The sequence below is a fragment of the Anolis carolinensis genome, chromosome 1, assembly GCF_035594765.1.
Source record: "Anolis carolinensis isolate JA03-04 chromosome 1, rAnoCar3.1.pri, whole genome shotgun sequence".
In the NCBI taxonomy this organism is placed as follows: Eukaryota; Metazoa; Chordata; class Lepidosauria; order Squamata; family Dactyloidae; genus Anolis; species Anolis carolinensis.
The window spans coordinates 49975353-50046241 of record NC_085841.1 but is presented as its reverse complement, the minus strand read 5'-3'; the positions used below and the strand labels follow the sequence as shown (position 1 = coordinate 50046241).

At 41.9% G+C, this 70889-nt stretch overlaps 4 protein-coding genes and 1 non-coding gene across 6 annotated transcripts in view; 3 read left to right on the top strand and 2 right to left on the bottom strand.

Moving 5' to 3' along the window:
• The window catches only part of polh (DNA polymerase eta), a 15502-nt gene extending 1231 nt beyond the window's left edge, over window positions 1–14271 (top strand). Inside the window, exons 2-10 of the mRNA XM_003215942.4 lie at window positions 712–846; window positions 1825–2042; window positions 4100–4269; window positions 5813–5916; window positions 6616–6735; window positions 7210–7333; window positions 7814–7879; window positions 11472–11644; window positions 11894–14271. Coding sequence (XP_003215990.1) covers window positions 712–846; window positions 1825–2042; window positions 4100–4269; window positions 5813–5916; window positions 6616–6735; window positions 7210–7333; window positions 7814–7879; window positions 11472–11644; window positions 11894–12716 — 1933 coding nt within the window. The 3' untranslated portion in view covers window positions 12717–14271. The remainder of the gene's footprint in view (window positions 1–711; window positions 847–1824; window positions 2043–4099; window positions 4270–5812; window positions 5917–6615; window positions 6736–7209; window positions 7334–7813; window positions 7880–11471; window positions 11645–11893) is intronic.
• mir5457 (microRNA mir-5457) lies at window positions 6226–6315 on the top strand. Its single transcript, NR_130058.1, has one exon. It is a non-coding gene; the product is annotated as a microRNA mir-5457 (primary transcript).
• Window positions 14272–15723: 1452 nt separating the features above from the next.
• On the bottom strand, window positions 15724–31148 carry gtpbp2 (GTP binding protein 2). Its single transcript, XM_003215920.4, has 12 exons — window positions 30834–31148; window positions 23980–24006; window positions 23303–23487; window positions 22924–23032; window positions 22327–22524; window positions 22050–22224; window positions 21174–21393; window positions 20330–20465; window positions 19763–19821; window positions 19235–19406; window positions 18328–18492; window positions 15724–17167 (listed from the first exon to the last, which is right to left on the bottom strand). The coding sequence occupies exons 1-12, from the start codon at window positions 31014–31016 to the stop codon at window positions 16970–16972; spliced, it is 1827 nt and encodes a 608-aa protein (XP_003215968.1). The 5' UTR covers window positions 31017–31148; the 3' UTR covers window positions 15724–16969.
• A 4784-nt stretch (window positions 31149–35932) lies between these two features.
• Window positions 35933–43483, top strand: mad2l1bp (MAD2L1 binding protein). Its single transcript, XM_008125256.3, has 3 exons — window positions 35933–36076; window positions 36187–36434; window positions 41208–43483. Exons 1-3 carry the CDS (start codon window positions 36046–36048, stop codon window positions 41748–41750), a joined length of 822 nt encoding a protein of 273 aa, XP_008123463.1. The 5' UTR covers window positions 35933–36045; the 3' UTR covers window positions 41751–43483.
• On the bottom strand, window positions 43463–58039 carry LOC100554472 (epoxide hydrolase 1). Of its 2 annotated transcripts, none has more exons than XM_003215919.4 (9): window positions 57887–58039; window positions 53399–53606; window positions 50398–50578; window positions 48829–49059; window positions 48611–48740; window positions 47968–48182; window positions 45672–45780; window positions 45260–45385; window positions 43463–43876 (listed from the first exon to the last, which is right to left on the bottom strand). In XM_003215919.4, the coding sequence occupies exons 1-9, from the start codon at window positions 57913–57915 to the stop codon at window positions 43675–43677; spliced, it is 1431 nt and encodes a 476-aa protein (XP_003215967.1). In that variant the 5' UTR covers window positions 57916–58039; the 3' UTR covers window positions 43463–43674. The 2 variants fall into 2 exon arrangements, with proteins under 2 accessions (XP_003215967.1, XP_062830113.1); XM_062974043.1 differs by lacking the exon at window positions 57887–58039 and adding an exon at window positions 54640–54763.
• Between the last annotated feature and the right edge of the window lie 12850 nt (window positions 58040–70889).

Genomic DNA, 70889 nt, shown 5'->3' with positions numbered 1-70889 from the left:
AGAGAAGGGTATGGACCTTGGGAAACTATAACTGCCAGGACTGCACAGCATAATAATAATCCTTCTCTCCCAGCTTTCCCATGCAACACAAGGCACAGACATACCACGAAAGGAAGGACCCGGAAAGGCTATTTTTAAAAAATTGTTCTGGGAAAGTAAAACTCTGAGCAAAAAGTAATGCTTTCCCTAACAGGGGTACTTTTAGCTCCTCCCACAATTTCCCCTCGCTCAAATTGGGGAAACATTTCATTTTAAACCTGGGAGCAACAAATGCCATCATATTAGAGCATTAGCCAGACATCCAGATCATTACCGAAAATCCAGTTCCCCACCACCTCCTGAAATGTTTGAAAAGAATGCTGCCCCCTGCGCTTAAAATACACAAGAAATGCTCTATCCTACACTTGAAGCCAAACTAATGTGATGAGAACAGTGGCTTCCTGGATTTTAAGTGTAGCACTCAGTGGAATTTAGGACATGTGATGAAGTGGAAAGCCTCTGGAGCAGCAGGAACCAAGCTTCCTCCTATCTGAACCTTCTTTTATTCAGACTTCACTTCCCTCAGAAGCTCCTCAGGAGGATTTGTTTTGACAGAAGCCAGCCCTCAAGCTTAACAGTCTAAGACAGACATAAGGAAAGGGGAGTGGCAGTGTGGGAGGGCATAAAATCCAGCATTTGCTTCATCCCCTTTTCTTTCTCTGTCGAATTCAGGATAATTGCTGTGAGCTATGAAGCTCGTGCTTTTGGAGTTACCAGGAACATGTGGGCTGCTGATGCCAAGAAGCTGTGCCCAGATCTCCAGTTGGCTCGAGTGCCAGAGGCCCATGGTAAAGCAGACCTCACCAGGTAAGCCTAGTTGTTATAACTTCTCTTGGATCGTATTATCTTAGGTAGCAGACAGTAATGAAAGAACCAAGGTAATGAAATCTCCGGCCCATTTTCTGTTGGGATGGCAGCCAGCATGCCAACGTCTTAAATCAAGAAATAGTTTCCTAAGATCTAAAGAGATACTCGCATTAACACCTAGCAAGAGAGAGTCCAAAAGTGGCAGGCTAAAATCCAGGACCTCTATCAGTGGCTGATACCGGACTCACAGAAGACTGGGTGACTTGGAAGGTGCTGAACAGACTGCGCTCTGGTACAATGACATGCAGAAACAATCTTAAGAAATGGGGCTACAAAGTGGAGTCCACAACTTGTGAGTGTAGAGAAGAGCAAACCATAGGTCACTTACTACAATTCAGTCTGAGCCCTGCCACATGTATAATGGAGGACCTTCTCACAGCGACACCAGAGGCACTCGAAGTGTCCAGCTTCTGGTCAAAGGAAATTGAGTATAATGCCAAGTTTTTAACTTTGTTTGTGGTTTTTTATATATTATAACTGTCTTCTCAATTCTCTTCTGACACAATAAATATAAATAAATAAATCTTAGGCGGATTGTGAAATACTCTGGAGTAAAAAATAGTTTGAGAAGGAAGTTGATCAGTGCTGCTCTTTCATGTTTGAGGTTGCTTTTAGGAAGCATGACTATCTGTCATTCATAACTAGGATAGAATGTATATTGTCTGGCTTTAACTGAGCAGTGTTCTAGGATTTAAATTTATCTCCCAGTGTGCTTTTTATTGTGTATTGTACTTCCAGTTTATTTGATTCTTATTCATGATCTGGTATACTTGGCAGTTGATGAGGGAAAATGCTGTAATTTTGGAGAGTTTTGAAGCTTTATTTTATAAACCGTAGTGGTTAACTGCTAAATAATCCAATTGAAAGAGAATATGCAATGGGAATATTAAAGGATCATTTTGTACCTTTCTGATGTAGGTATCGAGAGGCAAGCGTGGAAGTGATGGAAGTGATGTCTCGCTTTGCTGTGATTGAGCGTGCCAGCATTGATGAGGCCTATATGGACTTAACTAGTGCTGTACATGAAAGGCTTCAAAAGATGAGGGGACAGCCTATTGTAGCAGAACAGTTGGCCACTACCTATATTCAAGGATTCCCAGACAGCTTTGCATTAGAAGGGACTACAGATAACAAAGGTATTCCATAGCTTCACCTCCACTTTGCCTTTCTGTTCTCTTTATGTTGCCCTTTACCTTGTTTCTCTTTACATTTTTTCTTAATTTTGCTCAGAGAATAGTTAATCTGAAATATTGGTGCTTAAAAAGAAAGTACAGGGAAAATGTGACAAGAATACACATATTCCAGATATTCTTTCTCCCTTTAATGGTTATTGTGGTACCAAATTATTAAAAAGTGGCCTTGAAAGTGAGCGCCTTACTTTCAATTCTTAAGCCATATCTTTTAAGAGACCATTTTAGACAAGTTGTCTAATGCAGATAAGGTTTTTTCTTCTTGTAATTGGGGATATTTTAAGCACAATGTCTAGCAACAGTGTCTTGTTAACAGAAAGAGGAAGCTGCCTTACAATCTGCAAGTAAGAAAGAAGCAATAAAAGACAATTGATTGTCCTGCCACCGAGAATCCTGTATAGTTTTGGTGTGGTACAATGAATGATAATAAAATAACAGCAGCTGGAGTTGTTAAAAGTATGTTATTTTTAGAGACTATATTGCTAAGTTTTGAACGCTATATTCTGTGAAGCTATCAGTGTGTAGATTATTGACAAACTTCAGCATTATTTTAAACCACTCAGAATGTATGTGGAGGTGAATGGTGTACTTGTACTTGAAAGTTACCTGGGAAGACCAAGAGCTCGAACATTGTTTCCATCCTAAATATCTTGGTGTCATCTTAGATTGAACACTAACATTTAGGAAACACTGTATGAATACCAAGCACAAAGTAGCTGCATGAAATAACATCCTGCGGAAACTTACTGGTAGTGCATAGGGTGCAGACCCAAAATTAATAAGAACATCAGTTCTGGCCCTGTCTTACTCAATTGCTGAGTATGCCTGTCCTGTTTGGCACAAGTCTGTCCACGCGAAGATGAACATAGCACTGAACGAAACATGCAGAATAATCACAGGATGTCTTAAGCCTACACCTGTTGATAAACTCTACAAGCTAGCTATCATTGCCCCCCCCCCCGATGTACAACGAGAAGTTGCTGCTAACTCAGAGAGAAATAAGGTTGAACACTGTGAAAGCCATCCTCTGCATGGCTATCAGCCTCCACTCAGTAGACTCAAATCAAGGAAAAGCTTCATGAGAACCACAACTCCTCTTAATGTTCCCCCAGCAACAGCAAGAGTATCTCTCTGGGCAGTTACAGCTAAACCAGGAAATCCCAAATGGATTGCCCCCCATGAGATTCTGCTTCCAGGGGCAAACCAAGAATGGGCAACTTGGAAGTCCCTGAACAGTCTCAGAAGTGGAATGGGCAGATCAAAAGGCAACCTGGCAAAATGGCACTACGTAGAAGAATCTTCCACCTTGTGTGACTGTAGAGCAGAACAAACAACGCTGCCTCTGTATGCTTGCCCACAATGCCCTGCCTCATGTACAGAGGAAGAATTGTTGAAAACTACAGACAATGCGGTTGCTGTTGCCTGTTTTTGGTCAAAATTATTCAGCCACTTGTGTTTTCTTTAGTTTTATCAGGTTTATACTTTTTATGCAATGCTTTTGATAAGATATGAAATAAATAAATAACTGTACTTACGCACAGCTTCATTGCACTCTTTCAGCTATGTTGCTACATGTTTTTGGCCAACTTTCAAGGATGGATAGTGCAAAGCATATGCTGGGCTTTGGATTATGCCCTTACCTTGAATAATAAAAACAATCCAGAGAGTTTCTGGCCCTTTAGAGCAGAGATGGGGATCATACACCATTGGTTTTGGAAGCAATTCTTTTGGTAAAATAGCCCTATTGGATCCTGTCCTTAGACTGGGAAACCCAAATTCCATTTTATCTCTCAACAACGAAGCAGTTTGCCTTGCAAATTCTGTGCATTGTTCTCAAGATGTAAGTGTTTGAATTTCAGAACTTTTTGTGTGAATTCTTTCTGCTTCTTCCTTTTGCATATGCTATAAGAACTGCACCTTTTTGGTAGCTTTTCTGCTCTGTTGCATTTGTTATGAAGAGATCATTATGTACCTTTTTTGAGTTGGTTTGTGTTTCATTTTAGAAGAGTGGCGGCTACATGGTTTGCGCCAGTGGCTTGAGTCACTGCCTTTTGAAGATCTTAGTAACCCAGAGCTGCAGCTAACAGTGGGAGCAGTCATTATGGAAGAAATGAGGGCAGCTGTGGAATCTGCCACCGGATTTAGGTGTTCTGTTGGAATTTCTCATAACAAGGTGAAATGAGCACTTTAAAAATGAACTCAGCACTGTGATAAGTATGAATACTGATCTGATGGAATCTGGGACAGATGAAATATTTAATCAGTGCAGCACAGCATACATAAAAGGAAAATAGTGCATAGGGTGAGAAATAACAATTGTAATCTCCTCCTATCAGCCCACGAGAACCTTAAGATCATCCGGGGAGGCCCTGCTCTCGATCCCACCTGCCTCACAAGCGCGGCTGGTGGGGACGAGAGACAGGGCCTTCTCGGTGGTGGCTCCTCGGCTGTGGAACTCCCTCCCCAGTGACATCCGGCAGGCTCCATCCCTTCTGGGGTTTAGAAAGAAGCTGAGACCTGGCTATGTGCGCAAGCGTTTAATTAATGAACTCAGTGTTGACATTGATTGGATTAAGGCTCTTGCACAAGGTCTGATGGATGACTGGCATATATGTTCGGTGTTGCACTGTGTTAAATCTTTTATATATTGTATTTTATTATGTTATTTAAGTATTTTAACTGTTGTATTATTTTATTGTATTTTGATATACTGGTATTGATCCTGCCAGTTGTGTAAGCCGCCCTGAGTCCCCTCGGGGAGAAGGGTGGGGTAGAAATATTGGAAATAAATAAATAAATAAATAATTCAGTTACAGATTTCTGTCTTCAAATGAGTGTTGGACAGCAGGGCAAATTTGATATGTAATCTCTAGTTGGATTAACAAGAATATTTTTATGTCCACTATCTCTTCAAGCTTTATCCCTGCAAATGTGAGGTGAGTCAAGTGTAGTATTCTGTGGTCTCTAGCGAGCTGGGTTATATTTGTATGAACTCAGCCAATTGGTAATGACAAAATCCAGAACCTTCTTGTCTGATCCAGCTTGCTGTTGTTTGTGTCACAGAAGTCCAGTTTTGGAAGCTGATAAATGCTCTTGTAAGGCTGACATATACAACATTGTAATACATTTCTTCCTCTGAAATCAGTGCTACTTTTAGAACACTAGAAAGGCAATAAAGTGGGTGGGGGTGGGGGGGAGCTTGACCTCACAAACATCTGACAATTGTTGTAGCTGCTATTTGGTTAATAACTGACCTTAAGAAACAGTAGAAGGCTAGGATGCCCAGCACTTCAGAGCAGGAAATATTGCTGCCTGGATTGTCTCTTTCACATTGTTGTTTTCCTTCAAATTGCTAGAATCTAGATTCTGTAACTTTAAGATAGAAGAGAGAAATCTGTGGCCCTCCAGATCTTGTTGATCTGTAGTTCTTAGAAGCCTTAGTCATCATACCAGATGGCAAAGAATAGTGGAAGTGCAGTCTTATAACACCTGGAAGGGGAAAGGGAACATATGTTCTCCCTCTTTGTCTTTGCCTCTGTTCTGTGGTGAATTGTTGATAGTCTCCTGGGTTTGCTGTAAAGAAGTTTTCATTCTTTGTATTCCAGTTGTTTGGAATGAACAATATATTACTAATAAACTCAGACGATTAAGGTATTTTGTCAAAAGCCTGTAAAAAAGAAAGCCTGGGTTCTTAAACTGCCCACTTTTAATTCTAGGTCTTAGCAAAACTGGCTTGTGGCCTCAACAAACCTAATCGTCAGACTCTGGTGTCACAGGGGTCTGTCCCTCAGCTCTTCAGCAAGATGCCAATTGGAAACATGTACGTAAAAGATTGCATTCACAAATTTCTGAGTTATATTTCTCTTTTGTATCTGAATGCTTGAATGTGCTTTGGTATGTTTTGTGCTCATTGTAAATACAAGATAGTTGCCAAGTGCACTAACAAAATAGAAACGTTTTTTAACAAAGTATATAATAGGATTAGAAAAATCCCTAAATCCACATGTCAGAATGTGGGGGAAGAAAACACTTTGAGCATTTCTTGCCTTGTACAAAAAATCAGCAGAGTTGGTATATATTTAAATTGCTAGTTTCAGGTATAGAGGCATTGATCCAAATCCTTTCAGTAGTCCCAGCTAGGGTAGACCTATTGAATCAGTGTGTTAAGTGTTTACTCGCCATTCAACAGCTGATTCATTGGATCTACTCTGGTTGGTTTGCCAACAACACTCAAATCATAGGATTGGTATTTCAAGCTTGATCACAAATGCAGATCTATTCTTTAGGAATGCTTGATACCAATACTGTTTTTATCTGCATCTTTCCTGATAGGTTCTTATACATATGATAATTTAGTTAAATAGTTACTCTATCAACTGTCTCTTTTGTTTGTGTGTTTCAGCACTCTTTAACTTATGAAGCCAAAGCCTACATTCACTTTCTTTTTTCTGGGATAGTATATACAAATTTGCATAAGTACTTTCCTGTCAATTTTTTTTTTTGCATTTTCCTTCCATAGCCGCAACCTTGGAGGGAAGCTGGGTGCTTCTGTCACTGAACTTCTTGGTGTGGAATATGTGGGACAGCTGATCCAGTTCAGTGAATTACAGCTTCAGATGCATTTTGGAGATAAGACTGGGTAGGTGACAATACAACATTAAACAAATACATAAAAGTAATGAATGCCTTTAAGTCATTTGTCCTGGTCTGAAGTGATTCAGATGGAACCGCCATACACTTTAGATTTTTCTTTTTTGTGTCAGGAGCAACTTGAAAAAGCTGCAAGGTGCTTCTGGTATGAGATAATTGGCCGTCTGCAAGGACGTTGCCCAGGGGACGCCCGGATGTTTTTGATGTTTTTTCCATCCTTGTGGGAGACTTCTCTCATGTCCCCGCATGGAGCTGGAGCTAATAGAGGAAGCTCATCTGCGCTCTCCCCGGTTTGGATTCGAATCTGGCAGCCTTCAGGTCAGCAACCCAACCTTCAAGTCACAAGGCTTTAACCCACTACGCTACAGAGGGCTCCTTTAGATGCCGCTTAAATAAATAGATTTGTTTTTCCTAGGTTAGAAATATTATGTTTTTAACACAGGTTTCCTGATATGATTTGCAGCTCCTGGTTGTATGACTTGTGCAGAGGGATTGAGCATGAACCTGTGAAACCTAGACAGCTGCCAAAATCCATTGGCTGTAGTAAGAACTTCCGTGGAAGAGAAGCTTTGGTTACACAAAAGCAGGTAAGAAAGTGCAGAGGGAACAGAATGATGTCTTTCTTGAGGACAGGAGTATCAGGCTGGGAAATTCAGTGCATCTTGCTGCTTCCTTGCAGGCCCAGTAATTTCATTGTCTTCTGTTAAACGTGTTTCTCTGGCATGATCAGTTATGAGGGAGCAGAGTACCTTTTGTGATTCACAAAAGATGTGATATAGGAAAAGAGCAGTTATTCTTTGGCTGTGTGGTTTTGTTGAGAGCCTTGCCCTGTTCCTGACATTTAACATATCATGTCATACAAGGATTCATAACAAAAATGTTGCTAACCCTGCAGTGTTTCATGACAACATTTCTAATGATTTTTGGATTTGGAAGACATTTGTTTGTATTGCTCCCAATGGATATAAACTATCCCATGAACGTGCCTTACATGGCTTGAGTTATGTTGATAAGATATTGTGTAGTTTCCAAAAGTAGTAACAGATTCTGTGGTCATACTGTTGTAGGTACAACACTGGCTTCTGCAGCTGGCCTTGGAGCTGGAGGAGAGACTGAACAAGGACAGAGATCAAGTAAGTGCTAGTAGAGAGAGGCAGTGTCCTTGTTCTCCAAATGCACTCTGTTCAAACCAGATGTGTGTAATCTGCAATGATAAATGAAGAGTAGTTGCCTCTGACTTTTATTTAATCCCTTTTGGTATCTCTAATGTTTTCTCAATGTTGTCAGTTTCTTGTATCTATGCAACTTACCCAAGGTCTGAACTTGAATCAGCAAATTCAGAGATGGATGCAAACCAAAGCAAAGCTGTAAATATCGATTCTATATATCCATGTACATTTGGCTTTCAATGGGCCAATTTGGGAGGGTGTTATGGTTTATATTACACTTTGGCCTTGAATGTTTTAGAACAGTTGGCTGTTGTAACTCATTCTGTCTATTCAGAGTAGTTTTATGTACAGCAGGACAGGAAAAGAGTGGCCATTTGCCTCACATGCAGCTCTAAAGGGTGATTTTGAACCTCTGCCCCAAATGTCCGCTCCACTTTGCTGCTTTTAAAAAGAATTTTAAAGAGGGCTTTTAAACTACATCAGGCTTTTTCCTTGCTGCAATGGTTTTAATTGTGAGGTGTTTTTAAAAACTTGTTAACTGCCTTAAACTTGTTGAGGAAATCTAACATTTAATGTTTTAGCAAATAATACAGATACATTTGATGCTCAAGGAAGAACATTGGATTTGAATATAAGGAATCCACTTCTAATATTGTCTCAATCTTAACTTAGGCAGGGTGCACAAAGCAAGTAATTATTTATCTATTTACCTCACTAAAAGGTATCTTTTTGTAAGATTATTTACAAAGCATACCAGGGATCCCACTATACTACTACATTGCAGTAATCCCTTGTGTGCCTTTTTTAGCTCTTTGAAGAAACATTTGGATTTTTATTTTTCAATGAAATAAAATGGCATTTATTGAGTTCCCAAACCATATCTCATTCCAGATACTGGCACAATACAGATATGTTTTGTATGTGTTTTGACCAGAGATAGGCAGAGTGCAACCCTGTGATTGCATGTGGCCTTTGTGCTCTAGACCATTCTTTTTCTAGAAAAAAGCCTACAAAACCCAGAATAAAAAGCAACTTTCTAACTTCTAGCCACTTCTGGTTTTGTTTTGTTTTTCTTTTGACATTTTAAACAGTTCATGTCCTCTCAGACCCTGGTTTAAACTAGAGGTGAAGAGTCAGTGGCTTCTCAGCTGCACTTGGACTTGCTCTGGGCATTGGATCTGCTTGCTGGGGCTGATGTCAAGGGACATCTAGAGGGCAATGCACTTCTCCCACCTTGATTGTAGACTATGTCCTGGTAATAAATGTGACACAGTTCAGACTGTAGACCCCATACATGCAAGCTGTTGAGATTTCATTGCATGTCACAATTGAGTGGAGCTGCTTGAGTACCTGTTTTTTTATTGACTACTAGCTTGGGAACCCGGCGATACCCAGGTTATTTGAAAAAGGCATTATTTGTCTTTGATTGTTGGGTATTCTCAGTTTGGAGTGGGTGAACTACAATTCCCAGAATCGTGGGTCAATCTTCCCCAAACCCTGCCAGTATTCAAAGTTGGCCATTTTGGGTCTGTGTACCAGGTGTGGTCCAGATCTGTTGTTGGCTGGTCATCGCCTGGCTGCAGTGCTCTCTGGATGGGGGTGAACTGCTACAATTCCCAGATTCCAGGGGCAATTGTCCCGAAACATCTGTCAGTATCCACAGTAGGCTATTTTGAATCTGTGTGCCAAGTGTGGTCCAGATCCGTCATTGGCTGAGTTCAGTGCTCTTTGGATGCATGTGAACTAGAACTCCCAAAATCAAGGCCCATTCCCACAGACCCCTGCAGTATGTTCAGTTGGTCATGAGGCTTCTCTGTGCAAAGTTTGGTCCCAGTCCATTGTCAGTGGGGGCCATTGTTTCTCTGGATGCAGGTGAACTATAACTCCCTTTCCCCCAAACTTGTCCAATATGTTATTTTGGTTATGGGGGCTCTGTGTGCCAAGTTTGGTCCTGGTCCATCATCAGAGGGGTTTGGAGTGCTCATTCATTGCAGGTGAACTATAAATCCCAGTCCCTACTACTCTCAAATATCCAGGCCAATTCCCCTCAAAACCCACCAGTATTCAAATCTGGGCATATCAGCTATGCATGGCAAGTTTGGCCCAGAGCCATCATTGTTTGGGTTCATAGTGCGTTCTGGGTGTAAGTCAACTACAACTCCTCTAAATTCCCCAGTAGGAGTCACAGTGCTCTGACCTGTTGCAGAGTGAACTACAACTTGCACCATGTGGAGTCAATCCCCCAAACTCCAGTAAGTTTAGTTGCTGCTCAATTCTGCTGTGTTTGTTATGCAGACATATTTGAAAGGGAAGGGCAGTAGGCAGGTTCATGCAAATTTCACAGCAATGGAGAACGTGGGATGCCTGCCTGTGGTGGAGGAAAATGCAAAATCTAGGACGAAATGGTCCCCAAATGAAAGCATTCCTTGGGTGGTGGGCTGTAGTGTTTGGGAAGGACATTGGCAGGGTTTGGGCTGCATGTTCATGGAGTTTGCTGTAACCGAAATGTCAATGGATGGGAGTGACTTGGTGGCTCCTTAGCACTGGGAACTAGAGCCTGTTTGTGGAGGCCGGCTGTCTGTATGAGCGGTCACCTGTGCCACATACACACATACGGGTTTTCACTTTTAGTATGGATATAAATATATAGATATAGATATAGATAGATTGGGAATTATGGGGAGGATCTCTTGCATGGTGGTTTGTGTTAGAATATTTTTGGATTAATCCAGGCTGATACCTCTTGACTCATGTAATATCCAATTTCTTGATGTCAAATATATTTTATCAGGATCCCAATTGTGTGTGTGGTAACCTGTACTATCAGTATACAAAGGGGTTTTGTAGCACTGTAGAAACTGAGAGAATGAAGTCAGTAGCAAAACTAACTACAGGCAGTCCCCGAATTACAGACATCCAACTTACATACTACTCAGGGTGAGACAACAGGAAGTGAGAGGAAATCTACCCCTAAGAAAGGAAATTCATTCCTGGAAAAGTTATCATGGGAAAAAGGTGTCTCCACTGGAGCTTTCTCATCAATCCTTTTCCCCATGGCAACCTAAAAATTTCAAAATCCAATTGTCACAGGGACAGAAAGTGAGGTAAAATCTGAACAGGGGTACATTCAACAAAACAAATGCTACAGGGTTGCTAACCTTTCCCTGTACTATCCAAAACTAAAAGAATATTTTTGGCTGTAGTTATACTTAAAATGTACTTGTCCGACTTACTTACAAATTCAACTTGAAAACAAATTTACAAAACCAATTTTGTCCGTAACCTGGGGACTGCCTCTATGTATTTCCTTGGATGCATGAAGTGTCTGAGAGCATACATACGTACATATGTATCTTCCCAGACACACACATATATAGCAGTCCTATAAAGATATGTTCTGGGGGACATCATTCCATGCATCTGAGGAAGCACAGGTTGTTTACAAAAGCTTATTCTACCAAATTTGTCTTTAAAGTGCTATGAGATCTGTGTGCGTATAATGTACATAGATGTGTTTGTGTGCTTTGATATATTCATTCCTTCTTTCTTCCAACAGAATAATAGGACAGCTAAACAACTGAGTATTGGGATTCGTATGCAGGGTTCCAAAAATCCCAGTGGCCTGTCTCGCTGCTGTGCGTTATCTCAGTATGATGCCCACAAAATCAGTCAAGATGCCTTTGCAGTAATCCAGAACTGCAATGCTGCAGGAGGCCTGCAGGCTGCATGGTAAGATATGTTTTTTTTTTAACTAAATGGAAGGGTATGTTTCTGAAGAGGAGAGAGTTCTGATTTCATTTCTGCCACTGGTCTGTCCACTACACAATATATACCAAATACAATAGGAGCAAAAATCAAAATACTAGAAATGTGCCAGTGACTTCTTCCATACCTAATGAAAGTGTTAAAATATCTGTTCAGTCTTCCTTAAAAATTTTTATTTCTTTCTGAAATTATTGCTAACTTACTCATCTACAGGTCTCCACCAGTCACACTGCTTCAGCTCTCGGCAACCAAATTTGTAGAGGAGATGACATCTTCTGGGGATATTACTGCCTTCTTAAGTAATGATAGCCAGTATTCCCAGCCCACCAGCATCAGTGCAGACAGCCCAAATGCCCGATCCCTTGGAAGCCCCAAAAAGGAGACAAATAAGACCACAAACACTATTCAGATGCTGTTTCAAAAGGCAGCAGAAAGGAAACAAGCCCAAGTGGCAGCCGGGTCCTCTCTTCCTGGTGTCACTAATGAAAGGGCAGTGCAATCAGCTGAAGAATCTGCTGACTTCCCTGATGAAGGATTTATCTGTGCCAGCAACCAGACTCCACAAAAACCAGTGGAACAAAATATCAGCAATAACAAACAAAACTTTGTGCCAGAACAGTTGAGCCTAGAACAGTCTTTGCCCATCTCTGAAGCAGGCCCTTTGATTTGTCCTGGTTACACAGTACCTTTGGAAATAGCAACATCTGAAGCCTCATCAGAACTTGAACCACTGAAAGAAAAGACAGTGGGCAATGATAGCTCAACTCCTTCCTCCTCAGATGACTGGATATTATGTGAGAAATGTAAACAACAGGTTGCAGTGTGGGAGTTCACTGAGCACTTGGACTATCATTTTGCTGTGGAACTGCAGAACTCTTTCTCGGGATCCAGCTCCTTCAAGCCACCTGCACCAGTTGGCAGCTTTCTGGCAAAAGGCAAAAACAAACCCAGGCCACATGCAGCCTCTAGTGCCAAACGGCCAAGGCAGGACACAGTCAGGACGTTGGATACCTTTTTTAAGCGGAAGCCTCCTTAAATGGCAGTCCACTTGAGCAACTGGCAATCTATTTCCGAGAACAAAAGTGCAAATTTCCTAATAAACTATGCTTAATAAATTCTGCAAGGAACTGATGGTGTTGTGGGGAAAAGAAAGCTTTCATAACAGACTTAAATGTAATTGTTTCTTCTGTATCAAGATGCTACTGAAAGGGTACAGCCAATTGTGATGGCATTAGTGGCAATGTATGTAGGGATCACAAGCATTTTTGTGCAAATGCTTCTTGGATTATTAGATCAGCTGCACGAATTGTAAAACTCTGCTTAAAATCACTATGTGATATGATATGGGCTGTTTGGTACTTTGTAAAAAGTGTCCAATCATTTTGCCATTGAACCTGTCACATTGAACAGGTTGTCTAGATGGTTCTCAGCATGTGATTGTTAACTGGGATTAAAACCAGAGAAAAAATTGGGGGGGATGGGGGATGACGACACATACAGACAGTCCCTGAGTTACAAAAATCTCATTTACAAATGACTCATAGTTAAGAATGGGGATGAGACAACAGGAAGTGAGAGAAATCTATCCCTAGGAAGAGAAAATCACTTCTGAAAGACTTACCATGGGGAAAAGGTATCTCAACTGAAGCTTTATCACCAATCCTTGTTTCAACAAGCCAGATTTTTCAAAATCCAGTTATCACAGGGACAGAAAGTGAGGTGAAATCTTCTGACAGACAGCAAAACAAACACCGGAGGGGTGTTAACTTTTCCCTATGCTATTCAGAGCACACACACGTGCGCGCACACACACACACATATACACACACATAATATGGCTGGAGTTGATTTATACATGAGGTTGGCTTATGCATGTGAATATACCTTATTTACTCGAGTCTAATGCACCATCGGATCTAATGCGCACCTGTTTTTGTAACCCTGAAACCAAAAAAGCTATTTACTGGTGAATGTAAAGCACAGTGGCAAAAACTGCACTCTGTCATTTGGACAAAAGTGCACATTACAGTGGCTGCTTGCTTAGAATTCCTTCTTTAAAAATAAGCGTGTTCAGACACCAAAGCTTCCAGCAATGGAAAACTAAGCCTTGGGGTGCATCTATGCTGTAGAATGAATCCACTTTAACTGCTCTAGCTCAGTGGGGCTGTAGTTTGGGATCATGATGGCTGCCAAAGAATGCTGAAGCCTCGTCAAACTACAAATCCCAGCATTCCATAGCATTGAGCCATGGCCATTAAATTGGAGATGATGTCCCTCAAACAGGAGCTCCAAATGCTCCTGAAGCGGCCTCTTCTTTTGCTTTTGCTCAGCACTAAGATTTACCATATTACTCAAATCTAATGTGCACCCTAATTTTCAGCAGGTAATTTCATCAAAAAAGGTGAACATTAGATTCAAGTAAATAAAGTACTGTATGTACGGACTGCACAGCAAAGATTTCAAGTGATTCAGAATGGTAGCTTGGACTTTCTGCATGGAGAGCACTTCAGAGTGAATCCTCATGCAGATGGGTTTCCACCATGAGTGTACGCTGTGGTCACTTGCAGATTAGAATAAATTATTGGAATCAATATTTTGCTTCTGCCATCTTTATTGTATTTTGCTACTATATGCTTTTAATTTCCTGGAGGGTAGGTTAAAATTCTTTCAAAAAGATCCTGCGTAGTGAAGTATTTTCTAGATAAATATGTAAATTGTGACTCTCAAGAACAATAGAAAAGAAGCAAAGCTACCTTTGTTGGTTATATAGTACTGATGTGATAATTATTGGCTATTGTAACAGATATATAATTATATCTGTGTATTATTTTTTAACACTGTATTAATGTTTTTTAAAACTCTAGTCTGTTGCGTATGGATATTATCACTTAAATCTTAAAAGTTCAGTCTGCATGTTTTGTTTTGAAAAGAAATCATTGGGCAGGAAGGATCTCAATACTGTTCTTGGCTTGTGATTAAGATAGTCTCTTTACTAGATGTTAAGTAAAAAGAATACTAAAAGGTTTAAGATGCTGAATAGAAACTGTAGCCTATTAGGATTGGTCCACTGTGTTATAATAGGAATAGCAAGTGTCTAATTTAGCTAGTGTTCTCCAGAATTCATCAAACACAACAAGCAGGCTGTGCAAAAATATCCTGTAGAGTTTATGTTAAGAAGAAACAAGCAATAATTAGCAAATACTGTTACAGCCAGTTATTGAATTATGTTTTGTACTCAAGTACTATTTTGCTTTCCTCAGTTTTCCAAACTCTGTCAAATTAATCTATTAATGGCAGAAGGGAGTACTGACTCTATACCCAAACTGGTGTGGCCTGCCTGATAAGGGAAGTCAGCATATACTGGATAAAGATAGATGAGTATGTCCTATTGGCTTGTAAGCACTATGGTACATGCATTCCTTCCTCACCATGGAATGAAGAAAGGTCAAGGCAGGTAGGGTTTTGAAAGCTAAAACCTTCAAGAGCAGGGAATGTACAATCTTTAGTTTAAAAATACAGTACCACTTTATTCTTTCAATAAAACATCTTTATTTTGTACATTATATATATAGAGAGATGAAGTTATCTCCCTGCTTTAAAGAGTTCACAAACAATGAATATGAAAAGCATGGCACTAAAAACACACAAGAGAAGGCAAGGGAAGGAAACAACCAAGTGTCAGGACTTACAGCACCTTGTATGTTTGTGTTTACAATGGAGTTAACCCCTCCACCTCTGTAAAATGCAGAGAAAGCATTTTCCTCTTTTGCGAACAAACCTGCTTAGACTAGCGGAAGGTAAATATGGTATAGATTAGAATATATTTTCATAAAAATTGGTGATCCAAATGATTAAAAGAGAAGTAGAGAAATAAACTTTTGTTACAAAAGAACCATGATAAATATTGGTAGGTGGAGTTTAAAACTCCTTTATACCAAGTGGTCATTGTACTATTGAAATTTTTTGAATAAAGTGAATTATGGCCCCTGTTTAAAAAGCATCAAGAGTCTATGCAGCAAAACAGCTTTGAATGGTAGTGTTACATGTAATAATTTAGCACTTGTAGGACAAATGGAGCAGGGGGGGGGCTTGATTTAATGAAAAGAAACCAGCATTATTATTTTTTTCTTTACTGGCCATGCTGACTCTATTTGGACACTCCCTCCCACTGCATCCGTGATTAAGATACATGAAAGTAAAATAATACTGTTGTCAGCTTCTAAAATAAAATGCCCTAAAGCGAAAATATAAATGAAATCCCTCAGTGCTTTAGGTTGCCTTACTCCATTGCTAATTTAGCAAACAAGTAACATCAAGCAGTTATAAATAAGATCATGGATAGAAGTATGGTTTTCTGGGACAAAGACAATAGTAATGTTGAATTATTGCAGTTGGCCATGCTGCACAAGAGTCAAAATTGTGACGACACTGCAAAACTTCCTGTAATGACAAAAAAACCCTTACTGGTTTAATTATAGGATATTACAGCGTGTTTCCCCAAGAAACAGGTTGGACTGGAATCCCAGTGCACTCACTGGCAAAATTGGACTGAACAGACGTCTCAAGATTGTAAGTAGCTTCCCAATAAGCAGCCAATAAAAGAGTTGTTTGAGGGCTGCAAATATATATGGCTCCTGGTCAATGCTCCTAAGGGAGAAATGACTTTCAAGGGGCCTTGTGGAAGCATGGCAATATTACATTCGTGAGCTAAGAGCTGTAGTGGCTATTAAACTGGTATTTCTGAAATGTTCCTTCCCAACTGTCTTTAAAAATTAGTCTTTCTTTAGCTGATAAATGAACACAATAGATTAAAATGAAAATAACTTAAAGATGAATTTAAAGAAACTTCCTGAGCTGTACTGTGGGGAATGAAAAACATTCAGCTGTCACTCAGTCACAAAACTAGGCAGCAGGACACTGCTGTTGCCTCCCAGATGGCAGAAAACCCAGGCTACAGTGCAGAACATGAAGGGCTTTGCCCTCTACCCAGGAATAATTTCTCAACGAAAGCAGGAATTGCCAGCCAAGGCAAAGATGCAGCTAGCTGCTCTCTTGTCTATTCCAGGAAAGGCAGGGATATGGAAGCAGCAGGTGATGGACAAACAACATGCTTAACTTGCTCCGGGAAGACCACTTAATCGTCCAAAAGGTGGTTCTGGCTTCTGCCATGTGAAAGAGGAAATCTGCCCATGTACATCAACTGGCCAGCAGCAACTCTGCCCACTAGGGAGAGGCTCCTTCCCTTCTCCTATTGCTTACATTGGGGAAACTCCACAGTTGTGGTAAGAGTCAAAAACTGACCAGCTCGGCATCCAGGCCCTGCTCCAAGCCGTTTTCACCAATGGTGATAGCCTGAATGTAAGTAACATGTCCAATACCTTTGGTAACACCTTCCCGGAAAAGCAGTTTTGCTCCTATCTTCAGGTATTCAGGGTGTTTAATAAATCTGAAGCAAACCACAGCCTTTTCCCCTGTCCGCAGCTTATCCTGAAGAAAAAAATACAATATAGTTACAAGATCAATAGCTCTGCTCCTACCCTGTTTCCCCTAAAATAAGACATCCCCAGAAAATAAGACCTAGCAGAGGTTTTGATGAATTGCTAAATAAAAGGCCTCCCCCGAAAGTAAGACCTAGCAAAGTTTTTGTTTGGAAGCATGCCTGCCGAACAACACCAGAGCATGCAGGATTTGTAAATGTACGTACCATAGATTGTTGTACATGGAAATAATGGTAGTAACAAGAAATTCTTGATAGGATGCACAGTTTGTCTGGTTATGCTGGTTTGTGATGACAACTACTGTACAGTATATAATAAATGTTCATTTTTTGTTCAACAATAAATGTGAATTTTTCTTCATGGAAAAATAAGACATCCCCTGAAAATAAGACCTAGCACATCTTTGGGAGCAAAAATTAATATAAGACACTGTCTTATTTTCGGGGAAACACGGTAGTTCTCTATTTTGTGCCTCGACATCCTGCTTTGAATCCCTTTATTGAACTCCCGATAAAGGGATTAAAGGCAGTTACAAAGCAAAAAGATTGATAATCACACATTTAAAGTTAAGACAATTAGCAAACTTGAAATAATTAAAAGATTATATACAATGAGAAAAACAGCACAACGCATCATTAAAAACCCATTCCACTCAAGTTTCTAAAAGCCTAATAATGTTTTGATTTGCCAATGGAAGGACATCTAAGAAGGGCCCATCCTAGAGTTGGGAAGGCCGGAAAAAACCCCCGAAAAAATTATGGGAAAAACAGCTTTCCCCCGTTTTTCCCCAAAGCCATCTCCCCCCCCCCACCATTGAAAAAGGTGTATGTTTTTTCCTAATGAAAAACATATCTTCATGTTCTATCATTTGAATACCATATTATAGATACATTATTTATCATTGAGAAATAACGTATTCTACACATTTTCCACTCCTCCCTTACATTCACTGTACCTGTATAAATACTAGCTAGTAATCAGAATGAATCAGCATCTAGAAAACAAAAGAGGAGCTGTCTGCCACAGCTTCTCTTCTGAGACTTCAAGTGGGGTTAACTGCAGAAAATTCCTTCTGAAATAGTGAAGACGCCTCAGAAGGGAAGATGAAAGTGAGAAGGGATACCTCTCTGTTCTCAACCCGAAACTTACCTTGCCATGAATCTTCTCTACAACTGCTGTTTGCCGCACATTGCCAACATGCACCGTTACTTGGAATCCCTTCCGAAAAGTTGTGGCATGGAAGAGCAGAACAATTTCAGCTTCAAACACTGAGCAAATGGTAGGGTTCATTTCTGGGCTGACCATCACCATGCCCTAAGTGACAGGAAGATTGTTGGATCAATTATTTTGACAATGGCACTTACAAGGTACAGTATTACTGAACTTCCTGATAATGTCTACACTTCTCCTCTTACAAGAAGCTGACATCTCCTCAGAATCAAAAGGGGAAGAGAGAAGGCAAGTATGTGACTGTGAGAAAGAGGCTAGAACTGAGTGCCGAAGATGACCCTCAAAGCCATGATTCCATTTATATTTGTAAACTTAAATAAATATGCCTATGTGCTGTGGTTTTAGCTATGAATAGTTTTTTTAAATGTTTTAAAGAGTTTTCACTGTTCATTTTTAATACTATTCATGTTTAATTCTGTTTTAATCTATATTTTTTAGGTTTTAATATATTGTATTGCTTTTATTGTGAGCAGCTTTGAGTACCTTTTTTATAGAGAAAAAGTAGGATACAAATAACAATAATATCAGTAAGGCATTGAAGAATTGAGTTAATTGCTCACAGCAAGGGCAAATGGTATATGTTCCTCTAGCTGACTACAACTCAGCCCTAGGGAACATAGCTGAAGGTGGGCAATGATGAGAGGTGCATTCCCATAGAGCCACATCTTCCTGATTCTTGGACCCCAGAATGTCTTCTCCAGCAGGAGTTCCAGAGGAACCACAGCTGCCAATTCCTCACAAAATCCTCACTTCATTATATATTATTCCCAAAAGGAAGGGAAATGTGCTTAAAGCCACAGCTTCCACAGACTGGAGGAGGACTCACTTTGCGCAGTAGCGAGCGGTCAAAGTGTCCGAGAGCCAGAGTGGCAGCCTGCCCAGCCCGAAGCACACGGCACGCTGAACGGTTCCTTTGGATGCTGCATACTCTCAGCTGTAGAAATTTGCCATCATCGGTTGGACCAACCACCAGGTTTTCTCCTTCTTTACATATTCCACTGGTAAGAGCACAAAATCATATTTAGCTCTCAAGAGGCAGGAAAATAATTTCTTCTGTGCCTACATAGGAGTGATACCTGAAATAGCTTCTCCAAATTTGTATGTGATAAAGATTAAAAGAAAAACCGTGTATTACAAGTCGTTATGCCCTCTGTCCAGAGAAGAGTACAGGAGTATTTGAGGCTATATTTCAGTTACTTCTCTAAAGCAAAAAACTGAAATCCTTGACTCAATTGGTAGGAAAACCAGTGATCACCTACCACTGGTACTGTATTCCCTAGCCTACAGTGATATATGGAATCTTACACTGCCAGGCGCCCCTTCCCTTCTTAACCTTCCATGGAGTAGGACCCACCTTGACAGGGTTCCGCCAACAACAGTGCCCACCTCAGGCACGGTGTAGATTTCATCCACCTGTAATAGGACAAGCGTATACATATTAGGCCTGCTGTGCAGCTGTCACGTGAATATTTCAGAGCTAGACTGAACAAATGTTTTTAAGAATTTAAGTGCAAACACTTGTATGGGACCTCCAAACCCACCCCTGAATATTTTCTTCCTTTCATTCAGTCCAAGCCCCAAGCATCCCTGAAAAATACCAGCCATCGCTGAAGAGTAAGGCATTTCTGTGTACATCTACAGCCGAAACAACATGAGGGTCAATTAGGTAATAACAACAGAAACATTACCTAAATATATTTTTCTTATATAAAAAGCAATCATAACTTTAGTGCAGGCATGGGCAAACTTCGGCCCTCCAGGTGTTTTGGACTTCAAGTCCAAAACACCTTGAGGGGTGAAGTTTGCCCATGCCTGCCTTAGCCACCCACTGCTTGAACCAAATAATGCAAGAGCATCTTGGTCTCATGCATTATGTAGGTAGTACTATTTGAGCTCTCCAATACAGGATACGCTTGTGTACCTGGAACTCAGTAAGCTGTTGCATTAGCTCTTCCTGTTCTTTGCTATTTGTCAGAGGAGGAAGGATATTGAGGAAAACTTTCAGAAGCTCCAAATTTTCTCCAGAAACACTGGACAAGGTGAAGATAGGAGTGATGCTGCCAACAGATGAAAAAAAATGCTAGCATTCTGCACTTCTGTGCAGTTTTAATCTAACACAATGGGACCTCTTTGAAGTTAATGTGCAAACATTTGAGGGCATGGGGCACAAGTTCTCACCCCCCCCCCTAAATTTACAGTAGTGTCCTGTTGGGAATGTATGGTATTGTAAACTAACATAAAATATTGTTGTTTAGAATTACAATGATCTTATCCCCATGGAAAGGAGCACTGTTAAATCTGTGCCTTTAGGACCACTGTACAAACTGAGGAAGCAAGTTTGGCAGTGATGTCAACTTGTAGCCCTCCAGGTGTTTTGGACTTCTGCTCCCAGAATTCCTGGCTATTGGACAAGCTGGCTAGGGGTTTTGGGAGTTGGAGGCCCAAACACTTGGAGGGCCACAGGTTTGAAAGCTCTGGCATAACAGATGCAACATGTAACAGTGTTGCAAGGTGACTTTGTGGGACAGTTTACAAGGGACAGGGCAATAGCCCTCAACACTGTCATGGGATACAATGAATATCATGAATGTCCTACAGCCAGCTGGGAAAAATATCCTTTGTTGTGCTCCATTGTGGGAGCCCCTACTGAACAGCACAACAAATTGTATGGTACCCCCATTGTGCATTGTTGCAATTCCTTAACATGATTATGTGTTGTGTCAGTGATGCATCTCCTACTCTAAGAAGAAACAAGTGGTTCTTACTTAGGAGACTGGGCAAACTGCTGTGCTGCTGTGACTGCGTCGTCATCTGATGTTACCAGCAAAGGGAGCTTGTTGCAGCCAGGCTGTTTCAGGATCCGCTCCAGCTGCTTCACTGTCCGCTCCACAGTGGCTTTTGAGCACAAGTCCACTTTGCTAATGACAATGAAGAAAGGGACTTTGAGGGCCATAGCTAAGCCTAGATGCTCTCGAGTTGTGCCTGCTGCAAGAGAAGTAACAGGAAACCAAGATGAGAAAGCAGAAACTCAAATGCAACTTGCATATATCGCTCTAGGACACAAGTGTCAAACTCGAGGCCCATGAGCCAAATCTAATGCTCACTGCATCATTTTGTGTGGCTCCCAGATGATGGACTACAACTCCGGTATTCCTCATCATTAGACATCAGACTAGAGCTGATGGGAGTAGTGAAACAGTAACATCTGGAAGGCTGCAGTTTGTCCTGTTCAGTCAGGATAGGGGATTGAATTCAGATACACAGCTTGTGGATATGTCTGGCTTTAAAATGTCCTTTAACTTTCTCCAACCACAGAGTCACAAATACTGTTGGGTTGCAATTTGCATTATCTTCAGTCCAGAGTGGATAATCAAAAGTGATGGGAATTGCCATTCAATAACACCTGGGGACTCAAACTGTATAAAAACTAAGAAGCACCAACCACTATGTAAAAAAAAAAAATCACACAGCTGGTCCTCTATCCACAAATTCTCCATCCATGGATTCAAAGGCCCTTTGAAGTTAACTTTAAGGCTCATGTGGCATTTAATTTTTTTGGAAGTCATTTGTACTGACCACAACTGCATATGCCAATTTTCTCAAACCTAAAGATTAGGCCAGAAGATGCAATGCCAACTTACCAATCCCAGTGTTTGCGCTCACCACCAGCATTGCAAAGTCTGGGCAGTAGCTTGTGAGGCCAAAGATGGTGGTTTTCAGATACTTGTGATGGCCGGCCAAATCAATGAAAGTGATCATCTTGGAGGAGCTCTCACAGATCTCCTCAGCTGTCCGTGAGTCACTATAGTTCACTACCTGAAAGGCAGAAGATACAGCTGCTGAACACTCAAGGTATGTCCTTTATATACAGAACAATAAAACAGTAACCCAAAAAATACAAACAACCTGCCTCCATACCTCCCCCTTGCTGTTGAAGCCAAGAATTTCAAAGCTGATGCTAGATGTTCTCCCAGACTGGATTTCATGCAGATGCCGGAAAAGGTTGAGTCGAGCTCTACCCCGCCCATTATCAAGTTCTCCTTGTGTCAAGACACCTAACAGAGTTGATTTGCCTGAATCCACGTTCCCAAGCACAGCCACTCGTAGGTCTAGGAACTTAAGAAAAGAAGGGGAAGAGCTAATGAAATTTGCTTCTAACACATATCAACAAGAGTATTTGAAGTACACATGATTAAGGTTTGACTGCCTGGCAAACTCATGCTCAAAGGAATCCAAAATTACCTTGATAATTTACATAATGCTGCAATACCACAACAAAAACATCATTCAGAGACACTGGGAAACTTCTGCCTTGCTCTACAAAGACTAAGCAAGGTTAGAAATTGGCTCTAGTATAGTGAAATGCAACAACTTTGTCTATGCCATGAAACAACTGCTATAGCTTTCTCCAAAGCAGAAACCAGAACAGTAAGTACCTTTAATAAACTAACTTCTACAAACAAACTTCAATTACAAGGTCACCTCAACGGAATCACCCACAGCAGACAGCATTACCTGCTGGTTATCTGGGACTTTTCGGACTAGAACCTCAGTTATTTTTCTGGGAATATCACTGTCATAATCAACTTCTCTTTCCCGTAGAACAGTGATATCAGCTCCTACTCTGCAAAGGAAAAAAAATAAACTTATGTTTATGGATAATCTACAAGGAATTCCTGAATAAGCATATGTGCCATTAATACATATACAAATTGAAACTGAATCCAGACAAGTCAGAGGTACTTGCCATCAAGAGTCCTAACCTAGGAATGGAGGTGTGTCAACCAGTTCCTAGTTCAAATTAATAAATATTAGAGGACATCAAGAACTCCACATCAGATTTAGAAACAAAAGTTGCCTTGACCTATCCCAGAAGAAGGGTAATTGCACATACTTCTCAGCCATTCGCCGTAGTGTTTTGAGCGAGGCACGCATCTCTTCTTCCGACAGTCCTACAAGCAGCCCATTGTCCTCAACACCAATCTGGTAGACTGCTTCCCCACGGCCTTCTTGTAGTCGCCACTTCATCTGCGTTACTAGATGTTCAAAGCGGTACTGAGAAGGATTGACTAGTTTCAGCTGCCCAAAGAAAGCAGTGATTACAGTGAGTGTGTAGCTCAATTACTTAGGGTTTCCTTTCTTTGGGAGAGGGGGAGATTTCACTAGAATTTGGTCAATTTTACCCAAGACATGAATGAGACTAGTTTTCAGCTTTTCTGGGTGACTATTTAGTCGATATGTAACAGATACACCCCAAGTATTTAAACTGAGGAATTTGCACAACAACTAATAACACAAGAAGGCTCTTTGTTTTCTAAAAGGTACCATGTGATTTTGAAAGAAATATCTGCATTCAGATATTCGAAAATGAGAAAACCAACACATTAGCAAATAGCTGCAAACTTTAACCAAATACATACTTAATATTGTTGTCTCCAAACTATATTTTTACTTTCTTTCAGAAATTAAAATACATATTTTGAAGGACTAGTGTGACTGGAAGCATAATTTGATTTTGTGGCTTTTAGCGTAAAGAATCTCATTTGGAGAGACCCCACTTACAAAACTCACCTTATATTCTATGTTTCCATCTTCTGCCTAAATGAAAGAAGAAAATTTGACATTAGTGACCTTTACATTGTTTGGCGCTTGACAACACAGCGAAACCAGCACATAACCACAACAGGCTATTAATATCAAGAGTCACAGAATGCTACCATTCTGGCTCCTATCTCTATGTAGAACTGCAATGAGTCAACATATAAGTACAATACTGGAACTTTTCTGCTTGGTTCACCATTATTTGTTTTACAAACAAAGAAACTAGTAGACTATTATGAATACCGCAAGGGCTGAATCAGGCCTTTAGCAGTAAGATAATCAGATAACAGGGAAGGCCTCAAAATATGTCTCCAGAAGTAACTCCCATTCAAGTATTTCAAGCAGACCCTGGCCTTCCACTGTGCCTTCACAAATCTATTAAGGTCATTGAGAATGCTTTCATAGAATCATAGAATAGTAGAGTTGGAAGAGACCACATGGGCCATCCAGTCCAACCCCCTGCTAAGAAGCAGGAAATCGCATTCAAAGCACCCCCGACAGATGGCCATCCAGCCTCTGCTTAAAAGCCTCCAAAGAAGGAGCCTCCACCACGGCCCCGGGGAGAGAGTTCCACTGTCGAACAGCTCTCACAGTGAGGAAGTTCTTCCTGGTGTTCAGGTGGAATCTCCTTTCCTGTAGTTTGAAGCCATTGTTCCGTGTCCTAGTCTGCAGGGCAGCAGAAAACAAGCTTGCTCCCTCCTCCCTATGACTTCCCTTCACGTATTTGTACATGGCTATCATGTCTCCTCTCAGCCTTCTCTTCTGCAGGCTAAACATGCCCAGCTCTTTAAGCCACTCCTCATAGGGCTTGTTCTCCAGACCCTTAATCATTTTAGTCGCCCTCCTCTGGACGCTTTCCAGCTTGTCAACGTCTCCCTTCAACTGTGGTGCCCAAAATTGGACACAGTATTCCAGGTGTGGTCTGACCAAGGCAGAATAGAGGGGGAGCATAACTTCCCTGGATCTAGACGCTATTCCCCTATTGATGCAGGCCAGAATCCCATTGGCTTTTTTAGCAGCCGCATCACATTGTTGGCTCATGTTTAACTTGTTGTCCACGAGGACTCAAAGGTCTTTTTCGCACACACTGCTGTCAAGCCAGGCGTCCCCCATTCTGTATCTTTGATTTCTATTTTTTCTGCCGAAGTGAAGTATCTTGCATTTGTCCCTGTTGAACTTCATTTTGTTAGTTTTGGCCCATCTCTCTAGTCTGTCAAGATCGTTTTGAATTCTGCTCCTGTCTTCTGGAGTGTTAGCTATCCCTCCCAGTTTTGTGTCGTCTGCAAACTTGATGATCGTGCCTTCTAACCCTTCGTCTAAGTCGTTAATAAAGATGTTGAACAAGATACATCTTGATACCACTGTGCTGTTTGCCAGACCTAATATTATTCATTTGACGTAAGTTTTAGAAAGAGAAAGAATTTTAAATTTTGATTTATACAACTTGCTGGAACAACTATTGACTAACCAGCTCATATCTCATTGGATGTTCTGTATTAATAGAAACTGTAGAAAAGCTCCCTCAACTGTTCTAAACATCCACACCAAACCAGGAAACCAGAGAAGATAATGTGAAATCGAGAACTACACTTCAGCAATAGTCATGCTATACCTCTTCCTGTATTAATCTTGAAGCTATCTATTAAGCGCCCACACCCTATATTTAGCTACATAACTTCAGTCCACTCTGGTAAATAGCAGAATTTGCTGACAATTCTTCCTCATATTAGTCTCTCCCATGGTAAATGTTGCCTGAGAAGATAAGTGTGACAAGCAGCAGAGAAAGGGAACTTTTAGTCAGGATGTGGTAAACAAGCTAGACAATGTGACAAGAAATATAAAACACTACAACCTTCCCCAAACTAGGTATTTATGTTATATTTTCTAAAAGGTTTCCTACCTGGTTAAGGGTTAATATGCTAAGGACTACTCATCAAACCCATAGTAGGAAAGACTGGGGTCAGTCTGTAAAAAGTAGATCTGTAACACTCTACTGATCCTGTTCTCCTCTTGAGGTACACAGTGGGAAAGTATCACTAACCAGACTGCCAGCAGCACGTAAAGTGATCTACTCATGTTTAATTTCTTCCTGAAATAATCTAGCCACTCTGGAAGTAAACATCCCTCTTTTCCCCAGCATGTTTTACTTCTCATGGGAAAGACTTAATTTTTATTCCATGTGGCTTCTTTCTTTTCCAGCGCAAAAGCGTGATGTCAGAGGGAAATACTTAGCAAACAATACCTAGGAATTAACTCCCTGTATATTGGAGCAGAGAAAGTCACAATGGAATACCTCCCTTATCTGACCACCAAATCTCCTGATTTCTACTTACATTTTAGTTGCACAACATCACTCCCAGTTTAACTGTGTAAATTCGGAGTAATACAAACCTATTACCTATACGTAACAGAAACACTGCATTCATATTTATGTTGTGTACACAGTACATATTTACTAAACTGTAGAAGAGAGGCAGTGACAAGTTCAGGCATGCCCTGAGATAGTCCACACAAGAGTCAACTGAGGACAGAAAAATAGTACCAATTTCAGGGATCAGTACAGAGAGTAATCCTGTTATCCGAGAGATGGATCACTACCCTGAAACAAAAGTCTGAACTCAGAATTATCCATCCTCACATCTTTTACAGATTGTAAGACAAGTTATTGTTAAAAACACTGCAAGCTGGACCACAGCAATTTTGACAATGAGAGAGAATCCCTGCTGGACATCTATGTATACACTTAGGGTATTTCAATTTTAAATAACAAAGAATAAACTAGTGTTGACAAATTGGCTTGGGGATATTTATCGAAGCAGTTTAAAATCAAGTTTATCTTGCAGCAAGTACTATTGTACAGCGTAATTTGCAAAAATGGGCTACACTGGTGTCTGAGGTGTACAGTTTCATCCACCCTTGAATGCTCCTTTACCTATGCACCCTCTCCCACAAAAAGACCACAGAAAACCTTTTGCTCATAAAATAAAGTTGGAGGGAACAATAAATTTAAAAACTCTTTCATGATATCTGGTGTCCTTTATGGATGTTATTTACTTAGGTGGCCAGGCCTGTAAGACATGCATAGTCTAAAGCAATAAAGCTCAGAGAGATTTATCCAAATTTCACTGAAGCATATGTGGAATTACAGTGACACATACTTCACTGAAGTGGGTAACTAGGAAACCCACTGTTATAGATATACAGTATATAATTATGGCTGTCAGTCTTGATGGCTTTCAAGGTGGAATGGATAAATTCATGGCCAAGGAGTGAAACAGATGCAGTTGTGTTCGTGTCTGCCTGGCAGGTTGCCCTTTGGGGCAACCACCATAGCTACAGAATTTGATTAAATGGGCCTTTGGTCTGATCTATGGCTGTTTTTATCTTCCTGTAAGAGGTGCTTTCTACTGAATCAAGCCTTAGCACAATATGAACTATTATGTCTGACCCTAGGCAGAAATCTCATTACAGGCAGTTCCCAAGTTACGAACAAGATAAATTGTGTAGGTCTGTTTTTAGGTTGAATTTGTATGTAAGTACACTTTTAAAATGTAACTCCTGCCAAATATATACACGAACTTTGGATATCAAAGGGGAGGATTAATACCCTTGTGGTGTTTGTTTTACTGTCTGTGCCCCTGTTCAGAAGATTTAACTTTCTGTCCTGGTGATAATTGGATTTTGAAAAATTTAGCTTGTTGTGGAAACAAAGATTGGTGATAAAGCTTCAGTGGAGGGATATTTTGATTGTGCTTTTCCTGAATGGCAGGGGGTCAGACTAGATGGCCCATGTGGTGTCTTCCAACTCTATTATTCTATGACACCCTTTTCCCCCATGAAAACACTTAGTAGTGAATTTCCCTTCCAAGGAATAGATTCCTCTCACTTTCTGTTGTCTCGCCCCCATTCTTAACTATGAATTGTTTATAAGTTGAATATTTGTAACTCGTTGACTGCCTGCAGTTAATTATTTTTGTTGGATGAGAATCAGGTAGCAGACCTTGTTTTACAAGCTACTTGAGAGTAAGTTTGCTAACCAGAAACAGAATATAGGTATTAAAAATATATTTTCCACTGATCTCAACTTCAATTACTGTATTTCTTCAAATTTAAGCTGCACTTTTTTCCTATATAAATATCTCTAAAAATGGGGTCTGTTTTAGAATCACAGGTGTGTCGTGTATTTTTGTTGTTGTTGCTGCTATTGAAATTAGGGTGTATCTTACAATTGAAGAAACATGGAACTACAAAATCTAAAGTTCAGTTGAAAAGCATCACAGTCCTTTCAAATCTCATTAGTTAGCTGCATTTCAAGTGATGGCTGTATGAAGCAATTCAAATGCAACTTGAGTGACTCAGAACCATAACAACGCATAAGGGGAAAAAAGTTTTGCTAGACGTAAACAACAAAAGAGCTGGTTTTGCTCTTGCCACCAAACAAATGTACAGTCTCAGAATCACTTATTAACTATTAAAGCTTTCAACCTGGTATTTTGACATCTGTTTGACAGAAACTGATACGAAAGATGGGAAAGGAGAGAGAAGGACCCTCATAATTCCACACTTTTCACTCCATTAGGTTGTTTGAGCTTTGGACCAAGACTCTGGAGACAGGGTTCAAATCCCCATTCAGTCATGGAAACCTTGGACAAGTCATATCTTATTAGCTTCGGAGAAAGACAAAGGCAGATCCCTTCTGAACAAATCTTGGCAAGAAAACTCTGTGACAGTTTGCCTTAGGATCACCATAATTCGGAAGGGGCTTGAAGGCAAACAACAACGAAGTATTGAACTGAAATGGCATGTTTGCTGGCAGCGAGTGGGGAGCCGGATGAGAATAGGATTACACACATCAAGATGACGGCGAAGGCAGCAGACTATACTATGCTATTGAACTGCACCATTAGATGGCATGTACAGTTTTGGTGTATCTTTCTGTCCCTTCTCCACAAAAACAACATCATAAGAAACCCCAACAGACACCACCGATATGAAGCTACTGTAGGACTGGATCTTCCTTACATTTGGGTCAATGGATTTCAGAGATAAAACACGAGTAGAGTTTGGGAATAAAGGAGAAACTTCTTAAGAGTTCCTAAGTGTTTTAAGGGACTGGAACTGACTGGTTGTTTAAAACTACAGGATGTCCCAACACATTGGGAAATTGCAGCTAATGTGAGTTTAAACTTTCTTACATATGGACACTTTTATGTCATCTTGTGTTTTGATATTTGTACGTTGCGATTTTTAAAGTGCATTGCTTTTTTAATACTGTGAGCTGCTCTGAGTCTTAGTTGGGAGGTAAAAGCGGGATACAAATAAATATAATAAAGTGAGAAGTGACAGTAAGAAACCAGAAACTATCCATCCTCACTTAAATGGGTTGCTATGAGTTTTCCAGGCTGTATGGCCATGTTCTAAAAGCATTCTCTCCTATTGTTTCATCCACATCTATGGAAGGCATCCTCAGAGGTTGTGAGGTCTGTTGGAAACTCAGCAAGTGGGGTTTATATATCTGTGGAAAGTCCAGAGTGGGAGAAAGAACTCGTGTCTGTTGGAGGCAAGTGTGAATGTTGCAAACTGGCCACCTTGATTAGTATTTAATAGGAGCCCCCGGTGGTGCAATGGGTTAAACCCTTGTGCAGGCAGGACTGCTGAGCTGAAGGTTGGGTTACTGGCCTGAAGGTTGCCAGTTCTAATCCAACCCGGGGAGAGTGCGGATGAGCTCCCTCTGTCAGCTCCATGTTGCAACATGAGAGAAACCTCCCACAAGGATGGTAAAATATCAAAACATCCGGGCGTCCCTTGGGCAACGTCCTTGCAGACAGCCAATTCTCTCACACCAGAAGCGACTTGCAGTTTCTCAAGTCGCTCCTGATACACAAAAAAATTAGCATTGAATGGCCTTGCAGCTTCAAAGTCTACCCAGCTGTGAGGAATCGTGGGAGCTGAAGTCCAAATCACCCGGAGGGCCGAAGCTTGCCCATGCCTGATCCACAGTGTAGAATTTAGCACAATTCGACACTTTAACAGCCACGGCTCAATGCTGTGGAATCATGGGAGCTGTAGTTTAACAAGGCCTTAACCCTTCCCTGTCAAAGGACAGAGATTCACCTGTCAAAAATTTGTTTTTGAAAACTTGGTTATGAAATGCTGAATCTTCTCTGTCAATGATTTATTCCGAGGAGGATTGCCACTGCCTTCCTCTGAGACTGAGAGTGTGATTGGCCTAAAGTCATGGCCGAGTGCGGATATGAATATACACTGGAGAATTAAACGCGGGTTGATACCTCTTTAACTCCACGGGCTGTGCAATACTGAGAATTGTCCTTTGGTGAGGCACTTTGGCACAGAAGGCTAAAGATGTACAGTAGAGTCTCACTTAGCCAACATAACTGGCCGGCAGAATGTTGGATAAGCGAATATGTTGGATAATAAGGAGGGATTACGGAAATGTTTATTAAACATCAAATTAGGTTATGATTTTACAAATTAAGCACCATAACATCATGTTACACAACAAATTTGACAGAAAAAGTAGTTCAATACGCAGTAATGCTATGTAGTAATTACTTTATTTATGAATTTAGCAACAAAATATCCCGATGTATTGAAAACATTGACTACAAAAATGCGTTGGATAATCCAGAACGTTGGATAAGCAAGTGTTGGATAAGTGAGCCTCTACTGTATATATAAATAAAACACTCCCACGATTCAATAGTTTGGAGCATTAAAGTGGTGTCAAACTGCGTTAGTTCCACAGTGGCGATGCAGTCCCCTCTCCCCGACTAAAAATAAACAGCAGGTGGCTTTCTCCTCACCTCCGGCGGCAGGTAGGGCGGGTTGTTGGCCTTCCCCCCGCGGTGCCTCCCGTTCTTCTTCCTGCCCTTGGAAGAGGAGCCCCCGCTGCTGGCGCCGGCTCCGGGGCGGCCTCGCAGAGACCCTCCGCCGCCTCCCCCGGGCCGGCAGCAGCCGCCGAAGAGCTCCGACACCCGCGAGTCCATCCCCGGCGCGGACGCCTCCTCCTCCTTCCTTCCCCGGCTCCTGCTCCTGCTCCTGCCAGCGCCGCACTTGGCTTCTGAGGGCGCGCTCGCTCGCTCGCTCAGGCCCCCCTGGCGTCAGAAAGAGCAGCGCGGGGCATCACGGGAAGCCAGGCCTCGGCAGCCGCTCCCTCGAACTACCACTCCCAGCTTCCTCTGCGGCCTGTCAGTTTTTCACAGAGCCCACACAAACGCGCTTATCCACCTAATACAGGCATGGGCAAACTTGGGCTTAAGCGGCTGAGGGTAGGGGCCTGAGGCTGCGAGGAATGGTGGGAGTTGAAGTCCAAAACACCCGCAGGGCCTAAGTTTGCCCATGCCTGATCTAATAGGCCAGGCACCCTCAAACAGCAAGAACAGGCAAGGGCAAAATTGGGCCCTCACTCCAGGTGTTTTACACTCCAACTCCCACCATTCCTAACAGCCTCAGGCCCCTTCCTTTTCCCCATCAGATATATAATATATACCTATATATATATATATATATGTGTGTGTGTGTGTGTGTGTGTGTGTGTGTGTGTGTGTATTTTTAAAGGTAAACGTTTTCCCCTGAGATTAAGTCTAGTTTAGTCTGACTCTGGAGGTTGGTGTTCATCTCCATTAATAAGCCAAAGAGCCGGTGTTGTCCGTAGATGCCTCCAAGGTCATGTAGCCAGCATGACTGCATGGCATGCTGTTACCTTCCCGCCGGAACAGTACCTACTCATATTTGCATGTTTTCAAACTGCTAGCTTGGCAGAAGCTGGGGCTAACAGCAGGAGCTCACCCTCCTCCCCAGATTTGAACCACGGACTTTCGGTCAGCAAGTTCAGCAGCTCAGCGGTTTAACCCGGTGCACCACCAGATGCTCTGAGATATATATATATATATATATATATATTATATATATACACACACACACCTACATACACAATGTTGGAAGCCCCGGTGGCGCAGTGGGTTAAATCTTTGTGCCGACAGGACTGCTGAATGACAGGTTGGCGGTTCAAATCTGGGGAGAGCGTGAATGAGTTCCCTCTGTCAGCTCCAGCTCCCCATGTGGGGACATGAGAGAAGCCTCTCACAAGGATGGTAAAACATCAAACATCTGGGCATCGCCTGGCCAACTTTTTTGCAGACGGCCAATTCTCTCACACCAGAACTGACTTGCAGTTTCTCAAATCGCTCCTGACATGAAAAAAATACAATGTTATAACACATTTAAAAGTCACTATTTACAATGATGTTATCCCATCCAACTTCCCTCCTTTCCCTAAGTCACAGACATTTATATACTGCCAGTCCTCTAACAAGTGAAATATTCTCTATTCTTTTATCTAGTTTTCTTAATAATACAGATATCTTATCGTCATAGTCATTTAAGCAAAAGCAAAATCTTACACCTGAGGATGGTTTTAATTTGCTGTTGCTTTAGCAGATATAGCTAATAAATGCTTGCCATATGGCCTCTAAGGGCCCTTCCAGACATGCCCTATATCCCAGGACAGTAAGTTGGAACATGTACATTTTTAAGTGTAATTCCAGAGATATATATAGATAAATATAGATATATCTATCTATCCTTGTCTAGCATAGGGAAGAGTTAACACCCCTGTGGTGTTTGCCTTGCTGTCTCTGCCTCTCTTCAGATTTCATTTCACTTTCTGTCCCTGTGATAATTGGATTTTGAAAAATGTGGCTTGTTGTGGAAACAAGGATTGGTGAGAAAGTTTCAGTGGAGACATTTTTCCCCCATGATAACTCTTTCAGGAGTTAATTTCCCTTCCTAGGAATAGATTTCTCTCTTCCTGCTGTCTCACCCCCATTTTTAACTATGAGTAATTTGTAAATCGGATGTAACTCAGGGATTGCCTGTATTCCATTTATCCAGTTCCGCATTGGTACATTTTCAAATTTTTCCATACTTTTACTGTTTCCATTATTGCAGCACAAATCAGAACTATTATGAGGTCTTTGTTCAATAGGTTCGGATTTTTGTTCTCAAATAGAGAAAGGGTAATGCATCTCTACAATGGACTTTTCCTCCTGTTATACGGCTTCTCCAGGTTAAGTCCGCTTGCTAAAACCTAAAATATCTTTGGATGTGAGAGCTCAATAATCTCTCCAGCATAGTTTTGATACTCTGTGATTAATCCTGTGAAATTTGAGTGGACAGCAATGCCATTTACAAGCAGTTTCCAATGTGTTCTAATTTGAGCTGATTTGTAAGGTAACTTGGCAACCTGAAAAGAACGGCAGATACTTGGGAATAAAATAAAATCAGACAAAACAAATGGAACTCAATTTGGAAAGATTTGCCTTATAAATGCATTGAGATTTTCTGACCTCACTGTCAGTGGGTGGATGTTTACAAATAGAGTCATATTCTGGTACTTCCTTCAAGCACTCCCTTTGTACTTGGTTACCGTTGATGGCAACTCATTGCATCAGTTGGAAGGGATTGCTCTGTTTAGTACCTTCATTGCATCAGGTCAAGGCAGGAGGGCGAGGCAGCCTGTGCTCTGTAAAAACAATACCTTTGCTCTCTGACATCTCCTATGAATCTTACCGGAATACAAGTTCATCAACTAAGGTCAAGTTCAATTATTATCAGTGGCAAACGATGTGGCACTTTCAAAATCATAAAAGAGGGATACAAATGACCCTAATTCCCACAAAACAGGGAAGTTGCTTTATTTGTAGAAAGTCAAAATATTCACTATAAAGAGGGAGGGCAGGGGAGTGAGTATATTACATTATGTAGCTCTATTTTTGTTCCTGGGTTATAAATGTCATTTCCTAATTGGTTCTATCATAACAACATGGAAAAAGTTTATTAAATTGCAAAAACTTTGTTTCTGCGGAACATCCTGCAGCACATTTTGCTATAGTTTTCCAATGGATATCTCATAGGGTCTCAACCAATTCAACAAAGTTTGTGGCAGCCACAAAACAAAGTATCTGGAGTATAACAATTATTTCCAAAATAAGTACAATTAAACAGGAAATAATACTTTCAAACCAAGGACAGACTTTATTCAAATTTTGTTATGTCGTTATTATTATATTGCTAACATCATCATCATCTTTATTTCCAATGACATGACACAACTCAAGAACTTTTAAAAGCACGGCAAATACAAAAAACACATATTTGTGTCATGAATACAAAGTTAAAATACAATTAAGATATAACACAAAATAATATTAAAATTACATTTAACACTAAATGTTCCCCAAAATCCTAACCACAGCATTCCCCCAAATATTGTGAGCCGCCCATGAGGTAGAAGCACTGGATTGAGACCTTTAGAGTGCATTTACCCTGTAGAATAAAAGCAGTTTGACCCCACTTTGACTACTCAGTGCTATGGAATCATGGGAGTTGTAGTTTGGTTAGACATCAGCACTCTGGCAGAGAAGGCTAAAGTGCTTGTAAACTATAGCTCCCAGGATTCCATAGTATTTAGCCACTGCAGCTAAAGTGGTTTCAAACCGAATTAATTCTGCAGTGTAGATGCACTCTTGGTCTAGCACTCAAGCCACTACAGCGCAGAAGTAGAAAAACTAAATACGCTTCCTCAATGTTTCTGGAGAAAAAGCGGCATATACTTGTAACAAAGTATTAATTATATTATAAATTTAATTAATCAAACATTAATATTAATAATATAATTATGTAAGTATTCATACACAATTTCATAATTACTTAATTGGATATTAATTGATAATACTTAATACAATAATATCATTAAGTAATTACTGATTAATTAATTAATACACAAAATAAAACGTGTGATCTCAAAAGATTAAAAATATAGTACATCCAGAATGTATTTTTCTAGACATCCCCAAAAATAACTTTTTCTGCCTGCCGGAAGAACTGGCACAGCTTTGGAGAGTGAGGCCCGTAAGGATCGGCCTATCTAGTTAGTTAGGCGATTCCTTGTAGCCCAAAGACAATGGCCCTCCAAGTGTAGTGTCTTGGTGGTGGATGCGTAGGTGGCTGTGGGGACCTATTCTTGACCCGCATGTTCTTCCACAGTGAAGACATTGGTTTCCAGGTGGAAGGTGGTCTCAGTCAGGGTTGGGTTGACATGCCTCCCTTTTGGCACGTTTCTCCCTTAAACCCTCCATTCATGCCTCTTCGAATTCTGCAGCACTGCTGTTCACAGCTGACCTCCAGTTAAGAGTGCTCAAGGGACTGGGCTTCCCAGTTCTTGGTGTCTATGCCACAGTTTTTAAGGTTGGCTTTGAGCCCATCTTTAAATATCTTTTCCTGTCCACCAGCATTACATTTCCCGTTCTTGAATTGAGAGTATAGTAAGTGCTTTGGGAGATGGTGATCAGGCATTCAGACAACATGGCCAGTTCGGCGGAGTTGATGGCGTAGAAGCATCGCTACAATACTGGTGGCCTTTGCTTCTTCCAGCACGCTGACATTTGTCCACCTGTCTTCCCAAGAGATTTGCAGGATTTTTCGGAGGCAACGCTGATGGAATCTTACCAGGAGTTGAGTGTGATGTCTCTGGACAGTCCATGTTTCGTAGGGTTGGGAAGACAATAGCTTTATAAACAAGCACCTTAGTATCCTTACAGATGTCCTGATCCTCAAACACTCTCTGCTTCAATCGGTTTATCTATCACAGGCATGGACAAATTTGGGCCTTCCCTGGAGGTGTTTTGGACTTCAACTCCCACCGTTCCTAACAGCCTCAGGTCCCTTCCTTTTTCCCCTCAGCCGCTTAAGCGGCTGAGGGGAAAAAGGAAAGGGCCTGAGGCTGTTAGGAACGGTGGGAGTTGAAGTCCAAAACACCTCCAGGGAAGGCCCAAGTTTGCCCCTATCTGATATATCAAGACATCCTCCCACGCCTTTGAGGAGCTCGCCATTTCTCGCCCTCAACCAAGATGGCGCCGCGAGACTCCCATTTCCCGGAAGTGAGGTCACCTGGCCGCTCCCAGTATTCTCGCTGAGGCGGCCATTCAAATCGGATAATAACCCTAGGGGAAGAAAATGGCGGCGGCAGCAGCGACGCAAGGCAAAGGTAGGACCCCCGCGGCGTGTGCGTTCGTCTCTTTGGGGTGAAGGGGCTTTGCGAGGCCTCTGGGACAGTGACGCAGCCGCCCTGACTGGCTTCCTCTTTGTCTCCCGCAGGAGCCGGGCTTGGCGGCGGAGCGGAAGGGCGCGAGGGCCCCGGCGTGGCGGTGGCTGTGTCCGCGGGGCCTGCATGGGCGGTCTCCGTGGCCTTCCCCGGCTCGGTGACGCAGGAGGGCTGCTTCCGCTTCACTTGCGAGTTCCTCAAGCACGTCCTGTACCAGCGGCAGCAGCTGCCCTTGCCTTACGAGCAGCTCGCCTTCTTCTACCGGAGGCAGCCTCCCAGGGCCCCTGGCCAGGCGAATGGGGTGAGATGTGCGGGCCTATGTATCCCCTCTGTCGGGAGGGGGGGGGGGCACTTATAGCTGCCTTCAAGTTCTTAAAAGCAGACATGGGCCAACTTGGACCCAGCATGTGTTTTGAACTTCAACTCCCACAATTCCTAACAGCCACAAACCCAATCAACAATTGGGCCACACAATTTACAGAAAACCTACATATACGGATATGGTAGATTCCTACATAAAAACTCCAACCATCACCCAAGCCTGTAAAGCTCAATTAAGGTGGTTTAGTTCACTTTGGAAGAGGTGAGGTTCGCAGATTCTTTTTGCACAGCCCGCCAGGGCTTTAATTGTGTTTCTTTTTTTTACAAGTTCCTTTACCACCTCAACAGCATCCACTAAAAAATCCAATTTACCATGGAAAAAGAAAATGACGGAAAACTGCCTTTTTTAGATGTCCTAGGCATCCACCACCAAAACATCAAATTCATCATGGAAAAAGAAAATGAAGGAAAACTGCCTTTTTTAGATGTCCTAGTCATGCGCAAACCCAATCAACAATTGGGCCACACAGTTTACAGAAAACCTACACACACAGATAGATCTCTACATAAAACTCCAGCCATCGCCCAAGTCGAAAAAAGAAGTCTGGCAGACTGTGCAAAAAGAATCTGCCAACCCTAACTCCTGCAAGGTGAACTGAACCACTTAAACTGGGCTCTGCAGGCCAATGGATACTCCACCACAGACTTCAGAAGCGCGGCAAAGTCAAGAACAAGCCACGAGAACAAAGACAAAGATCCACTCCGAGGAAAAATGTTCTTAGCATACATCAAGGGAACAAGGAGCCCCCGGTGGTACAGTGGGTTAGAGCGGTGGTTCTCGACTGTCCTAATGCCGCGACCCCATAATATAGTTCCTCGTGTTGTGGAGACCCACAACCATAACATTATTTTCATTGCTACTTCATAGCTGTAATTTTGCTACTGTTATGAATCATAATGTAAATATCTAATATGCAGGATGTAGTTTCATTTGCTGAATGAAACTTTGTCACAAATACCCAGTACACTCAAATTTGAATACTTTTGGTGGGAGGATTCACCATCTGTTTCCAAAAAAAGAAGAGGAGGACAGGCAGAGAGATCTTCAGACTTCTCTGTTAAAGGGCTTCCTAAGACCATCAGAAATATGTGTTTTCTGATGGTCTTTGGCGACCCCTCTGACATCACCCTCGCAACCTCCCCAGGGGTCCCAATCCCCAGGTTGAGAAACACTGGGTTAATGCCTTGTGCCAGGACTGCTGACTTGACTGTTGGGTTGCTGACCTGAAGGTTGCCAGTTCGAATCCAACTTGGGGAGAGCACGGATGAGCTCCCTCTGTCAGCTCCATGCGGAGACATGAGGGAAGCCTCCCACAAGGATATTAAAATATCAAAAACATCAAGGCATCCCTTGGGCAATGTCATTTCAGACGGCCAATTCTCTTACACCAGAAACAATTTACAATTTCCCAAGTTGCTCCTGACACAAATTAAAAAATCAAGGGAACCACTGATGAAAGCTGATGAAGAAAAACAACCTACAAACTATATACAGACCCACTAAGAAAATCCAACAAATGCTACATTCAGCAAAGGACGAGTGATCTGCTCACCTCTGCAGGAGCCTACCGTATGCCATTCTGCTTTTGACAAGTCTACATAGGGACCACCAAATGCAGTAATGCCCAAACACGAATCAAGGGACATGAAAGGCACTGCAGATTATTTGAGAACACAGAAATGTTGGACCACTCTTAACAACCATCATGTCAAACTACACAGAGAAGCTATTGAAATCCACAAACATGTGGACAATTTCAACACAAAGGAGGAAATCATGAAAATGAACAAAAGCTGGCTACCACTATTGAAAAACTCTAAAATCAGGACAGCAAATAAAGAACACTCAAAAAACAGGAATTTCAGACAAGAAACAATAAGGGCCAGCTAATCACTTCCCAACAAAGGATTTCCCCAGGCAGGAAGCAACCATATCTTGAAGCTTGCAAGGCTATTCAGTGCTAATCAAGGTGATCAGTAGCAACACTCACATTTGTCTCAAACAGACAAGAGTTCTTTCTCCCACTCTGGACATTCCACAGATATATAAACCCCACTTGCCTAGTTTCCAATAAATCTCACAACCTCTGAGGATGCCTGCCATAGATGTGGGTGAAACATCAGAAGAGAATGCTTCTAGAACATGGCCATACAGCCCAGAAAACTGACAACAACCCAGCTGGTAGGCTGTTAGGAATTGTGGAAGTTTAAGTCCAAAACACCTGGAGGGCCCAAGTTGACTCATGCCTGCTTTAAATTCTCAGTCAGATGACTCAAATGTATTCCTGAAAAGAATTTGTCTTATGTGTGCAAATCCTCATTTCTTCTCTTCAAGGACTTACCTGTAGGGTACTTTGCCTGTTACAAAAAGTGCTTTGTGTGATGGAATCAAATCCCAGGAAGATATTTTATGAGTATGGCAATTATTAAGGATAACAGGGTCTGGCTTTCCCAAGGCTGTTCTGTTTTCCATAACTGTTGCCCTGAGATCCGACCACCAGGCGTCACTGGCTTTTTGTATCCTGACTGAGGCTTTGTAGTGCGTTACCAGGTGTCCCTCTCTTGGGTTATACTTACCTGTTATCACTTGCATGTGTGTTAGGAGCCCCTGGTGGTGTAGTGGACTAAAGCCTCATGACTTCAAGGTTGGGTTGCTGACCTGAAAGCTGCCAGGTTCGAATCCCACCCAGGGAGAGCGCGGATGAGCTCCCTCTATCAGCTCCAGCTCCATGCAGGGACATAAGAGAAGCCTCCCACAAGGATGGTAAAAACATCAAAACATCCGGGCGTCCCCTGGGCAACGTCCTTGCAGACGGCCAATTCTCTCACTCCAGAAGTGACTCGTTGCTCCTGACCCGAAAAAAAAACTTGCATGTGTAGATCTTGAGGAAATATACATGAAACACTTCACCTCTAAAAACACTATATTTGAGGTTAAGTACATGCAGTCCTCAAATTACAGATATTCAACCCCATACTACCTAAATCTCAAGTCCTAAATGAGGAAAGGTTTACTTAACTTAGAATAGGCTATGGCAATGGTTCTCAAGCTGTGGGTCCCCAGGTATTTTGGCCTACAACTCCCAGAAATCCCAGCCAGTTAAGTAAAATAGTGAAGAGTAGAGACATCACACTGGCAACATAGTTAAAGCATTGGTATTCCCCATAGTAACCTATGGATGCGAGAGCTGGACCATAAGGAAGGCTGAGCAAAGTAAGATAGACACTTTTGAACTGTAGTGTTGGAGGAAAATTCTGAGTGCCTTGGACCGCAAGAAGATCCAACCAGTCCATACTCCAGAAAATAATGCTCTGCTGCTGACTGGAGGGAAGGATATTAGAGACACTTTGGCCACATAATAAGAAGACAGGAAAGCTTGGAGGAGATAATGATACTGGGGGAAATTGAAGGAAAAATGAAGAGGGGGCAACCAAGGTCAAGATGGATGGATGGTATCCCTGAAGTGACTGGCTTGACTTTGAAGGAGCTGGGGGTGGCGACTGCTGACAGGAAGCTCTGGCGTGGGCTGGTCCATGAAGTCACGAAGAGTCGGAAGCGGCTGAACGAATAAACATCAACAAAACAGGATTTTTGGGAGTTGAGGTCAAAACATCTGGGGATCCACAGGTTGAGAACCACTGGGCTAAGGGTTTCCCTTCCCCCATGTCTCCTGTATGACAGTTGGGAATGTATTTATTTCTTCTCTCCTCACTGTTTCTACTCTCATTCTGATTGGCTGTGTAGAGTGGATACTCTTATACTGCAAGCATTTACTTTGACTTCTGTTTCTTACGTCTTTGTATGGAGAGAATGAGCTGTGTATTTTGAGATCTTTCTCTGTACCAGAGAGATACAGTAATGGGTTATTTCTCCCTCTCTTGAAACCTTAGAAGAGATGGGTGTTAGAGTAGCTCAGATCCAGTACTTAACTATTAAGAAATGCAGTTATTCTTTATTATTGTAAATTATTTTTTTGTGATTTTTAAGATTGGACTCTGCATCTTTGCCTGCCTAAGTTCTGAATTCTTTACAGCCATATCACACGGCACCTCACACTCTGCTGACTAAGAAGCTGAATGCTCAACTTTTGTATTCTGGGTTGTTGTATGTTTTCCGGGCTGTATGGCCATGTTCTAGAAGTATTCTCTCCTGACGTTTTGCCCACATCTATGGCAGGAATCCTCAGAGGTTGTGAGGTTGTATTCTGTTTGGATTTTGGATGCTCTGCTATATGTTAGGGTAGTTTTCCCTAACAAATAGGTTCTGTAGGTTTGTTTTTAAGCTAAATTTGTTTGCAAGTCAAATTTTTAAGTTTGACTCCAGCCATATATATATGAGTTTTGAATAGCATAGGGAAGAGCTAACACCCCTCTGGGGTTTGTTTTGCTGTCTCTGCTCTTGTTCATAAGAATTCACTTCCTGTCCCTGAAACAATTCAATTTTGAATAAATGGCTTGTTGCGGAAAGAAGGATTGGAGATAAAAGTTTCAGTTGAGACAACTTTTCCCCATAATTCTTTCATATGTGAATTTTCCTTCCAAGGGGTAGATTTCTCTCACTTCCTGTGTCACCCCTGTTCTTAACCATGAGTCATTTGTAAGCTGGATGTCTATAACTTGAGGACTGTTTATATTGCTGTTTTTTGTGCTTTCAAAATATTCACAACCTTTTCCGATTGCCTTAACTTTATAGGATGAAGAAGTGGTAAGAAAAGTCCACGTAAAAGATCAAGACTGCAGCCAAAAGTGCCAGCAAGTGCTAAGTGATCTTGAGGGAGTGTTCAAGCACTTGGAAACCATGTTTACTTTGACACTGGTCCCTTGTGTTCTGATTCTGCTTGGGGGTACTTCGGTCAGCCCTAAAGAATTCTATGAGATCAACCTGCAAGGGGTGTCTGTTAGAGGTGCTGAGGACAGCCTGCAGACAGCTGCCTGCATTCGCAAGCTTTTCCATTCTCTGTTCCTGGCAGATGTGTTCAGCGAGCTTCAGACTGGCCCTACCATGGGTGTCACTGTGATGGTTCAAGGGCACCGCAATTGTGGTGTTGACTGGTTCAAACCTAAACTAAACTACAAAGTGCCAACCCGAGGGAGGAAGCTGACTGTGAACGTATCATGCAGTCATCACACCAGTACAGGTCTTTCTGACTATCAGGAGATGAACTCAGCTTGGGATGATTACATATGGTTTCAAGCTCCAGTGACAGTCAAGGGCTTTCGTTACTTTTCTTCATAAAAAATAAAGGGAATTTTTAAATTATCGTCTTTTTGATCCACTGTATCAAAACTTTTCCTTATTCAGAGTTCCATAACAGCTGTATTCCAGCTCTGCTGTATTATTACATTTACGGGAATAGCTTTTGGAGAACTGATTCAAAGGGTCAAAACAATGCCTTAATGATTTACTAACTTTCCTCTACTGCGGTCTTTATTTCCAATTTGTACTTGACATAATTGAACCACTGTTTAAGTGTCTTATAATATACTCCCAGTGAACTGTGCTCATTGGTAAAAAATTATGCAGTGTTAGCAAATGCTCAATAATGGCGTGAGAAGAAGGTGAAACCCATCTTACTAACTTTTCTTATGTTTCCTTTTCTTATGTCTTCCTAACTTCTTAGGAATATAGCCATAGTCCAAAGCAACATAATGCCTCTACGTGAATGGATAACAGCTTCTAAAAATAGTAGCCTCCTAAGCACAACAATTGCAGTGATGATTTCTAGGTGCTGCTTCTGAGAAATAATTCTGAGTATTGTTATAAAAGATTCAAGGAGCACTTCAGCAAATAGATAATTACAAGTAAAATTACAGAGATTCATTATTTGCTATCTAAAGGACATTTGCTCAGCTATATTAAGAGCTGCAATGTCTGGTGTGTGTGAGAGAGCAAAAAATGTTGGGTTGGAGTTTCCAATTTTTTCAAAATGTGGCAGCCTTAACCCTCTGACCAAGTAGTTTTGTGTGTGTGTGCATCAGATACTCCTACATGCTAGATGTTTTGCACAGCCCTTGCTATAACTAGTTTAAGTTGATAAAGCTGAAATACCTCATCTGATGCTTTGACCAAAACTAAATTAGACTTAGGGATGAAATTAATGTCCTCAAATAATCCACTTTAAAAAAATGCAATAGCACATTATAACAGCTGATCCATTTCAATTCAGCTATGAAAGTAGAATGTATGGAGCTACTCTATGGAACTACTAAGGGAAACTAGTATTTCATTTCAAACAGTGGATATTTATTTTATCCACTGTTAAGTGCTTGTATGTCTTCATTGTCCAGTTAAGGACAACAAGAAATATGGCCTCCACACAACTTTTGAAATTGGAATTTGTTTTATGTCAAGGAAAAAAACCTACATGAAGAATAGGTGATCCAAAATATGGCTTTCTGGAAATTTCAAGGCTAAAATAGAGGCCTATGGTGCACAGAAAAGTTTATTATACTCTAGTTTACAATACATTTTTGGGATATGGGCCATTTGAACTACACTGGAACTATTACCTTCATAGGCAAATTCTAGAAGAGTGTTTAATCTTGTACGTTTTAAGGGCTCCTGGTGACATTTTGCATTGTACTTGAAAAGCCTGGGAGAGGTTAAACAAACATGCTTATTCTAAAACATGAAAGTGCAGAAAGTACTGTATCAGCCATTTGAAAAGAGGTTATGATCTCAGACACTGATTTAATGTATTCAAGTGTCCTTACACAGAAGGAACAATATTTAGGGAAATCTCTGACAATCTACAGAAAGTTGCCTGCAAAGTAGAGCCCAGCCCTTTGACAGTTTAGGTGGCTTTTAAAACCACTGTGAACATTCTATAATTGTGTATAAAATGGTGCTATGTAAGATCTGTGGTTAAATGCGTTGGTCCAATGAATTTGTAAATGCCATTGTCCTTTTACAGATCTGTACAATGAAATAAATTACAGCAAGAAAGATTTACTTGTTATAAGAACCAATTTAATATGACTACTGCACTCTTTTTTTAAAAAAAAAAACGTTAGATTCTTACAGTAGTTTTTCATAATAGAATAAATGACTGTTGAAAGCTCAAGCATTAATGTAATAATACTATTTTACTTAACTTGCCAGAGGGTTTTTGCACTTGGATTACAGCTTTTTTTTGCCGTGCTTATGCCCTTCTGTTGCCTCACAGATGTTCCACTTTCCGAATAAATTGCTTGAAGTCCTGAGCCAAAAGCTGTGGCTCCTCAAAGGCAGGGAAGTGACCACCCCGTGGCATGTAGGAGTAAGTGACGAGGTTTTTAAACTTCCTCTTTACCCAGGAAGGCGGAGCATGTAAAAGTTCATCAGGGAAGGCAGTAACACCAGTGGGAACATAAACTGCTGTCCTGTTATAAAAGAAACCATATCTTATCAAGAGTTGACTTGGCCATAGTGAAATTGATGTACATTTTCCTACCATAAGCCATATTACCATTGGGAAATTACATTCATTTTATCTGGCATATCCATGACTTACACTTTTTATTTTCCATGTGTACACAAATTATAAACAGGCCCAACTGTATCATGTTAACTATTGAAACAATCTGGGTCTCCCTGGGAAGATAGGGCGGAATACAAAGTCTTATTATTTTTATTATACTTTTAAGTTAAAATAGCATCAATGTGAATTAGAATTATAATGTTTATATTTAGAAACAGATGGATAGCAAAAGTTGAGGGTAAATCCCACTTCATAGGAATAATGAGCTTGATCTGTATTGAAAAAGATGCTACCATGGAACTTATATTTTTACTGTCAAAAATCTAAATGGTTTGTCATATTTAGAAATCAGTGAGTGCTTTCTAAACCCATACAAAGGGTTTAATATATCCAATGAGATTTTTGATTTCACTTAAAATCCCATTGGATTTTGGACAAATATACCAATAATAGTTGGGGAGCCTTTCTGCTTATATTATGGCAAAAAGTTGGATACAAGCAGTCCCTGAGTTATAAGACTCATAGTTAAGAACGGGGGAAAGACAACAGGAAGTGAGAAATCTACCCCTTAGAAGGGAAATTCACTCCTGAAAGATTTATCATGGAGAAAAAGGTCTCCACTGAAGCATTCTCACCAATCCTTGTTTCCATAGCAAGCTATTCAAACTCCAATTCTCACAGGGACAGAAAGTGCAGTGAAACCTTCTGAAAAGGGTCACAGACAGCAAAACAAATACCACAGGAGTGTTAAACTTTCCTTATGTTGTCCAAAACTAAAATAATATTTTTGGCTGGAGTTACTTTAAAATGTATTTGATCCGAGTAACCCACAAATTCAATTTAAGAACAAACCCACTGCTTTATAGACTTATGTATTGTATGCTACATGACCTGTCCTGAGTTCCTTAAACTGCTATGCCCCCCATGGTGTAGTGATTGATTCCATCCTAGTAGCTGCTAGTCTAAGAAATCTATGCGGACTACAGAGGGAAAGCCATATTGCCCTTTGGCAGCAAAAATGACTTAGGTCAGCCCCAGAAGCAGGGCTGGCTATGTAAACATAAAAATATATCAGGTAGTATGTAAATCAGTGGTTCTCAACCTGTGGGTCCCCAGGTGTTTTGGCCTACAACTCCCAGAAATCACAACCAGTTTACCAGCTGTTAGGATTTCTGGGAGTTGAAGATCAAAACATCTGGGGACCCACAGGTTGAGAACCACGGATGTAGAGTATCTTGGAGAGACACCATTGATCTTGTAGCAGTTTTTGGTGCTTTTTCCTTACCTGCCACTGGGAGTAGTGCTTGGATTCTTGGAAAGATTCTCCTTGTAAAAGCGCATTGATGTCACAATGGAGCCTGTCACCCAGTAAATCATGACATTGGTCAATAGGTCATCCAGTGAGTATTTCCTGAATAAGAGAATTACAAGAAGAACTTTGCTAAGTTTTGGTACTTAGCCACAGTAAGATTTGCCTGCAGAATATGGAGCGTAAGTTCAGGGCACAGTCTTTGAGAGAAAAGGTGCTAGAAGGTGTTGAGTAATACAGCAGCATGTGATTAAAGTACTGAATTAAAACTCAATTGCATTCCCATTTGAGATGGAAGTTTGCCAGATTATTTGTTCTGCTCCTCTTTTACAATAGTGTTTCCAATGTGTTCCCAGCCTCCTAAGATACACGTCATAAAGATCCTTACCTCTCTAAACCGCCATCATCCAAGTTCGGAAATGATTTATCTGTCCATGTAGAGAATTTTTCTAGGATGTATGCAGCAAGTCCCACGGGACAGTTATTCAACCCACATCCTAGGTCAGAAAAGCAGCTCATTAGTTTTCAGAACAGTCAGAGATCTGTACTGCTTCAGGCTAAAATCTGGAACCAGGAAGAGTCTTTGTAGGTCTGAAGAAGAGTTAAGGCTTTAATTTCAGACAATTTCATGACTCCCCTCCTGGCTATCATAACTTCAGAGACTCAGTTCTTACAAGCATCCAATGAACTAGGCAGAAGGATTATCTAAGAAAACTCATTGCAGGAATTGCTAAGATTTTTTCCCCCAATGGTGGCTTCAGTCTGTGACCACACATTCTTTCCCCCCCATGGAATCACATAATCAAGATAATAGATTGCGTACTTGGGGAATTACGTATTTTCTACTTTTTTTAGAAGTGTGAGAGAAATAAGTCTTTATATGTTATCTTGATTCACTAAAGCAAAAACTATCAATGCAGTCATTAGAACACAAATGGTATCCTTTCAGATTTGTAGAGCTATCTGCTACTTAAAGAACACTTGATTATTCACATTTTAAGTTATTAGAGGCATGGAATAAAATTTTAAATGTGGAAGGAAAAACAACAAGAGCTGCGTTAAATGAGGTCCTTGGTTTAAATCCAGCATCCTGTTTCCCATGGTGTTCAATCACCAAATGCTATGAAATGTCCACAAAGAGGAGATGAGAGCAAAGCTCCTTTTATTGTTTTTAAATAACTGGCATTCAGAAGCATGAGGCCTCTGGTTCAGGAGGCAGTATGTAGATCAGTGATTCCCAAAGTGGGCGCTACCGCTCCCTGATAGGCGCTGCAGCAATCCAGGGAGGCGGGGATGGCTACAGGTGCATTTGCCATATGCATTAATACATATATCTTTCTGTTTAATTGCTATTAAAAATTTTAAAAATTAATTTCTAGGGGGCGCTGAGTAATATTTTTTCTGGAAAGGGGGCAGTAGGCCAAATAAGTTTGGGAACCACTGATGTAGATAATCACAGTGTATAGCCATTGATAGATTTATCTGCCATTAGCATTTCTTACCATCTTTTACAAGTGCAACATGAATGGATATCACCTAGCTTATTGAATGTCTGTCTCAAATCTTGCACCGTTCCATAAGATGGTTAATATTTTATGAAGGAATACAACTATTTTAGCTCCAGTGTTTAAATTTATTTGTCTCTGTCATGTATTTCCTTTCAAGTATGTGTTGCTTTTCCCCGCAAACTGAAAAAATACCAAAATGTTATCATGTTTCCTAATACAGTATGAGAATTGCTTCAGTCTTACAGATGTATTATTTGCCATGTTCTGCACATTTCCTACAACTCTCCTGAGACGTATTATCCAGAATGGTACAAGACATTTCAAATGTGATCAGACACACATTTGGGAGGTTTTTTAAAGAACTCCCTCCCTCAAAAATCCCAAGCAGGAGACCCCCCCCCCCCCACACACACACTTTTACAGCTGTCACCCATAAAGTTGACATCTTAACTGAACCTTTTCCACAACTTTATCGCCAATTTTCTTTTCTTCTACTGCCAACTAAGTCCATACAGGTGAAGACTTGATTGCAATGTCTCAGAATGTTTCACTTTACTCTTACCTGGAACTATATTTACCCTCTTAATATCCATTTGCCCAGGCTAATGGAGCTCCTTTCAATATTGTATTTTATCGACATAAACAAATAATTTGGTGCAATCTGCAAACATGGATAAAATTACATTGTCCAGTCTTTACTCTAGATAAATCATGAACAATTTTAAAATCCCAACTCCAATCAAGGCCGTTGGGGTCCCAATGTTTAGCATCTACAGCATTGTAGGTTTTTATATACAAAGTATAATCAATTACTTAGAACAGATTTTTGCTTGATTGATTTTTAACTTCATCTAATAAATTAAAATTTGCAATATTTGATATCTGACATCACCAATATTCATGATGCATGCGTTTTGAAATTTCAGCTTTCAGAATTATGCTATGAGCTGTGAGTAGGAAAGGTTGATTCATAAACCTCAGTGAGAATTTTGTTTTACTTCATTCAAACCTTTCCAGATGGAAAATCCTTTGTTTGTTGCTGTTATCTCCCTCACCCTTAATTAGTGATGTGTTACAATTATTGTCATCCTCTTTCCAACACTGATATCAGCATCTGATTTAAAAAAATAGGTGCAGAATTACTCTGCTGTGATACAAAGTATTTGATTCACAAACCTGCTGTATCTGGCTTGGTGGCTTGGATATGCATGTAGCCACTCTCACGCAAAGTAAAAGACACTTGCGTCTTAAAGTATGGGAATAAACGGCGTGAGTCCTCCCTGGTGAGGCCGACCAACCATGGTACATAGGCTCCCAGTAATAAAGATATCAAATCACTGCAACTAAATTTGCTAAGGAATACCATGTTCAGATGAAGCCCCTTCACAGATCTGGAATCAAAGGAAAGAGGGCATGTTGAGGAGTCACAAATATATATATTTTCAAAATGAACTCCCAAAACAAGCTGTCAACGATGTTTTCTATCTTCATCTTGTATAGAAGAGATCTGCTTGCAGCATACAATCCCTGCAACAAAGTAGTCAACTGAACTGGACGGCCCCTTCCACACAGCTGTATAAAATCCACACTGAACTGGATTATATGGCAGTGTGGACTCAGATAATCCAGTTCAAGGCAGATATTGTGGATTATCGGTCTTGATATTCTGGGTTATATGGCTATGTGGAAGGGCCCTATGAAAGGACAGAATCTCTACATTATAAACCTAGCTTCATAATATGGATAGATTCAATGATTTGTTGGCTAATGGGGCATATGCTAGAATAATTAGCTTGAGAATGAGCCTTTTGCCACTTACTTTGGTAGCATCTGGGCCATGTGTGTGGTGATCCCAGAACCCCAGTCTCCACCTTGTAAGTAATATTCTTGGAATCCCAGTCTATGCATCAGCTTGTGAAAGATTCTAGCAGCAGCCGTCATATCAAAACCTGCCAGTTGGGAGAAATATCTTATTAAATATATGTGTTAAACCTCTATGGTCTGGAAAAAAAATCAGGAAGGTGGACAAATACTTGCCCTGTTTATGTGGAGCCTCAGAGAAGCCATAGCCTGGGATGGATGGACAGATGACCTCAAAGACCAGATTCTCTCCGCTTGAGCCAGAACCAACTGGATTGGTAAGCAAGGGGATGATCTTATAGAATTCATAGAAGGAGCCAGGCCAGCCGTGTACCATCAGCAAAGGTCTGGGAGTCTGACCACTCGGGATGTGAGTTGGTTTCACATGAATAAAATGAATTTCAATCCCTGTCACAAATCCAAAAGAGATGTTAGCTGTGTTGTCGAAGGCTTTCATGGCAGGAATCACTGGGTTGCTGTAAGTTTTCCAGGCTGTATGGCCATGTCCCAGAAGCATTATCTCCTGACGTTTTGCCTGCATCTATGCTGGCATCCTCAGAGGTTGTGAGGTAAAGTAGGGTCTTGCTTATCCAACTTTCGCTTATCCAATGTTCTGTATTATCCAATGCAGTCTGCTTTTTAGTAGTCAGTATTTTAGTAGTCAGTTTTCAATACAGTGCGATGTTTTGGTGCTAAATTCGTAAATACAGTGCATAACGTTGCCGTGTATTGAACTGCTTTTTCTGTCGTTTTGTTGTAAAACATGATGTTTTGGTGCTTAATTTGTGAAATCATAATGTAATTTGATGTTTAATAGGCTTTTCCTTAATCCCTCCTTATTATCCAACATTTTTGCTTGTCCAACGTTCTGCCGGCCTGTTTATGTTGGATAAGTGAGACTCTACTGTATATTGGAAACTAGGTAAGTGAGCTTTATATATCTTTAGAAGGTCCAGGGTGGGAGAAAGAACGCTTGTCTGTTGGAGGCAAGTGTGAATGTTGCAATTAATCACCTTGATTAGCATTAAAAAGCCTTGCAGCTTCAAGGCCTGGCTGATTTCTGCTGGGGGGATCCTTTGTTGGGAGGTGATTAGCTGGCCCTGATTGTTTCTTGTCTGGAATTCCCCTGTCTTCTGAGTGTTGTTCTTTATTTACTGTCCTGATTTTAGAGTTTTTAAACACTGGTAGTCAGATATTGTTCATTTTCATGGTTTCCTCCTTTCTGTTGAAATTGTCCACTAAACGCAGCATTGCCCAAACATGAATCAAGGAACAGGAATGGCACTGCAGACTAATCCAATCAGAGAAGTCAGCCATAGCAGAGCACTTGATGAACCAACTTGGGCACAGCATTTTATCTGAGAACACAGAAATGCTGGACCACTCTAACAACCACTATGGCAGACTACACAGAGAAGCCATTAAAATCCACAGCATGTGGACAAGGTGATTAATTTTAACATTCACACTTGCCTCCAACAGACAAGAGTTCTTTCTCACACCCTGGACCCTCCACAGATATATAAACCTCATTGCCTAGTTTCCAGTATACCTCACAACCTCTGAGGATGCCTGCCATAGATGTGGGCGAAACATCAGGAGATAATACTTCTGAAACATGGCTATACAACCCAGAAAACCCATAGCAACCCATAGATGTTAGCTGTTATGAAGGAAATTCTGTCTGGAAAATGGGATGGACTGAAAATGTGAACTCCATTACACAATTCATTTGGAAGCATTCACCTTCAATAGTCGTTTTAAAATGTGGGTATTGGTTGAGAATGTCGACTTGCTTATTCCAGTCAAACTGATTCCTCCAGTATGAGACCACTTTCTGCAGATAGTTGGAGTTGAAACCATAGTGGAAAGCAGCCCCTTCCAATGGTGGTGTGTAGCGTGCCAGATCGAGACGCTGGTACAAATCCTAGAGAGAAGGGAAGGGAGGAAAATGGAGAGGGAAATAGCGTAATGGACATTTCCAAAACACATGGCTTCCTAGAAGAGCATCACTGACATTTTCTTAAAATGTAGGGAATCGATTGCTTCATCATACACCTTATCTGAGGGAATGTGTGTGGGAATATGGATGGGGCATATGGAAAGGAAAATGTTTTCTGTGTCTTAATATGTAAAGAGGACTGATTCTGCCATTAAGTATGATATACAGTTGCCACAGCATATAATGAAAGGAGAGCTAATGGTTATTTCTTTAATTTTGTTTGTCATTGCATATATACTGCTAGGGACAGGGAGAGGCTCTTGTAGAGTTTTCTCTCTCATGTGGTTGCCCTTGACCGCTACACACTTTGAATTAGACAAGTGAGGAGAGCCATTAGCTGTTCTGCCTCAGTCAGCAAAATGTCTCTGCCTAACCATGGACACACTTAAACCTCCTCTTAACCTAGGGCCCTTCCACACAGCCATATAACCCAGAATATCAAGGCAGATAATCCACATATCTGCTTTGAACTGGATTATCTGAGTCCACACTGCCATATAATCCAATTCAATGTGGATTTTATACAGCTGTGTGGAAGGGGCCTCAGTCAAAATTATTTCTTTTGTCCTAAAGCAACATGTCAACAGCCAGAATTTAAGAAATCTGGCCTATTGCTAATAAGGTCATTACCTTTATTGTAAGTACATAGTAATCTCAGAATAATTTAGAAAAAGATGTATTATGTTTGCACTAGTAGTTTCAAGGTGTTGTTCGTAATTCTTTCCCTCCCACACTTTCTCCTAAGAACAACCCTATGAGGGAGTTCAGGCTGAGAGAACATAACTGGCCTAAGGTCTTGCATAGAGTTTCATGGATCAGTGGGGACTTGGATCTGGCTCTCCCAAATCCCACCTCAGCACTCTAGCACTTTACTACACCGACTGTTTGTAGCATTATCTGTACATCTTTAAAATAAATTTTAATTCCCTTTCATAATCTTAATTTTGTTAGCTGCATATTTGTTGCACACAACTACCATAATATCATATATCTGGAATTTTATTAATAGACATCTACGTTCGTTCTATGCTTTAAGAAGCCTAGAACATTATGGCGATGCTTTTCTTTTAGACTGCCTAGGGATTGTTTGCAACCTAAACATTCTATAGGTATTGGATTTTGCTTGATCTCGGAAGTTAAGCAAGGTCTGCTCCGGGTGTGAGGTCACCAATGAATCCAGGTGCTGTAGGCTAAATTACAGAGAAAAGAACTGGCAAAATCACCTCTATATCTCACCCAAGAAAACTCATGGGGTTGCCATAAATGAACAGATTTTTTTTTCTTTCATGTCAGGAGTGACTTGAGAAACTGCAAGCCGCTCTGGTGTTGGCTGTCTGCAAGGATGTTGGCTGGAATTGGCTGTCTGCAAGGACGTTACCCAGGGGACACCTGGATGTCTGATGTTTTGCCATCCTTGTGGGAGACTCTTATGTTTCCTCACGGGGAGCTGGAGCTGACAGAGGGAGCTCACCCTGCTCTCTCTGGATTCAAACCGCCAACTTGTTAGTCAGCAGTATTGCCGGCACAAGAGTTTAACTCATTGTGTCACCGGGGGCTCCTAATCAACAGATGACTTGTAGGCATATACATATGAAGAGACTGTTTGAGCCAGATCTTGTTTACCAAGGTAGCAAGGGACCAAGGAAAATTGAATCCATTTGTGCTTTAGTCCTTAACAGGTTTCATCTGCTCATCTGCAAGTATCAGCATTTCTTTTTACAACATGGAACACATTTTTGTAGCTTAATATATCAAACTTCTGTAGAAGACAGACCTACAGTAGCTTGTTGAAATTACAAAACCTGAGTGTGGGAAATGGAGAACAATATACAATCAATTCATGGTAGTGTTTCTGCTACAAAGGGAGTGTTGACCTTAGCATTTGAATTTTATTCCCACAATAATTTATGGACTCTCTGATGTATTAGAACCTGGTGGGGATATAGTGCTTTAGTTATTTAGGCTATGCCTCAAGGAACTTCATGATAATTTGTAATGTTCTGTATTCTATTATATCCGATGGGTGAATTTGTTTAGAGAAAAGATTCCTGTGCAGCACGGTGTCAGCTCTAAAGGTGTAATATCATGCTGGCATGCCACCAAAAACTGCAGGAATTTGGCATGATTCATACAATGACCTGGCCCTTTGGACACATGCTTTCTTTTGTCTTCATTGTGAAATACTATAGAACAATTTTTGTTGTTGTTGCATGTGTTCAATTTAACTTTGACTTATGGCAACTCTATTATAATATTAATTTTTTTTGGCAAGATATATATCATATGAGGTCTGCCATTTCTTTCCTCTTAGACTAAGAATCTGTCTTGCCCAAAGTCACATTATAGTTTTCCATGGCTGAGCAGGGATTTGAAATTTGAAAAAAAGTCATGATCCAACAAAATCATGAAACATTTCCTGTTCAGTTTCCAGCGCTGTTTGTTTGTTTGTTGACTTAAGATCAATGGGATCCGCTACTCACCTTAATTAGCTGTATGTAGTGGTGTACACCAAACAGAAACATGGACCAATAATAGGAATTTTATGTCTTAGCTTTGCTAGGACTGCAACTTATGATTATGAGTCTCTGCTGTTTCTTTTCCTAAAAGGAACTTGTGATATATATATGGCCAAATAGGTTAAACTAATTAATTATAAATTTAAAAAGTGGGAGATAAATGATACATTACTAGTATTTATTGGTATTAGTCTGCTATTCATATATGTTTTCTACTTTGTCTTGGTACCTGGATTTCTTTCTCAGACGTTTTCACTTCGAAAGGTCTAATACTTTCATCTTCGTTGTTTGAGGATTTCTCACCAAAGCCCCACCATCCCTCTCCCATTTCTATGGTCCTTTTCCTTTGCCTGGTCAGAAGCCAAAAAACAAGGAGGCCTCCACCTCCTAGGGCACAGGAAGCCACGATCACATTTCTCTGGGGTACGTCGTAAGACCTGGAAGAGCATGTAAAGATATTATGAGTGAAATTATGTGTCCAGAAGCATGTTGAGGATTGCAGTCCCCTCCGAAGGCAATGGTGGACAATTCTCTAAAAACAACTCTCTGCATTTACCCTAATAACTAATGGAATAAAAAACAAGTTTTGAATGGGCAGGTAACTTCAGATAGCAACAAATTCAAGATCATGTATTATTATTATTATTATTATTATTATTATTATTATTATTATTATTATTAATATTTCTTACCTGCCTCTCCTTAAGGCTGGATAAAAACATAATTATAAAACATTGTGTAGAACACACATATTAAAATGTATTTCTATGAAATACTGTACATATATTAAAATACACAGAACAAAGATTAAAATACAGTAAACACAAGATAAGAGTTTAAAATTCATAGTTAAAAATTGACTGGGGACTTTATCTCATGAGAAGGGGCATTTTTAATATTTTTTCCATTTGGAAACTAAAATTTATTTACAGCAAATTGAAAAACATATTGTTAAAATTCGTAAGATACAAATGTTAAAATGAAATTAAACAATAAAAATAAAATAAAACTGGAGTAAAACTTATATCGTGGAGCCTCTAGTGGGGTAGTGGGTCAAACTGCTGGTCTGCTGAACTTGCTGACTGAAAGGTTGGTGGTTCAAATCCAGGGAGCGGGGTGAGCTCCCACTGTTAGCCCCAGCTTTTGCCAACCTAGCAGTTTGAAAACATGCAAATGTGAGTAGATCAATAGGTACTGTTCTAGTGGGAAGATAACTATGCTCCATACAGTCATGTTAGCCACATGACTTTGGAGGCGCCTACGGACAACGCGGCTCTTCAGCTTAGAAATGGAGAAGAGCACACCAACCCCCAGAGTCGGACACAACTAGACTTAATGTCAGGGGAAAACCTTTACCTTTACCTAAAACATATATCATTAAAATACTTATATACACTGGCACAAGAATTACTAAATTGCAGCACATTATTTGGTGGCAAGGGCCTTACAAAAGTCAGTCATCAAACTTGCCTGTCTAAACTTGCCCGTCAAAAGAATGTCAGGAAGGTGTTCTCCATCCTGGAGGCAGCTGATAAACAGACCCTCTCCCAGGTTATTGTCAGATACATCTGTGATGGTGGTGATGCTACTACAACTAGGCTGAAACACCATACTTATACAGAGAGATCTATCTCTGTGTTAATGCTCTATTTTAGACAATTCAAGGTCAAAAACGTAGGGGCCCCTTGCTATACAGAAGAGAACAAAAGAAGTCCAGCCCTCTTCTTATCTGTTTGGGTGAGATAAGAGGCCAGCTGCATTCCAAAACCCAGCAGAAACTGGTTTGAACAAACTGGTTTGACATGTAAGTGAAAAGGCTTCATTTACATAGAATTTTTCACCTTCTATTATGGTTACATGTTAATTGTTTGAGCTAAGCATGTATCATGTAAGAATACAGTCTTTCACATAACTGGGACTTGTGCCATATAGGGCTTTATAGGTCAAAAACTGTATTTTGCCCAGAACCAGACAGACAACCAGTGTTGCAACAACAGAGTTGTATGTTCCCAGTAGCCAGCTGCAGTTGCCAATTTGGAGTTTCCAAACTCTTTTCAATGGCAGCGAGCCAACTGGGATGTAACTATGATGCATGGAAACATGATGGCCATGTATAAATATGTGAAGGGAAGTCATAGGGAGGAGGGAGCAAGCTTGTTTTCTGCTGCCCTGGAGAGTAGGACGCGGAGCAGCGGCTTCAAACTATAGGAAAAGAGATGTCACCTGAACATTAGGAAGAAGAGAGCTGTTCAGCAGTGGAACTCTCTGCCCCAGAGTGTGGTGGAGGCTCCTTCTTTGGAGGCTTTTAAGCAGAAGCTAGATGGCCATCTGTCAGGGGTGCTTTGAATGCAATTTTCCTGCTTCTTGGCAGGGGGTTGGACTGGATGGCCCACAAGGCCTCTTCCAAATCTATGACTCTATGTCATCATGATTGGATGGCTCAAGCAATGGGCTCAGATGATGGACAAGCTTTAACTGTATAAATGCTGATCAGACGCACCTCTGTCTTGTCTAAATTAAGCTTTAATTTGCTCAGCCTTATTCAGTCTATTGACAGGCAGCCATTTATGACCAAAACAGTTTCCTTCCCTTGTGTCACCAATGATATTGCTAGAGAAGAGGAGTTACATCAACACTCTCTACTTCAAGGTGACCGAGAATGATGGTAACTGCAATCTAACACATCTGGAGGACATTATGTCCTGGAAGAGTAATATGATATATCTTTAGCCAATCACTGACAACAAATTGTGAGATGCAAAAAACTTTTGTGTGTGTGTTAAAAACACTGCATAAGTTGAAAGGAGCTGAACAAAAGGAGATCATGAACTGAAAGCTGCTGGTAACACATCAGCCAGAGGACTGGACCATCTTTCTTCCAGGTAATATGATGATAATTCTCACCGCATTAAAAAATAGAGATGGAATAGCCATAGAGAACTTCCCTACCAGATTGAAAATTTAAGAGAATTTAAGAACTCATTTTCCATTTCTTGTTTCCAACTTTTTTCCTCTTTGCATTACATCTTCTGTCTTAAAATCTCAAGTGAAAGGGCTGTTTTATTATTAAACTTTTGCACACTGCTCTGCTCTCAAGTTAGGTGGAAATGCCAAGCTCCTCCCCGCCCCCTTCATGTTGAAGCAAAGATCTGATTTGTTTGGTCTGTATTCTCAAGTTGACTCTCAGGTTGCATTCTCAAGTTGACTCCTTCACTTTTTTTTACCTAAGTGTTTATGCCTATCCTATTCCTTGTTGGACATACAGGATGAAGCTGACAAACTGATTTAACTGAGTAGGTGGGGTGATTTTGTGAATTAGAAGAGCAATATGCAGTCCTGTTCTTTCAACCTTTGTCCCCATTCTCTTTGGCAAGTCCCGTGGAAATCGACCTGGCATATCAGGTTGGATTGCATATTCCCCTTTTGCACATAATAGCTGAAGGACTGCCCTTTGCTCCAGGCAGGACAATGCCTGAAAACTAGCAGAGTAGAATGAATTTAATCGCCTCTTTGTGGTAAAGAAAAAAAATAATTACAGTGGTAAATATTTATACAGTATTTTTAGTACTCAATTAATTACACTTAATTGGTCTGCTTGTACTCTTTACTACAATCCTGTAAGATAGGCTAGTTTTATTAACCCAATCTTGCAAATGGTAGCCACTGTAAAATAATGGTGAATTATGGAGGTCCTGGTGGTGCAGCAGGTTAAACCTGAGCTGCTGAACTTGCTGACAGAAAGGTCGGTGGTTCGAAACTGGGGAGCAGCGTGAACTCCCGCTGTTAGCCCTGGCTTCTGCCAACCTAGCAGTTCAAAAACATGCAAATGTGAGTAGATCAATAGGTACTGCTCTGATGGGAAGGTAACAGCACTCCATGCAGTCATGCCGGCCACATGACCTTGGAGGTGTCTACGGACAATGCCGGCTCTTCGGCTTAGAAATGGAGATGAGCACCAACTCCCAGAGTCTGACACGACTAGACTTAATATCAGGGAAAACATTTACCTTTACCTGTCTTAAGCCACTTTTGGAATTTATGGCAGAAGAAAAACTTAACCCATAGTCTAGTAAAGATCAATGGGAGTTCTGAGGGAAAAGAATTTAAACTTCTTTCCCAGCTTTTTAGAATAGAGTTTGGAAAAGTTCCAGTTTTTGTACAAAACTTCCTTTTTTGTACAAAAATTGCTAGAATCTTCCAACTAGCATTGAACTGCAAAAATATAACTTTCCCAGTTTCTATTTTCTACTCTAGGCTGATCAATTGATACAACAAGTAATGAAACCCCTATTTCAATCTACAAAGGATTTTGCTGCTCAAAGACTTTATCAAGGTAACATTCAATGTAGTTTTAAGCGTCCTAACTTTCTCCAGGAAAAGATCAGGTTTTGATTTCTTGACTGAGATTTCATCTTTCTCGCACTGCCTCTGCAAACATGGTGTTAGGTTTCTTACAGGCAGCCACTGGATACATATTCAAACCCTAAGAGTTCCCTTTCCTCTGAATGAATAAAATAGTTCTGGAAGATCTTTGAGAATAATGGAACATTTCCTTATTTGCGATGCATGTTTCTTCAGGGAGAGGGAATACTAATTTGCCTGTCTTTGATTACTTGACAGGACCGAGACTGCAGATTTAAAAGAGCTTGATCTTTTACATTCCCCATTCCTGTTCACAGTTAAGTGAAAGAAACTGCCTTGTCTTCTTAGCACTCACCGGACACTTTGGAGGATGTCCTGCCACATTTCTGCAACAGGGCCTGGCTGGAAACAGCAACCAGTTGGACACAAAGCTTTCACTCGTGCTTGCAAGCTCGAATGGCTTCTGGTTGCGAACCACACTAGAGAAGAGATAACGTATTTTCCTAGTGCCACCTACTGGTTAAAGCGTTGTTTCCAGAATTATTTTTGCATATATAACATGACGACATATCCTGTGGTTATCTAATTTCTAGGATACAAGGAATGTGTTAGAACAAGGCTTGCCATCTCTGTGTTTTAGTGTCCTTTGCATGTGAGCTTGTAGAATGAGCCCTTTAAAACTGACCAAATACATGCTAAATTGCAGAAGCTGCTTTTCAGCTTGAGCACCCAAGTGACTCCTAAAGACAGTCTCATACTACAGATTTTATTTGATTTTCACGGTCAAATTAGCCTACATATGGAAATGCTGGATTTCTCTCAATATAGAAATCACAGTATCCACATTGGTGACATTGTGGGGACTCGATGGCAATTTGTCTAGCCTGAAATGAATATATAGGCATTACAAAGACTCTTAAGAAGGTCCTTTTTAGATTTGTCTCTATTTTCCTTGATCCCAGCCTAGTTGAAACTTTCAAAATATCTTTACAGTAGAGTCTCGCTTATCCAACATAAACAGGCCGGCAGAATACTGGATAAGCAAAAATGTTGGATAATTAGGAGGGATTAAGGAAAAACCTATTAAACATCAAATTACATTATGATTTTACAAATTAAACACCAAAACATCATGTTTTACAACAAATCAACAGAAAAAGCAGTTCAATACACGGTAATATTATGTAGTAATTACTGTATTTGTGAATTTAGCACCAAAACATTACAATGTATTGAAAACATTGACTACAAAAGCATTGACTACTAAAAGGCAGACTGCACTGGATAATACAGAACATTGGATAAGCAAGACTCTACTATATTTACTTATGCAAGGTTTGCCTTCCTGGTTGTTGCATGTGTACATTGTTACCTTTGGGGAATTAAAAAAAACTTGGCTGAAATCTGCTGAACTTGCTTTTTTGTGGTGCAGGAACATATCTCCATTCTTTCATACAATTAATAGGAATAATAATAATTTTAATTCTTACCCTCCTCTCCTTGTAGCTCAAGACAAGGCACAACATAGCTAAAAACACATAATCATGCAGCATTATCTAAAATACACATATTAAAATTCATTTCCGTGAAATACATATATTAGAATAAAGATTAAAAATATAATAAACACAAGATGTGAGTTTAAAATTCATAATTAAAATTGACTGTGTAAGCCTGCTGGAAGAGATAGGGCTTCAATTGTGTTTTATTGGTATTAAATTTCCTGTTAAAATATAATGCCCAGAAGAACATCTATTTTGTTAAATGACCATACGCATCAGAAGAATGATGTCAGCTGGACATCAATCACCAATACTGTCCAAATGTTTCAAAGAGGTAACAACTAGCAAAAAGCAGGTATGAATCCAATGCAAGAAGTCACCACATCTGTTTGTTTTGGACCAACATGGCCATGGCCACTTCAAACCCTATTTCTTTGTGGTTGCTTATTTTTTGAAATACGACTCTGGAGTTTCTAGATTACTTAAAAGGCAAGAGATCAACCTAAATCATTTTCTATTATGTATTACCATCTAGTGGTAAAAATGCAGAATTGTTTCCACCAGGGCTGCATCTAATTAATGGAGGGCCCTTCCACACTGCCCTTTATCCCAGGATCTGTTCCCAGATCAGCCAGGAGTTTGATTATTGGGGGGGGGGGGGCTGAGTCTGAGTGAGAGGGGATCTACCCTAGCAAACCTTTTGTATCATTATCCCAATACCCCCATGCATATGGAATATATTGAGCATGGTGATCAGATCATGATATAAATAAACATAACAGTTTAAATAATAAATGTTATTTATTTACTTTCATTAACAAAATGTTTAGAATACTTTTTGACTTATTTTTTATTTTATAGCAACAGTCTTCTTTTCTTCTCTCCGGCCATTTTGTCAATTACTTTTTCTGGTTTGGGCGCGAAGGCCAGCCGAGCGCATGAGCATGAAGGCTTATTGTGGCTTCTGAATGGTGTGTGGTGCGACGGCATCCTCTTTGGCGCTTGGGCTGTCGGCACACTCCCCTTCCTCTCCTGGCACCGAAGGCTGAAACCAGGGGCACCGAAAAGGAAAGAGAGTGTGCCGAGGGCCCAGGTGTGGACAAAGACGCCACCATGCCACGTAAGTAAGGCCTTCTCGCGGACCACCCTGAGAATTTCGGGGCTTCAGTTCCCCCCCCCCCCCCCCAACTGGCTACATGCCTGTCTCAGATTATCTACTTTAAACTGGAATATATGAGTCCCTACTACCAGATATTCTGGGATAAAGAGATAATCTGGGATCAGATCCTGGGATATAGGGGCAGTGTGGAAGGGCCTGCAGTTCCACACCACTTTGACTGCCTTGGCTCAGTGCTATGGAATCACAAATGCTGCTGTTTTTACAAGGCCTTTAGCTTTCTCTTTCAAAGACTAATGATGATCCACCAAGCTATAACTTCCATGAATCCATAGCATTCAGACGTGGCAGTTAAAGTGGTGTCACTGCATTCATTGTATTGTGCAGATCAGGCATGGGCAAACTTCTGCCCTCCAGGTGTTTTGCATTTCAACTCCCACAATTCCTAACAGCCTACCGTAAGAGTGATTGGTAAGCAGGGCCGGCCGGAGATATTTTTTGATGTGAAGCGGGGGTGCTGAAAAGCGCCCCCGCCACCGGCGCCATGGCCCCGCCCAGCGTGCCCTGGCCCCGCCTCCCACGCTGCGTGGGAGGCGGGGCCAGGGCGAATAGTGAGGGGGGCGGGGCCAGAGTTGGCCCCGCCCCCGCCCAGCGTGCCCTGGCCCCGCCTCCCACGCAGCGTGGGAGGCGGGGCCAGGGCACGCTGGGTGGGGGGGCGGGGCCAGAGTTGGCCCCACCTCCCACGCTACCCCCGCTCGCCCGTCTGGCCTTTTGTAGCAGGCCAGACTTCAGCGGAGGTTCCTCCAGGCCGCAATCACGGCCTGGAGAAACCTCCGCTGAAGTCTGGCCTGCTAGAAATGGCCAGACGGGCGAGCGGGGGTAGCATGGGAGGCGGGGCCAGCTCTGACGCCGCTCCCCCTCCTGCCCAGCGTGCCTTGGCCCTGCCTCCCACGCAACGTGGGAGGCGGGGCCAGGGCACGCTGGGCGGGGGGGCGGGGCCAGAGCTGGCCCCGCCTCCCACGCTACCCCCGCTCGCCCGTCTGGCCTTTTGTAGCAGGCCAGACTTCAGCGGAGGTTCCTCCAGGCCGCAATCGCGGCCTGGAGAAACCTCCGCTGAAGTCTGGCCTGCTAGAAATGGCCAGACGGGCGAGCGGGGGTAGCGTGGGAGGCGGGGCCAGCTCTGACGCCGCTCCCCCCCGCCCAGCGTGCCTTGGCCCTGCCTCCCACGCAACGTGGGAGGCGGGGCCAGGGCACGCTGGGCGGGGGGGCGGGGCCAGAGTTGGCCCCGCCTCCCACGCTACCCCCGCTCGCCCGTCTGGCCTTTTGTAGCAGGCCAGACTTCAGCGGAGGTTCCTCCAGGCCGCAATCGCGGCCTGGAGAAACCTCCGCTGAAGTCTGGCCTGCTAGAAATGGCCAGACGGGCGAGCGGGGGTAGCGTGGGAGGCGGGGCCAGCTCTGACGCCGCTCCCCCCCCCCCCGCCCAGCGTGCCTTGGCCCTGCCTCCCACGCAACGTGGGAGGCGGGGCCAGGGCACGCTGGGCGGGGGGGCGGGGCCAGAGCTGGCCCCGCCTCCCACGCTACCCCCGCTCGCCCGTCTGGCCTTTTGTAGCAGGCCAGACTTCAGCGGAGGTTCCTCCAGGCCGCAATCGCGGCCTGGAGAAACCTCCGCTGAAGTCTGGCCTGCTAGAAATGGCCAGACGGGCGAGCGGGGGTAGCGTGGGAGGCGGGGCCAGCTCTGACGCCGCTCCCCCCCGCCCAGCGTGCCTTGGCCCTGCCTCCCACACAACGTGGGAGGCGGGGCCAGGGCACGCTGGGCGGGGGGGCGGGGCCAGAGTTGGCCCCGCCTCCCACGCTACCCCCGCTCGCCCGTCTGGCCTTTTGTAGCAGGCCAGACTTCAGCGGAGGTTCCTCCAGGCCGCAATCGCGGCCTGGAGAAAACTCCGCTGAAGTCTGGCCTGCTAGAAATGGCCAGACGGGCGAGCGGGGGTAGCGTGGGAGGCGGGGCCAGCTCTGACGCCGCTCCCCCCCGCCCAGCGTGCCTTGGCCCTGCCTCCCACGCAACGTGGGAGGCGGGGCCAGGGCACGCTGGGCGGGGGGGCGGGGCCAGAGTTGGCCCCGCCTCCCACGCTACCCCCGCTCGCCCGTCTGGCCTTTTGTAGCAGGCCAGACTTCAGCGGAGGTTCCTCCAGGCCGCAATCGCGGCCTGGAGAAACCTCCGCTGAAGTCTGGCCTGCTAGAAATGGCCAGACGGGCGAGCGGGGGTAGCGTGGGAGGCGGGGCCAGCTCTGAGGCCGCTCCCCCCCCCCCCGCCCAGCGTGCCTTGGCCCCGCCTCCCACGCTGCGTGGGAGGCAGGGCCAAGGCACGCTGGGCGGGGGGGGGGAGCGGCGTCAGAGCTGGCCCCGCCTCCCACGCTACTCCCGCTCGCCCGTCTGGCCTTTTGTAGCAGGCCAGACTGCAGCGGAGGTCCCTGCAGGCCGCGATTGCGGCCTGCAGGGACCTCCGCTGCAGTCTGGCCAGCTAGGAAAGGCCAGACGGGCCAGGGCGCACTGGGCGGGAGGCGGGGCACCGACAGGGCGGTGCCCCGCCTCCCGCCCAGCCTGACGGCGCCCCCCCGGGCCTGCGCCCGAGGCGGCGGCGTCAGGGGCCTCAATAGTGGGGCCGGCCCTGGTTTTAATTACTGTATTTACAAATTTAGCACCAAAATATCACGATATATTGAAAACATTGACTACCAAAATGGCTTGGATTATCCAGAGGCTTGGATAAGCGAGGCTTGGATTAGTGAGACTCTACTGTAATTACATCCACAGCAAGCTTGTAACTCTATCAAAATAGAGATAAGGTGACTTGGTATGATGTGAATGTTGACTTCTAGCAGGGCCGGTTTAACCTATGAGGCCGGTTAAGCCGCGGCCTCGGGCGCACGCCGCTAGAGGGCGCTGTCGACGCCTCGACAGCGTCCCGTAGCACCACCGCTGCCGCCGCACCGCTCTGCAAAGCGCTGGGCACAGGCGATCTGCAATTTAGGGTGACATGGCCGATCTGAGCTGTGCGCGCTGGGCGGTGCCCCGCCTCCCGCCCACCGTGCCCTGGCCCTGCCTCCCACGCTGCGTGGGAGGCGAGGTCAGGGTGAGTAGCGCGGGAGGCGTGGCCAGGGTTGGCCCCGCGTCCCGCGCTACACACCCTCGCCCGTCTGGCCTTTTCCAGCTGGCCAGACTGCAGCCGAGGTCCCTGGAGGGTTGGCCCCGCCTCCCGCGCTACTAGCCCTGACCCCGCCTCCCATGCTGCGTGGGAGGCGGGGCCAGGGGACGCTGGGCGGGAGGCGGGGCCAGGGCGCGGGAGGCAGGGCCCGCTGGCGCCACGGGAGGCGGGGCCATGTGCCTCCCGCAACACATGGCCATGCCTCCTGCGGCGCTGGCGGGGGGGGGCACTTTTCCCCACCCCCGCTTAATATTTTAAATTTTCTCCGGCCGGCCCTGATTAAAACATAACATTACTGCGTATTGAACTACTTTTTCTGCCAAATTCGTTGTCTAACATGATGTTTTGGTGCTTAATTTGTAAAATCATAACCTAATTTGATGTTTAATAGGCTTTTCCTTAATCTCTCCTTATTATCCAAGATATTCGCTTATCCAAGCTTCTGCTGGCCCGTTTAGCTTGGATAAGTGAGAGTCTACTGTATCTTGATTCCAGGCTTTCAACAAACCTCCTGATAGTCTCCAAAACAAGAGTCACTAGGTGATGCTGTGATTGGGTTGCTGTGTAGTTCATTCAGTCTGAGCTAGTGCTCATCCGTGGTTCTTAGCCAGAGAAATGTGATAACTGGGATTCTATAGGGTTCACTTTTGTGTTCAGTGTTCAATGCTGTAGAAATCACTTATATTAGTGGTTCTCATCCTGTGAGTCCCCAGGTGCTTTGGCCTACAACTCCCAGAAATCCCAGCCAGGTTACCAGCTCTTAGGATTTCTGGGAGTTGAAGGTCAAAACATCTGGGGACCCACAGGTTGCGAACCACTGACTTATATGAAGCAATAGAGGGAGACTCATCAAATGTACAGACTGGAAAGGATACCCCAGAAGGCAGAATCAGGATACAAGATTCCCTCAGCAGTTAGGAGAGCTGGGTCCAAACTACCACATGAATTTCAATAGGAATAAATGCAATGTACTACATTTAAGGAGGGGAAAAATCACATCTACAAATATTGGATGTGTATTTTTCTCATTAGACACGTAGTGCTGGAGCAGAGTTCTGCGGTTACTGTGGACTGCTAAAAGACAAACAAACAAATTCCAGATTTGAACTCTTCCTAGAAGCAAAGGTGAATAAACTGAGGCTGCTGTACTTTGGCTTAACATGAGAAGACATGTCTCACTAGAAAAAGCAATAATGCTTGGTAAAGTGAAGGGCAGGAGGAAGACTGCATTCCTGATGGATAGACTCAATGAAGGAAGCCATGTCCTTGAATACACAAGACGTGAACAGAGCTATTGATCATAGGGTGACTTGCAGATCTCTCATTTATAGGGTTACCATAGGATAAAGTTGACTTGAAGGCAGTTAATAACACAAGAGTCCAGGCTAGTCAGCTAAATGGGCGAATAAGAGTCTAACATTCTTAATTGACCACAAGGTAAACATGAGTCCACAGTGTGATGCATTGGCCAAATCTACATTCTGAAAGTCAAGGATCAAAATCATGTGGTCCTCCATGTATTATAGGATTGTAAACTCAAGCAGCCCCGGTCACGAGGAATGCTGAGAGTTGCAGTCCAAACTACCTGAACAGTCAGATAAATCTCACTCCGTTATATACACCTTCAGATAGATGTGATAACAAGGACTTATGTGTACTAAAATTACATTGCTGGTTAAATGCTGCTTGTATTTCCACAGTAAAAGTTCAGGTTTGTATTCCAACAGGACTATATGCAGAAAGATCTTGAAGACAAGTGGCTGAATTAGGATAGAGCTTACTAAAATTTTGTCCACATTTATTTAAAAAGAGGAACACAAATGGCTGGGAAGCTTCAGTTCTGGCTAGTCTAAGTGAACTGGGCCTTAGGTAGACAACAGCTGCAATAGGCTGCCTCTCAGGAATAGGGTGGACTTGCATGGAAAACATCTGTGTCTTTTAATTTTTTTTGTTCTTTTGTACTTTGTGGATGAAAATTGCTTGTGTGATGAGTGACCCCTTCTTGGCCCCTGCAGAACCCCTGTCCCAAAGTGAAATACTCTAGATCAGCAGTGGGATTCTAGTGTTGTTGTTTTGAGCCCTCCATACATTCCCAGATGGATCTGAAAGACAGCAGTTTATACAGCGATGTAATCATTCCACTGGTGCATTTCAGCCTTCTCTTTTATGTTGTCAGCACTATTACTCTCTCTAATTGTGAAAACAGGTGCTGAATGTCAACAGCCATGTAGCAAAAATAAGGTGATCTTGAAACAGGAGAGAGCTATCAGCATGTTTGGGATTAAACCAAGGTTGTCAGAATTTTGAAATAAAAAAGGGGAGGGGAGCAAAGAGTGCAACATCTTGTGTATGTTCAAATAGGTTCTGACTTATGGCAATCCTAAGGCATCCTATCACATTTCTGGGACTGAGCACATGTGATTCACCCAAAGCCACCCAATGGATTTCCATGGACAAGTGGAGAATCGAGTCCTGGTCTCCAGAGTCAACGTCCAATGCTCAATCCACTAGATCACACTGGTTCTTAAAGCAACACCCCAAAACCAAATAAGAAGTGAGCATACTCAAAGGTTACAGAATGCCAAATGTCTGTTGCAACAGCAGAATGTTAAATGTTATTCGGAATCTCTGAGCAGTTAGACTCAAAAATAACCCTCTCTTCAGGTGATTCCTCTTGTAATATAGCAGAGTGCTAGAAGTATGCTTCACAAACAGCAGAAACCTATGTGTGGTGAGCTGGGATAAGCTTCTGTTCCTTAGGATGGCAAAGGATTGCAGAGTCACAATTATAGGTTCAAAATATTTATTGTGGTAAAAAGAAATACATTCTAGATAGAAAATGTTCTTGGAGCTAACTATCTCACTAAGCTATCTTCTAAGGAGGGTAAAAAATATCTTGGAGAATGGCAAGACCCAAGGAGAAGAAAGTAATGGAGGCTGGCCATGTGGTCAAAGCCTAGGGACAATCAAAATACCAATAGAAATTACCTAATAGTACCTCAAAGAGATCACATTGCTATATCTTCAAATGGGGGAGGAGATAGTAAACAAACATGAAGAGTAGAGACAAGAAAGCTCCTTATAGGAAGGCATGCATGGGAATAGAGAAAGGAATCCCTCATTCTAATTCTGTTTTCTTAGTCTAGCTACTCACTGGGGACTGGAGACTTGTGGAGTTCAGGATGACACCCAGTAAATGTCACAAAACTGGATTGGGAGGGAAAGGTGTCAGAAGAAGGAATGCTCAGAAAGCTGGATCCTGCACTGGGACACTATGTTTTGGTGCAGTTCCCTCCTCATTTCTCTATTAGACCTCATCTGTGAGAGACAGTTCCAGGTGTTTGTAAATGCTTGCTGTGAGTTACGAAATATTTATGCTACGGCAACTTCCAGAAGTTCCTTTTATTCACACTACCCCTTGGTCTGCAGATGGCTTTGGACCTTGCATCTGTAGTGGTTTTGCCTGCAGGACATGGGCACCTTACCACAAATATGTTGTTAATACCCAGATCAGGAAATACTCTGTGTCTGCTTAATCTCAGAAATGACAAATAAAGGACCTACAGATCAGGTAAGGATATCCTTTGGGTTTCACCAGAAACTCAGTAGGGTGCCTGAAGAAAAGCCAAGGAGAGCATCTTTCCTGTAATGTTCATTAACTCCCAATATGCATAACATCCTTCATTATATATAATCCGCCCACCAGACAGTTCACGGGTGCACATCTAAAGCTGAGATTCAAGGTCTCCCAGAGATGTCAGCCCCTTCCAGGGGAAAGGGAAACTAAGCAATACAGGAAATATAATATTAAAATTATAATTTCCTGCTTGGTGTTTTTTTCTTTCCCCTTCTGACATCCAAGAGCTGGAGAGTACAGAAGAGGGACATCATTATGAAAGATATTCTGAGTTCTTCCAAGGATGCTTCTCCCACCCTGCTCCAAACATGAAAAACCCCCAGTGCCTTGCAATCGTATTCAACCCCACTACCCCCTCTGAGTTTCCTCATGTTTTTGTGTTATATTTTAGAATTAAAAGCTTATGTACCCAAGATAATGTTGCAGTCACACAGATGTTAAATTCAATGAGGCACTTAGTAGTTGTCAAACTATTTTGCACCTTCACAGTATTGAATCTTGTGTACATTAAATTGTAACAATGACAATTAAATCTATACCAATTCCAGTTTGTAATGGCAAACAAAAAATCAAAGGGTGTGTATGTGAGAATATTTCTGCAAAGGCAACAATCATTCTTGCAGGAGAATGGCCTTTGTCGGAGCAACTGCAGTGTCAATAATAAGTTATTACTACTTGCCTTACAACTGGATACAAGATTAGAGAATTACTGTTTCTCTAATTTGTTTAGCTGAGAGTTAAATATGTTTCCTTCATTGTTCCTGATTTCTTCAGAGATTTCAGAGAAGAGATTTATTCAGTGATTTTGGATGGTTTTTCTACTGGTTTTAGTGATGGTGATTACTTAGGCTTAATTTGGTGGTGGAGATTTAAATGTATCATCTTTGTATACAAGAACAAATTGTTGTAGTTTATATTGTGTGAGTATTCTGGTATTCATGTTTTCTGCACAACTTTCACGTACCTCTGAACAACTTTCATGTTTTTTTAACCAGGGGTAAAGGACAGATGTTGGCATGGTTGTAAACAAAGTGGTGTTTTTAATCATATGACATGGGAATATAATAGTGTACAGGCCTACTGGAGAATGATTGAAGGAGAAATTAATAAAATGCTAAATCTTCAAATAATAATAGCCAATAGAAATGTATTACATGCAAGGATGCCAGGAGTGTGTAATGTACAAAAGGAAAGAGTGGTTGACAAATGAATAGTGTGTGCACAATTTTAGTGGGGAGTTGGAAAGATAAAACAAAGTGGACTCTGACAAATTGGTATAATTATATAGTAAATATAAACTATTTTGACAATAAACTATTTTGACTTAGTAAATATGTTAAATGTGGAAATAACAAAATATAAATTGAACAATATAGACAGAACAGAAAATGTTACAATAATTAAGAGTATGTGGGATCCAGTTAGGAATTATCTAGAGAATGTATTAAGATGTGGAATGGAAAAACTGAGATTAAGACTATTTCAAATGTAATTTCTGTAATTTATTGTATAAATTGTACATCCAGGGAGAGGGGTGGAATGTGGGAGCGGGGTAAAATATTAAAATAAAAAAATAAATTAAAAATGTTTTCTGCACAGGAAACAGTGCGTGTTTTTCAACAAAATAAACATAAAACACAAATGCAGTAGAGTCTCACTTATCCAGCATTCGCTTATCCAACGTTCTGGATTATCCAATGCATTTTTGTAGTCAATGTTTTCAATACTTCATGATATTTTGGCGCTAAATTCGTGAATACAGTAATTACTACGTAGCATTACTGCATATTGAACTACTTTTTCTGTCAAATTTGTTGTATAACATGATGTTTTGGTGCTTAATTTGTAAAATTATAACCTAATTTGATGTTTAATAGGCTTCTCCTTAATCTCTCCTTGTTATTCAACATATTCGCTTATCCAACATTCTGCCAGCCCATTTATGTTGGATAAGTGAGACTCTACTGTATAAGGAAAAAACTGCATGGAAATCTTTTTGATTCACTATTATTTCCAACGTATTTACCAGCAGTGTGATGATTCAGAAACCAAAAGGACTGTATGACAGACACTATAACTATCTTGTGGGTGAAATCTCCAGAACAGTGACTGCAGACAAAGCCAGAGAAAGATACACAAGAAGCCACCCTCTAGTCCTGTTTTCATGTCTAGACAAGCAAGTCCTCTTCCAGACTTCCATCTGACCTTCAGCTGACTTTAGTCATACAGCTTGGTTGGATATTAATTTAATTACTAAGTCCCCTGTGCTCCCCATGGATATTGGTCCATCTGGAGAGTCTTTCATTGTTGAGAAATTAACTCTTGGCAGTTTTGTCTATGGCTCCTGTAGAATTTATGGGATCAAGACTCAAACTGATGCTTTTTCATGCCTGGGTTGGTCTGTAGTGGGAAAACCATGAAAAACAACAAAAGAGTCAGCAAATTATGTGAGAATATTGTGACCTTTTATTTGATGTACAGGTTGGAAAAGTTACTTTTTGAGGATCACAGCTCTGAGGATTCCCAGCCAACATGGCCTCATGATGTCTGGGAATTCTGGCAGTTAAGATCCCCCCCCAAGGTAACTTTTCAAACTTCCAATTTTATGGTCCCCCCACTAATTCTGCTCATTTGTAGTAGAACTGGCAACCTTTCAGTTGTCAAGGCCTCTCCTCCCTCCTGATCATTCTCAAAAGCACCCTGGGAGCATCCTAGGAGCCTTCCTGTCAGTCAGCAATTGTGGTGGATGCTTCCAGTGTATTCAAACAAAATTATTTGTGTTTCTCAGATGGAAGCACATCTGTTGGAGATAGAGATAGCACATATCTCTAAAATCAGCAATCATTGCAGTTAGTGTTTAAAAAGAGCATTATAAACAGGATATGATTTACTCGAGTGTGTAGCCACTTGTTCCAGGAAAACAGCCTGTGGGCAAAGATACTAAACAGCCCTAGAGCAATTGCCAGGGAAAATAAACAGCTGTCAAATGTGCAAATCCCACTTCAGCACTACTCCATCACCTCTAGAGATATCCACCTTTATCTATAACTAATTATCTGGTCTTTTTTCCTTTTTTCCAATGGCAGGCAGCAATAGAAGCGAGGAGCGCTTCTATTAATCAAGGAGCGAGGAGGGCTTTTAACATTGAGGAAGCACTAGTTTCTAGACAATACAAAGGGGAGAGATGTTCTCTCCATCAGCCTCTCCTAGCCTTTTGTCCTTCCTTTCCTTCTTCATGGAATTAAGTAAAACTTTGTGAGGTTGTTGAACTGGGATTGTGGAAAGATAAGAGAGCCAAGTTCTTCCTAGTTGCTACAAAAAGAGACAGACAGAAAGGAAGAAAGCCGAGTAGAGGCAAAAGAAGACAGGGCATGGCAAGGCAATAGCAGTTTGGAGAAGGAAAAGCACTGGAAGAAGGTGATGATGGGGATCCAGGTGGTGACACAAATTTGTTGCCATCTGGCTTTCTTTGAAGCAACTGAGACAATTTGGCTAACAAACTGATTGCCTTAGGGTTGAGTGGTAGCAGGATTATTCTCAATGCCCCCCACGTCTTGAAGTACATAGGTGTAATGCAGTGGTTCACAACCTGTGATCCGTAGATCACCAGTGGCCCCCAAGAAATAAAATATGCTCCGCGATCTCACCATTACTACACAGTTGCAACGAGAGTGACTTATAGTGCCGAGGAAATGGGGATGTTGGGAGGGGAGAGGCTGACTACCCACGAATGGCATGACAACAAGCCTCTCCCCCCCCCCCCCAAGCGGGCCCATTCCATGTGGCGCCTGGAAGCGGGCCTTGGTGTCTTTGTTTTTAGGCCTGTTCCTGGGGTAATTTGGGGTGCTGATTCAGAAAACTGCATTGGATAGACCACATCAGCTCTAAATTATTAAATAT

Coding starts and splice junctions, on each gene's coding strand:
- mad2l1bp (XM_008125256.3), top strand. CDS start 36,046: ATGGCGGCGGCAGCAGCGACGCAAGGCAAAG. Junction 36,077..36,186: donor AGCAGCGACGCAAGGCAAAG/GTAGGACCCCCG, acceptor TGTCTCCCGCAG/GAGCCGGGCTTGGCGGCGGA. Junction 36,435..41,207: donor CCCCTGGCCAGGCGAATGGG/GTGAGATGTGCG, acceptor TTAACTTTATAG/GATGAAGAAGTGGTAAGAAA.
- LOC100554472 (XM_003215919.4), bottom strand. CDS start 57,915: ATGTGGCAGGACATCCTCCAAAGTGTCCG. Junction 49,060..50,397: donor TTTTAAAACGACTATTGAAG/GTGAATGCTTCC, acceptor GATTTGTGACAG/GGATTGAAATTCATTTTATT. Junction 45,386..45,671: donor GATGATGGCGGTTTAGAGAG/GTAAGGATCTTT, acceptor TCTCTTATTCAG/GAAATACTCACTGGATGACC.
- gtpbp2 (XM_003215920.4), bottom strand. CDS start 31,016: ATGGACTCGCGGGTGTCGGAGCTCTTCGGCGGCTGCTGCCGGCCCGGG. Junction 22,525..22,923: donor AAGTCCCAGATAACCAGCAG/GTAATGCTGTCT, acceptor TCTTTTCTTAAG/TTCCTAGACCTACGAGTGGC. Junction 21,394..22,049: donor GAGCGCAAACACTGGGATTG/GTAAGTTGGCAT, acceptor CTTCTCTTGCAG/CAGGCACAACTCGAGAGCAT.